The 72,089-nt window shown below is 43.1% G+C and overlaps 1 protein-coding gene across 1 annotated transcript; it reads left to right on the top strand.

The window, feature by feature from the left end:
• The first annotated feature begins 25,155 nt into the window (after nucleotides 1-25,155).
• PRXL2A (peroxiredoxin like 2A) lies at nucleotides 25,156-57,545 on the top strand. Its single transcript, XM_069979223.1, has 6 exons — nucleotides 25,156-25,276; nucleotides 39,315-39,494; nucleotides 42,707-42,798; nucleotides 44,248-44,388; nucleotides 46,555-46,722; nucleotides 57,059-57,545. The coding sequence occupies exons 2-6, from the start codon at nucleotides 39,317-39,319 to the stop codon at nucleotides 57,161-57,163; spliced, it is 684 nt and encodes a 227-aa protein (XP_069835324.1). The 5' UTR covers nucleotides 25,156-25,276; nucleotides 39,315-39,316; the 3' UTR covers nucleotides 57,164-57,545.
• Nucleotides 57,546-72,089: the final 14,544 nt, after the last annotated feature.

The raw sequence follows: 72,089 nt of genomic DNA, 5'->3' as shown, positions 1-72,089 counted from the left end.
GCAGCGGCGACCGCTGCGACCCTGGTAGCTACGCCACTGGGCGCGAGGGAGGCAGAGAGGCCACTTGCGAGTAAATTATATCACAAAACAAGCATTTATTAATAGATTTATGTGTAAGTGGGCCCTCTGCACCAGAAAATGCCCGTTTCCCCCATAATAAATGTCCTTCTTACTCAATCTGCTTCATTCGCTTTAACAAATTTTGGAGTGCTTTTTCTCTTGTGTTTTTGTGTAAAAATGTAGGCTTAATCTACATATTTGTGGAACATTTACATTTTTTTATTTTTACTTTTAATTCCAATAAGTTCTATGAAACATCTGTGGGGCTGGAAAGCTTGTTACCCCCTAGAAAAATTCCTTAAGAGGTGTAGGTGTGTCTTTAAGGTGATTTTTCTTATGCTTAGGCAGCCCAACTTCTATGCCAACCTAATATGGAACCTAAAAAACACCATAATAAGAATAAGGCCTGGAAATCCACATGGTGCTCCTTCATTCCAACTGTCCGGTATGTATTCCACCAAGTGTAGGCATCCCATCCCCCTAGTATGTTGTACACATGTATACACCCCAAGTGGTATCCCCCCCTAGTAGATTGTAGCCAGCGCAGCACACCCCTCCTCTCTTCATCCTCTCCGGTGTGCCTGACCTCCCTACACCCCTGTAGCCACTTTCCTCTGTAAAAAAATAAAATGGCACACTTACCCAGGGCTGTTTCTAGGTAATTTTAACTACAGGGCGAATTTTGCTAAGGACAGTTGTTGCTAGTAAGAAGCAGTGTGTGTATTATGGCATAGAGCAGTGTTATTCAACCCTTTTCAACTTGAGGCAAAAAAAAAGTCATTCAGTGACTCACAGTTGACGTCTTCTTTGTTCTGAGGTGTCACTTTTCCTCTCCTTCTGGCCCAGACCACCATGATGATTTCTTGAAGTAACAATTCATCTCTTCTGAACCTGTCAGACAAACATCTTAGGCTCCGCACTTTTACAACAACTTCCACTTTTTTGTGTCATATTCAGTAAAAGGAGTAGGTATGTGGGTTGCCCCCTGTATGTACGATCCCCTGCCGCACCCCCATATTGTAAGAATGTCTCCTGCTGTGCCCACATATAGTAATAATGTCTCCTGCTGTACCCCTATATAGTACAAAAAGGGAGAAATTCGTAGCGGCACTTCACCATAAATTCACCTTTATTTAATCCACCACATGCTTAGCAGGACATTGAGAGGACGCTCCCTCCCCACCGACGTTTCACGCCTATCTGGCGCTTTCTCACGGCATCATGGGCATCTGTAACAATTTCTTATTTATATCCATACCCCTTTCTATTTTAATTTTTCGGAGTCCTGCAAATTTTAGAAGATTTTTATCCGCATTATGGACTTCCCTCATATGAGTAATGAGTCTAGGGCAACCTTTTCCTGTGGAAAGAGAGCGCATATGTTCTTTTATCCTTACTTGCATTTTTCTAATCGTCTTGCCAATATAATATAACCCACATGGGCAAAAAATCACATATACAACATTCTTACTCTGACACGTAATAAAATCCCGTATCAAAAATTCTCTATTTCCCACCTTCAAATATGCTGTATCCAGCATTTGCTGGCAGATGGTGCAGTTACCGCACTTGTGGTTTCCCTGCGGTACCGCACCGTCTAGCCATGTTCCTAAATGTTCCTCCTTAAATATTCCCTTAACTATCTCATCCCGCAGGTTTTTACTTCTGCGGAATGAGATTAGTGGGGGTAATTGGGACTTCTCTCTCAGGTGTTCGTCTTCCTTCACTAGGGTCCAGTTCCGACGGATGACGGTTTTAATATGTTCCGCCATAGGGCTATATTCAAAACAGAAGGTAAACCTGTTTTCCTTTTTCTTATCTCTCTTTTTATGAATTAAATGGTTCCTATCTGTCCTTATAGCTTTTTCAAAAGCCTGTGTAATCACTTCTTCCGGATAATTTCTCTCCCTTAAACGTCCGATCAGTTCATCCGATTGCTGCAGAAAAGAACAGTATTCACTGTTAATCCTGCGCAAGCGGATGAACTGGCCGTACGGGACCGATGTCTTTACGTGTTTGGGGTGGAAACTATCATAATGGAGGAGGGAATTGGTAGCAATTTCTTTTCTATATCCCTTCGTTAAAATTTTGTTGTCCTTCATGAATGCTGTAATATCCAAAAAGTTAATAGATTCACCCCCGAATTCAGCAGTGAATTGCATATTCAGGGTATTATGATTTAGATAGTCTGCAAATGCTAGGAATTCATCCCTTGTCCCCTCCCACACTATTAGGGTATCATCTAGATACCTAGATACCTGGCCCAATATTTGATGTTCTGTATGTATGGGTTCTGGATGTTATGTATATAATCTTCTTCCCAAAGGGCTAGAAAAATATTAGCTAATGTAGGGGCTACTGGAGTCCCCATAGCCACTCCTGTGCATTGGGTATACCATTGATTATTAAATGTGAAACTATTATTCTTTAAAATGAATTCTAATGCTTGACAAATAAATTCTATACATTCTCTATCTTTTGGGGTACGGGACAGAATTCTCCTAATGGCTACTAATGCATCATCATGTCTGATTCGAGAATATAAATTCACAACATCTATAGATGCTAAAAAGACGTTTTCCCCTATATGTAGTGCGTCCAATTCCTGTAATAGCATTTTGGTATCCCTCAAATATGAAGGGATACTCGTAAGTAGGGGGCGTAGGAACCAATCCACATATTGGGAGAGGTATTCTGAGACCGAGCCCCGACCTGCCACTATAGGGCGGCCTGGAGGATCCACCAAGGTCTTATGGACCTTGGGGAGAAAGTACCAATATGGGGTACTCGGTTTTTCAGGTGAGGAGCTTCTCAGCATCCTTCTCACTCAGAATACCTCTTTCCACTGCCCTTCTCAATAATGTTCTTAATTTTTCCTTATGGTGTTCTGTAGGATTGGTTTGTAATTGTTTATATGTGCTCAAATCCCCTAACTGTCGTAATGATTCTTTCACATAGTATTGTTTGGACATAGCCACAATATTCCCTCCCTTGTCGGCAGGCTTGCATATAATTTGTTTATTATTTTTTAACCAGTTAATAGCTCTTTTCTCCCTCTCCGAGAAATTCTCGGTAGCAAGGGGATAATGGAGAGCTTTTACTTCTCTTTTCACATTCTCCGCAAAAGTATGGAGTACTGAGCCTGCCGACAAGGGAGGAAAAAACCTGGAGGATCGCCCACCCCTAAAACTTTCACATTCTATTTCGTGTATAGACTTATCAAGACCCATCAGTTCACAGAGATCTGCAAATGCTATGCGTTCTTGTGTAGAAAAATGTGAGGCTGCACTAAAGCCCAAAGGACCAATGGTAGCTGGTGTCTGAGTGGGGTGTGTAGTAATATTGTCATATATCTTATCATGAAACATCTTATGCAAATTCATCTTCCTTATAGCTTTCTGTAAATCAATATCAAATTGAACCTCATTAAACTTGTTAGTAGTACAATAATTCAACCCCTTGGATAAAGCAGAAACACAGTCCTCAGAAAGGATCACCCCCGAAAGGTTAATAATACTGTTTTTACCTGTGGGATTCACGGGAGATGTATCTAGAGAGGTCTCCAGGACACCTTCTTCCGTTTTTTCCCTCCCCTCATAGTTGGATAATTTCTTTTTCCTTCCCCGTCGCGTACGAGGTCTAAAGGGAGTGGAACCTGGGAGGACTGACCACCTCCTGATCCTTCTCCTCTAGATAATCCATCTCCTGGTTTTTCCTCCATTGTACTCGAATCCGAGCCAGAGTCTGTAGTCCAGTAGTCCATCTTTTTCTTTTGTTTTTTTCCAAAATTTCTCTTTCCTCTCTTTGTGTTATTCCAGGTAAATACTCTATCCAACTCGTAATCAGTCCGATCTCTCAGGAATTTGTCTCTTTTCTTTGCTTTAATTTCTTCCTGAATTGGAATCATTTTATTTTCCACTTTTTTAAGACGTTGTAAATATTGAGAGTCCAGTAATCTTGTTTTTAATTCATCTTTGATTTTTTGTAAGTTCTCAGTTACTTCTTGATGTTCCTTTAGTGATTTTTTCAAGACTAGACGCATCAAGTTTAGTGCGTGTACATTATGTGCTTCTTTCCATTCGGATATAAATTCATTATCTCCAAGATATTGTGAGGCCTCTTTATATTGGCGTAGACCTCTTGGTGCTCGGCCATGTTCTTCATAAGACTGTAGTGTTTTATTAGTCCAGAAGAGCTTAATTTCTCTCTCTGATAAGGACATAAGTTTATGTTCCAAAGTCTTAGTACTCATGGCTTTGCTCGTATCAGACAGGTTACATAGTGAAAAGAAGGTACTCACGTCCTCTCGTCCTGCATCGATAGCATTTCTGGTATTGTCAGGGGGAATATCATTGTTGATGTCCATATCTATACCTTCCGCCATATCTAGGGTCCCCTGTGTGCTCTGATATGTGAAAGAAAGTTCATGAATATCCGTAAAGCAAAAGAAGTACCGGCACTACAGGTCCTAGTTTGGAGGTGCAGGAAACCACTCGTTCCCCCAGGTATTGGTGTAGGTGGTGCTCAGCTTAACTGTAGTCCAACTTGAATCATACAAAAAGGGAGAAATTCGTAGCGGCACTTCACCATAAATTCACCTTTATTTAATCCACCACATGCTTAGCAGGACATTGAGAGGACGCTCCCTCCCCACCGACGTTTCACGCCTATCTGGCGCTTTCTCACGGCATCATGGGAGAGAGGTGTTCCTCCACTATATACACGTCATGATACAACAATTAGCATAAAAACAGTTAAAAGTTTGCAACACAATAATACTCAGAGAAAGCTACTATAATCATTCCGATCATTCAGACCTAGATGTCCAACCGCGTCTGTAGAAATAATATATCTTGCTTCTATCTGTAACAATTTCTTATTTATATCCATACCCCTTTCTATTTTAATTCTTCGGAGTCCTGCAAATTTTAGAAGATTTTTATCCGCATTATGGACTTCCCTCATATGAGTAATGAATCTAGGGCAACCTTTTCCTGTGGAAAGAGAGCGCATATGTTCTTTTATCCTTACTTGCATTTTTCTAATCGTCTTGCCAATATAATATAACCCACATGGGCAAAAAATCACATATACAACATTCTTACTCTGACACGTAATAAAATCCCGTATCAAAAATTCTCTATTTCCCACCTTCAAATATGCTGTATCCAGCATTTGCTGGCAGATGGTGCAGTTACCGCACTAGTGGTTTCCCTGCGGTACCGCACCGTCTAGCCATGTTCCTAAATGTTCCTCCTTAAATATTCCCTTAACTATCTCATCCCGCAGATAGAAGCAAGATATATTATTTCTACAGACGCGGTTGGACATCTAGGTCTGAATGATCGGAATGATTATAGTAGCTTTCTCTGAGTATTATTGTGTTGCAAACTTTTAACTGTTTTTATGCTAATTGTTGTATCATGACGTGTATATAGTGGAGGAACGCCTCTCTCCCATGATGCCGTGAGAAAGCGCCAGATAGGCGTGAAACGTCGGTGGGGAGGGAGCGTCCTCTCAATGTCCTGCTAAGCATGTGGTGGATTAAATAAAGGTGAATTTATGGTGAAGTGCCGCTACGAATTTCTCCCTTTTTGTATGATTCAAGTTGGACTACAGTTAAGCTGAGAACCACCTACACCAATACCTGGGGGAACGAGTGGTTTCCTGCACCTCCAAACTAGGACCTGTAGTGCCGGTACTTGTTTTGCTTTACGGATATTCATGAACTTTCTTTCACATATCAGAGCACACAGGGGACCCTAGATATGGCGGAAGGTATAGATATGGACATCAACAATGATATTCCCCCTGACAATACCAGAAATGCTATCGATGCAGGACGAGAGGACGTGAGTACCTTCTTTTCACTATGTAACCTGTCTGATACTAGCAAAGCCATGAGTACTAAGACTTTGGAACATAAACTTATGTCCTTATCAGAGAGAGAAATTAAGCTCTTCTGGACTAATAAAACACTACAGTCTTATGAAGAACATGGCCGAGCACCAAGAGGTCTACGCCAATATAAAGAGGCCTCACAATATCTTGGAGATAATGAATTTATATCCGAATGGAAAGAAGCACATAATGTACACGCACTAAACTTGATGCGTCTAGTCTTGAAAAAATCACTAAAGGAACATCAAGAAGTAACTGAGAACTTACAAAAAATCAAAGATGAATTAAAAACAAGATTACTGGACTCTCAATATTTACAACTTCTTAAAAAAGTGGAAAATAAAATGATTCCAATTCAGGAAGAAATTAAAGCAAAGAAAAGAGACAAATTCCTGAGAGATCGGACTGATTACGAGTTGGATAGAGTATTTACCTGGAATAACACAAAGAGAGGAAAGAGAAATTTTGGAAAAAAACAAAAGAAAAAGATGGACTACTGGACTACAGACTCTGGCTCGGATTCGAGTACAATGGAGGAAAAACCAGGAGATGGATTATCTAGAGGAGAAGGATCAGGAGGTGGTCAGTCCTCCCAGGTTCCACTCCCTTTAGACCTCGTACGCGACGGGGAAGGAAAAAGAAATTATCCAACTATGAGGGGAGGGAAAAAACGGAAGAAGGTGTCCTGGAGACCTCTCTAGATACATCTCCCGTGAATCCCACAGGTAAAAACAGTATTATTAACCTTTTGGGGGTGATCCTTTCTGAGGACTGTGTTTCTGCTTTATCCAAGGGGTTGAATTATTGTACTACTAACAAGTTTAATGAGGTTCAATTTGATATTGATTTACAGAAAGCTACAAGGAAGATGAATTTGCATAAGATGTTTCATGATAAGATATATGACAATACTACTACACACCCCACTCAGACACCAGCTACCATTGGTCCTTTGGGCTTTAGTGCAGCCTCACATTTTTCTACACAAGAACGCATAGCATTTGCAGATCTCTGTGAACTGATGGGTCTTGATAAGTCTATACACGAAATAGAATGTGAAAGTTTTAGGGGTGGGCGATCCTCCAGGTTTTTTCCTCCCTTGTCGGCAGGCTCAGTACTCCATACTTTTGCGGAGAATGTGAAAAGAGAAGTAAAAGCTCTCCATTATCCCCTTGCTACCGAGAATTTCTCGGAGAGGGAGAAAAGAGCTATTAACTGGTTAAAAAATAATAAACAAATTATATGCAAGCCTGCCGACAAGGGAGGGAATATTGTGGCTATGTCCAAACAATACTATGTGAAAGAATCATTACGACAGTTAGGGGATTTGAGCACATATAAACAATTACAAACCAATCCTACAAAACACCATAAGGAAAAATTAAGAACATTATTGAGAAGGGCAGTGGAAAGAGGTATTCTGAGTGAGAAGGATGCTGAGAAGCTCCTCCCTGAAAAACCGAGTACCCCATATTGGTACTTTCTCCCCAAGGTCCATAAGACCTTGGTGGATCCTCCAGGCCGCCCTATAGTGGCAGGTCGGGGCTCGGTCTCAGAATACCTCTCCCAACATGTGGATTGGTTCCTACGCCCCCTACTTACGAGTATCCCTTCATATTTGAGGGATACCAAAATGCTATTACAGGAATTGGACGCACTACATATAGGGGAAAACGTCTTTTTAGCATCTATAGATGTTGTGAATTTATATTCTCGAATCAGACATGATGATGCATTAGTAGCCATTAGGAGAATTCTGTCCCGTACCCCAAAAGATAGAGAATGTATAGAATTTATTTGTCAAGCATTAGAATTCATTTTAAAGAATAATAGTTTCACATTTAATAATCAATGGTATACCCAATGCACAGGAGTGGCTATGGGGACTCCAGTAGCCCCTACATTAGCTAATATTTTTCTAGCCCTTTGGGAAGAAGATTATATACATAACATCCAGAACCCATACATACAGAACATCAAATATTGGGCCAGGTATCTAGGTATCTAGATGATACCCTAATAGTGTGGGAGGGGACAAGGGATGAATTCCTAGCATTTGCAGACTATCTAAATCATAATACCCTGAATATGCAATTCACTGCTGAATTCGGGGGTGAATCTATTAACTTTTTGGATATTACAGCATTCATGAAGGACAACAAAATTTTAACGAAGGGATATAGAAAAGAAATTGCTACCAATTCCCTCCTCCATTATGATAGTTTCCACCCCAAACACGTAAAGACATCGGTCCTGTACGGCCAGTTCATCCGCTTGCGCAGGATTAACAGTGAATACTGTTCTTTTCTGCAGCAATCGGATGAACTGATCGGACGTTTAAGGGAGAGAAATTATCCGGAAGAAGTGATTACACAGGCTTTTGAAAAAGCTATAAGGACAGATAGGAACCATTTAATTCATAAAAAGAGAGATAAGAAAAAGGAAAACAGGTTTACCTTCTGTTTTGAATATAGCCCTATGGCGGAACATATTAAAACCGTCATCCGTCGGAACTGGACCCTAGTGAAGGAAGACGAACACCTGAGAGAGAAGTCCCAATTACCCCCACTAATCTCATTCCGCAGAAGTAAAAACCTGCGGGATGAGATAGTTAAGGGAATATTTAAGGAGGAACATTTAGGAACATGGCTAGACGGTGCGGTACCGCAGGGAAACCACAAGTGCGGTAACTGCACCATCTGCCAGCAAATGCTGGATACAGCATATTTGAAGGTGGGAAATAGAGAATTTTTGATACGGGATTTTATTACGTGTCAGAGTAAGAATGTTGTATATGTGATTTTTTGCCCATGTGGGTTATATTATATTGGCAAGACGATTAGAAAAATGCAAGTAAGGATAAAAGAACATATGCGCTCTCTTTCCACAGGAAAAGGTTGCCCTAGACTCATTACTCATATGAGGGAAGTCCATAATGCGGATAAAAATCTTCTAAAATTTGCAGGACTCCGAAGAATTAAAATAGAAAGGGGTATGGATATAAATAAGAAATTGTTACAGATAGAAGCAAGATATATTATTTCTACAGACGCGGTTGGACATCTAGGTCTGAATGATCGGAATGATTATAGTAGCTTTCTCTGAGTATTATTGTGTTGCAAACTTTTAACTGTTTTTATGCTAATTGTTGTATCATGACGTGTATATAGTGGAGGAACGCCTCTCTCCCATGATGCCGTGAGAAAGCGCCAGATAGGCGTGAAACGTCGGTGGGGAGGGAGTGTCCTCTCAATGTCCTGCTAAGCATGTGGTGGATTAAATAAAGGTGAATTTATGGTGAAGTGCCGCTACGAATTTCTCCCTTTTTGTATGATTCAAGTTGGACTACAGTTAAGCTGAGCACCACCTACACCAATACCTGGGGGAACGAGTGGTTTCCTGCACCTCCAAACTAGGACCTGTAGTGCCGGTACTTCTTTTGCTTTACGGATGTACCCCTATATAGTAATAATGCCTCCTGCTGTGCCCCTATATAGTAATAATGCCTCCTGCTGTACCCCCATATAGTAATAACTAGAAAATGTACCCGGCGCTGCCCGGGTATAAAGTGTCAGTGTCCTGTATACCTGCAGGGTCGTATTTACCATTAGGCACCCATGGTCTGGTGTGTAGGGTAGCACCTTGCAGAGGGGCAGTACCCTCCTGTTCAGATTTGCCAGAAAATCTGGTGTCTTTTCGAGGGGGGTATGGCGGTATTGGTCTGGTATAGCGGTGTTTTCCAGTCACAGTATGGCGGTATTGGTCAGGTCTGGTATGGCAGTGTTATTCAGTCACAGTGTGTCGGTATTGGTCATGACTGGTATGGCGGTGTTATCCAGTCACAGTATGGCGGTATTGGTCAGGTCTGGTGTGGCTGTGTTATCCAGCACAGTATGGCGGTATTGGTCAGGTCTGGTATGGCAGTGTTATTCAGTAAAGTGTGTCGGTATTGGTCATGTCTGGTATGGCGGTGTTATCCAGTCACAGTACGGCGGTATTGGTCAGGTCTGGTGTGGCAGTGTTCTCCAGTCACAGTATGGCGGTATTGGTCAGGTCTGGTATAGTGGTGTTATCCAGTCACAGTATGGCGGTATTGGTCAGGTGTGGTATGGCAGTGTTATCCAGTCACAGTTTGGCGGTATTGGTCAGGTGTGGTATGACAGTGTTATCCAGTGACAGTATGGCGGTATTGGTCAGGTCTGGTGTGGCAGTGTTACCCAGTCACAGTATGGCGGTATTGGTCAGGTCTAGTATGACAGTGTTATCCAGCACAGTATGGCGGTATTGGTCAGGTCTGGTGTGGCAGTGTTACCCAGTCACAGTATGGCGGTATTGGTCAGGTCTGGTATGGCAGTGTTATCCAGTCACAGTGTGGCGGTATTGGTCAGGTCTAGTATGGCAGTGTTCTCCTGTCACAGTGTGGCGGTATTGGTCAGGTCTGGTATGGCAGTGTTATCCAGTCACAGTATGGCGGTATTGGTCAGGTCTGGTATGGAGGTGTTACCCAGTCACAGTGTGGCAATATTGGTCAGGTGTGTTATGACAGTGTTATCCAGCACAGTATGGCGGTATTGGTCAGGTCTGGTATGGCAGTGTTATCCAGTCACAGTATGGTTGTATTGGTCAGGTCTGGTATGGCAGTGTTATCCAGTCACAGTGTGGCGGTATTGGTCAGGTCTGGTATGGCAGTGTTATCCAGTCACAGTGTGGCGGTATTGGTCAGGTCTGGTATGCAGGTGTTACCCAGTCACAGTGTGGCGGTATTGGTCAGGTCTGGTATGGCAGTGTTATCCAGTCACAGTATGGCGGTATTGGTCAGGTCTGGTGTGGCGGTGTTACCCAGTCACAGTTTGGTATACCTGTCCTGTAGTGCCCTGTATATACATGTACTGTATAGATGGAGTAGGGGGTCCTGTATACATGTACAGTATTGATGGAGTAGGAGGTCCTGTATATACATGTACTGTATAGATGGAGTAGGGGGTCCTGTATACATGTACAGTATAGATGGAGTAGGGGGTTCTGTATATATATGTACTGTATAGATGGAGTAGGGGTTTCTGTATATACATGTACTGTATACATGGAGTAGGGGGTCCTGTATATATATGTACTGTATAGATGGAGTAGGGGGCCCTGTATATACATGTACTGTATAGATGGAGTAGGGGGCCCTGTATATACATGTACTGTATAGATGGAGTAGGGGGCCCTGTATATATATGTACTGTATAGATCAGGCATGTCCAAACTTTTTTCGAAGAGTGCCAAATTTGATAAAGTGAACATGTGCGAGGGCCGACCATTTTACATGCTACATGCTATATGCTTTATAACACAGGCAAATAATAGCATGCTGGATACCTGGGGGGCCGTAAAAGTTCGGAACGCGGGCCGCAAATGGCCCTCCGGCCGGACTTTGGACATGCCTGGTATAGATGAAGTAGGGGGCCCTGTATATATATGTACTGTATAGATGGAGTAGGGGGCCCTGTATATACATGTACTGTATGGATGGAGTAGGGGGCCCTGTATATACAGATACTGTATAGATGGAGTAGGGGGCCCTGTATATACATGTACTGTATAGATGGAGTAGGGGGTCTACCAGTTATTACTGTGGATGTTGTGAGGCAGCTTCCCTAGCAACCATTGCTCCCTGTGAAAATGAAAGCAGTAATCCTATTGGTTGCTAAGGCTCCAACTGCCGTCTCTGCTGCAGCTAATTATATCACCTGTGTTTGCAGTGAGGAGATTTTCCAATTCATCTCTATGGGGTGCCTCTCTTTCCCCTCCCCCTCCCCTCCTGTACATCTGGCGGGGCGGGACCTTCGCAATAACCTTCCCGGGCACCCAATGTATCTGTGTGCCAAATTTGGGGTCAAACAGTTTAGGCGTTTGGAAGTCTATAGAGGACAGACAGACAGACAGACTTTGATTTTTATGATATAGATGTCCCTGCTGTGCCTCCATATAGTAATAATGTCTCCTGCTGTGCCTCCATATAGTAATAATGTCCCCTGCTGTACCCCTTATAATAATAATGTTCCCTGCTGTACTCCCCAGAATCTGTGGTCTGCCGGTCTTGGCAGGTGATGGGAAAGCCACTCTGGGCACATGATGGGGCGGGCGGGTCCACCAGCGCCCCCTGGCTGACGTCGCCCTGTGCGGTCGCCCGGCCCGCCTCTAGAGATGGCCCTGAACTTACCTATTGCGGAGCACTGTAGGCTTCTGATGTCGGCACTTTTGTACCGCTAGTAAAGTACAATGTGTCACAAAAATACAATCTCAGAACCATTTGGCTGTGTTAAACTGGTAAAGAAGAACACATGGGGGCCATGTACCCGCAATATAAAAATAAGGGCAAATAATGTCCGTTGTTGTAATACAACGGCCGTTATTAATGATCATGATTTTGCAACAACAGCTGTTATTTGCCCTTATTTTTACATTGTAGGAACATAGCTGGAAGGTGCCTTCTGGTGTAATATATCACAATAATGCTTTCAAGCTCCTTGGTGTTTATGTGTGTGAATTGGTGTGTATGTGCACTCACCTTTTAGGATTGCGCAATCGTATAGGCACAACTCCATAGAAGGCTTTTGAATACAGAAACACTGCTGCTGCTGTGTATAGATGAATGCAAAAGCCAGCACTGACCAGTCAACATAAAAAAAATCCTCCCAAGGGGTATATGTTAAATCAGCCTAGCCCATGGATAGGAATTAGGAAGATGTCTTTAACCACCGGTCTCCCTACCTGTAAGGAAATGGCAGAATATAGTTTAGTTTATAGGTCCAGAAAGGAAACACAAGTCTGAAAAGAAGTTAACTGAGTTCATTGACTTTAGGACAGAAGGAGGGTAAAAAAAATACACATCATACAAAACAGATGTGGAGGAAGAAGTGCACGTGCAATCCAGCAATGCAGAAAGAGAGCCTGGAGTATAGGAAACTGCTAAAGAGAAGTCCACACAGGCATGACTGGAACATTTTATTTGGCTACTTTGCTTACAGCAACGACTTCATAAAGCCTAACATAAGTAAACAAGCATTGTTATATGGACAGCCCACCTAGCGATAGATGTAAGCAGTAAACATACTAAGGCTACTCTAAATCCATGAAAGCTTGTAGGATACAAATCTCCAAGACTTAAAGGGGTTGTCTGAACCTTTAAGAAATTCACCTTATAGGAGGAAATGTAATTAAATAAAAATTGCCCACCTTTTAAATCTGCCACCAATCCAGCTCTGACACACCTGTAACCTCCACCAGTCTTATTATTTATTTTTCTGTAGTGATAATATCACTTACATCAACTTGTATGACCCATGAGGCAAGTGATTGGCCGCAATGGTCATGAGGATGTATGGAACAACAACCCACTGTAACACCTGGGGTTGGAGATGACACTCATGCCAGACATTTTAGATACTAAGGTCAATGCTGACTGCAGCACCTAGTCAGGGATGGGGAACCCTGGGCCCTCCAGCTAAAGCTTTGGCTGTCCAGGCATGATGGAAGTTGTAGTTTTTCAACAGCCTAAGAGCCAAGGTTCCCCATCCCTGATCTAAGTAATTGCCACATATGTAAGCAATACCATGTAAAAAGCCAATCAATAATACCACAAAACACAGTGCAAAGATTCATCATACAGAGTACATTACTGATGTAAGAAAATCTGAAGACACTGAAGATATATCTTAAAAATGTAACACTCACTGATTATTGGATCCATCACAAGCACCCATAGGGCTATATTGCTGGAAAAATTAAAAAGGGGGTTCAAAATTTAGAATTTAAAAACAAATAATGATGTGTGGTATGTTACTAGATTTAGCCACATTCTTAAAGGGTTACGAGTAAATAGACAAATGATTCATCTTATATTATCAGCTTAATAATGTGATTGTATCAATGTATTTCCTGCAGGAAATAAACCTGTAGGAACCTGTAGCCTCACTGATACCGGCTAGAGGAAGAATAATGAAATACTGTAATAAACAGCATGTGCATATGGATTTGTGATAATATCACCCATAGAAGAGCTAGGACTCAATAGCATTGCTACTCTGGGTTTCAGTAAGCTTGTTGTCTTATGCTGCGTTTACACGTAACGATTATCGTGCGAATTTGCGCGATAACGATCGAATTCTAACGATAATCGTACGTGTAAACGCAGCGAACGATCAAACAACGAACGAGAAATCGTTCATATTGATCTTTCAACATGTTATCAAATCGTCGTTCGCAAAAAATTGGCCGATCGTTGCGTGTAAACAGTCGTCGCGCGATAGTCCGGTCGCCCGCCGCTCGCAGCCTGGACCCCCGCTCTGATCACCGCCGCTCCGATCGCCACCCCCACTGCCGCCGCTCCGATCGACACCCCCACCCCCCACCCCCGCCGTCGCCGCGACCATACGTTACCTGCTCCGCGTACCAGGTCTTCGACATCCCGGCTCCCCTCTTTAGCCAATCAGTGCTGCCTTGCATTAATTGGCTGAGGAGGGGAGCAGGGAAATTCAAACGGCTCCTCTTCAGCCAATCAGTACTGCCTTGCATTGATTGGCTGAAGAGGGGAGCCGGGAAATTCAAACGGCTCCTCTTCAGCCAATCAGTGCTGCCTTGCATTGATTGGCTGAAGAAGGGATTCGGGAATTTCAAACGGCTCCTCTTCAGCCAATCAGTGCTGAAGAGGAGCACTGATTGGCTGAAGAGGAGCCGTTTGAAATTCCCGGCTCCCCTCTTCAGCCAATCAATCAGTGCACTGAAGAGCGCAGCTGGGGATGTCAAAGACCTGCTACGCGGAGCAGGTAACGTATGGTCGCGGCCAGGGCCGGCGGGGGCGATCGGAGCGGTGGCATCGGGGGTGGGGGGGGAGGCGATCGGAGCGGCGGCGGAGGTGGGGTGGTGATCGGAGCGGCGGTGGGGTGGCGATCGGAGCGGCGGGGGGGTGGCTATCGGGGCGGCGGGGTTGGCGATCAGAGCGGCGGCGAGGGTGGTGATCAGGGCAGCGCAGGGGGCTGCGGTTGACCGTGGGTCCGGGCTGCGGATGCTAGGCTGCGGAGGGCTAGGCTGCGAGCGGAGGGGCGGGCTGCGAGCGGTGGGGCCGGGCTGTGGGCGGGCCGGGCTGCGGGCGCACGATCACAAAACGATTTTTCCGTACGATATATCGTACCGTCTAAACGCTGATCGTTATGAAAAAAAAATTGTTACTCCGACATCGTTAATCGTACGATCGGGCCAATTATCGTTTCGTGTAAACGCAGCATTATATTGTTTATTTCATGCAATAAATAGTTTGCTAATCACTAATTAACACAAATATTCCCATCTGGAGCATGGAAGTATCTCTCCCGCACTCCTAGGTTGAAAGCTCTTGTGAGCGGGCCATCCTCACTCCTCTTTTTCAATGTGATATTTCTGTATGTCTGATTTTGTCTATTTATGTACTTTCTGAACTGTAACCCCTTCATGATCAAGTTCAAAATGGCTTAAATCACCAGGCCAGTTTTCATTTTTGCATTTTCGTTTTTTTTCCTTGTTATTTCTCCATCTACAGGGCCATGCAAGGGCTGGGGTTTTTTTAGGAATAAGTGTACAGTGGTATCTTGGTTTACCAGTAACTTGGATTGAGAGCGTTTTGCAAGAGCTCCCTGTACTGGGTGGGAGGGGGAGTGGGGGAGGGGAGGGGCGGGGTCTACAGCCCTGTACTCTGACCCAGAAATGGCATGGCAAATCCACTTCAGGCTGGGGCTTACATCAGGGGACAGGACTGTGGAGGTAATACCTCCATACTGTAACCCCTCTCTCTCCAGACAGAGAGTGTTGCTATACTGTGCCCACATCTGCCCTTCTCATTTCTTCATGCTCCCCGCAATCTCTGTCAGCCGTGGTGTTTCCCATCCTCTCCATTCCTGCTATAATGTGCCTGCACTCACACTCAGCTATAAATACTGCTGCTTTAATGTGCCTGCACTCAAACTCAGCTGTACACACTGCTGTATAGAGAAGTTTCTCTCACTTTCCTCCTGCACAGCTCTGTGATTCTCACTTCCTGATTGGTCCATGCTGAACACACCCCCTTCCCCATTGCTGTTATGTGACCACACCGACCTCTGACAGCAGCCCTGCTTCTCTATTCTAGCCTGTTGTACTACACTACTACATTATGGGGATGTGCAGCTCCATCCTGTATCTACAAACAGCTGCTGTTTTTTTAATTCTTATGCAGTTACTAGACATTATATTCCACATGCTGACTGCTATACTGTACAGTAACTTATAATATGACATATTCATCTGTTTCTAAATGTTTGTTTCATTTGTTTTACATGTTATTCAGAATTAAAAAAAATTATTTTTGGGGTGTGGAGCCAATTGTCTACATTTCACTGATTTGCTTTGGTTTAAGAGTAATTTGGATTACAAGTACGTTTCCAGAACGAATTATGCTTGTAATCCAAGCCACCACTGTACTTTGTAATGACACCTTTCAATCTACCATAAAATGTATGATGAACCCCAGAAATATTATTTATGGGGTAAAATTGGAAAAGAATGTATTTTTGTAACTTTTGGGGGTTCCCGTGTCTACGTAAAACTGATATGTTTATATGTCAGTCCAGAAAAAACAATATCCATGTTTTTTAAAGCTTTTCTAATGTTTTACTATTTTTTTTACAGTAATTTTTATTTTTGCAACTAATAATGATTAAAGTAGCCCATATTGTGACTTCTATAAGGGTTTTATTGTTTCACCTAGAGGGCTGTATTGGATGTAATTTTTTGCATCATTGGATTGCAATTACTAATTAATGCTTTTCCACTCCCATTATTTGGGTTTGACTAAAGGATCTTCCCACACGGCCTTAAAGTGACTCTGTACCCACAATCCGCCCCCCCCCCCCCCAAAACCGCTTGTACCTTTGGTAAACTCTTTTTAACCCATGATTTCCCTGGGGTCCATTCGGCAGGTGATGCAGTTATTTTCCAAAAAACAACTTTTAAACTTGCAGCCCTGTGTCAAATTGGCGTGGCCTAGAGTGTCTGTGCCCTGGGGTGGGGAGGAGGGACGGAGAGGCAATGCAAGCCTAGGGCACAGACACTCTAGGCCACATCAATTTGACAAAGGACTGCAAGTTAAAAGTTGTTTTCTTGGAAAATAACTGCACCACCTGCCGAACGGATCCCAAGACAGATCTTAGATTAAAAGCAGCTATCCAAAGGTACAAGCATTATTTTTTTTTTTTTTTTATTGCCCCCCAAAAGTTATACAAATTACCAATATACACTTATTACGGGAAATGCTTGTAAAGTTCTTTTTTCCCTGCACTTACTACTGCATCAAGGCTTCACTTCCTGTATAAAATGGTTATGTCACGACCCGACTCCCAGAGCTGTGCAGGCTGTGGCTGCTGGAGAGGGACAATGAGGGACACAGTAACCTGAAGGGACAACTGAAGGAATCCCTCTGCCATCATCCTCTCCAGCAGCCACAGCCCGCACAGCTCTGGGAGTCGGGTTGTGACATCACCATGTTATCCAGTAAGTGAAGCCTTGATGTAGTAGTAAGTGCAGGGAAAAAAGCACTTTAAAAGCATTTCCCGTAATAAGTGTATATTGGTGATTTGTATAACTTTTGGAGGGGAATAAAAAACTTTAATAAAAAATTTTTCCCAGACTTCTCCTTTAAGGCCTTGTGGGAAGATCCTTTGCTCCAACCCAAATAATGGGAGGGGCATAGCATTGATTAGTATATTATGTGGTCTGTAGGGACAAAGTCAAGGCAACCTGATTTCCCTTTTTTAGTTTCTGTGTGAACACAGCCTGATTCTCAGTTAAGTTGTGAAACCTGAGCAGTAAAAGAGGACTATGACTAAATGAAGCTATATAATGGGTAAAGGTCTATAAATATTCAGTGTCAGTGTGTTTACTCACTGGGAAAGCAAATACTGACATGAATTTCACTAGAAGAGAGTATAAGCTATTGTAAAGCTTCTTTTTATTGTAACTCTTCAGATCTGAAGTAAACTAGACCAGTGATCCATAGCTGGTATGTGAACTTTACTGAGGTAAAATTGAAGGTGGAGGTGAATGTGATGTCACCTGAAACTTGAAACATATCCTGGAATGCTGTCAGCCTCCCTTTACTCCAGTATGAATGGATGTAAAGTTATGCAGTGGCCTTCATCTTCTATTGAATTATGACCTAAACAAAAAGCCAGGTGGAGTCATGTGCATTTACTATTTACTAGAGCCAGGAAACCAGGCCATAAAATATTGGTACTATTGATATGGCAAAGATATCAGAATTCAGTTCTGTTCATGTCATATTTTTGTGTTGGGTTGAAAGATAAAATATCATTAAGCCTCCTGTTGCCACTGACATCTCTTGTTAGAGAAATTGAATTAATTTAGATCATTTTCATTAACCCAATAGAATAAGAAGCCTGCATTGTTTTGTATCTGGTTGCATCCTGTTTAAGGCTATGTTCACACACTGTGAATGACCGGGCGTTCTGTGACCATGGCCGGGTCACGGAAAGGCCAGTCTCTGCCCGAATCATCCCGGCCGGTACTTAAGTACTGGCCAGGTCACGGAACGGCCGTTCTCTGCCCGGATCATCCCGGCCGGTACTTAAGTGTGCGCCCGCATCAGAACTTCCCACAGCTGGAGCCGCTCGCTTCATTGTTTGAACTGACAAGGTTTCCTACGGCGCAATTTATTGAATTGCGCACGAAATCCCAGCCTGAGCGTATACGATGTGCATACGCTTCGGCCGGGATCCCATAGAACAACAGGCAGTGTTCACAGGCGTACAAGTCTAATTTCTAAACAATGAAAAGGTAAGCAGACAGTCATCAAATGTGCCAGATTTATTACAGTGGCTCAGTCCACTTGCCATGGCTGTCAGCTTTGCCATTGACAGGACAGGTTCGCTAGTGAGAGCCCAGGGATGCCGGTAGGTAGTCATGCTCAACTTCAAGTGTATCCTACATTCACAGCCCAGGCTATTTAAAGGGAATACTGCCTTAAATATAAATAAGAGACAGAAATGTCTCCTATTTATATTTGTTCAGCTGTTTACCTGATATGCAGGAGAATGGGCTTCATGCAGCATCATCCCTCCACTCTTTGACAGCTGACTGCCTATATACCGTATATATCCTCAGTGGGCAGTTGGCTGAGGAAGCTGGTGCTCATGAATGTCGAGTCATTGTTACTCAGGAGGATATTTCTAAATCAGCGGCACAGAACAATGTAAGTGATATATCATTCCATCAGGTAAAACCATAATTTTTTTTTTAAACATCCTCGGATTCCCGTGCTTGAGGCCGTTCTTTTGCCGTGTACCGGCCTGGCTATGTGCACTGGGGGCAGGCCCGATGCCCCCAGTGTGACAATAAACCCTCAGTGACGCAGCTCCATTACAATCAAAAGAGTGGCACAGAGTGAGGGAACCAGGTGGCGCAGTCCTTTTTTTTAAGCGCCACCTGCGTCCCTGCGCTGTCACTGATCTACTAATATAAAAAAAAAGTGATGTACCTAATAGTACATTCACTTTAAACAGATATGTTTGTGGTAAGGTTGCCCTTATTGGGTCAGGTGCTGCAAAAGGCAGGGACAGATTCACAGGGACATATTCCCTCCCCGTATCATTACATAATGTGTGATTAGACCAACTAGCACCAGCACTTTGTTTATTTAACTTAAATTGTACCTATTGTTATAACTTTCAAAATCTAAATCAACAGTAGATGTGATGTAAAGCAAGTTTGCAATTTACATTTGTTTTTTTAGTTATCATGGAAAAGACGTCACTTCCTGTGTTCTGACTCTTTTTTTTAGAGTCTAAACACAGGAAATCCTGTGTTTCCTAGATCATCTGAGCGCTCACAGAGAAGGCAGTCATGTGACTGATGGACACATAGAGCCGTGACTCTCTGTACAGAGAGTCAGAGAATCACATGACCACATGCAGTTTCAGGGCTAACATTGTATTTGTATGGGGGGGGGGTAATGCTAACTATCTTATTGTAATAGGATGTCTTATTGCAAGATTCTCCTTGGTGCCCATATGAACAAATCACAGCTCACATTATCAGAGCTTAAAGGGGGTATTCCGCTTAAACACAACTTTTCATATGTTGCTGGCGCTGCCCATTATGAGAATAACAATTCCCTCCATACTTGTTATTATGGAAAAAGTCTCCTTCCCCCAGTTTTTAGCAGCTGCTTTCTGCTGAAGACACAAAAAGCTTTTCTCTCCTTCTCCCCCCTCCTTTCTTAGATATCTGATGTAAACAAGTCCCTATCTGCAACTTTGTAGCAACTTTGTAATGCTGGGAGTATTAGGGTAAATTCACACGAGTCCGGCAGGTCCTGGCAGTTCCCACACAGTGTATACTCGCTGCGGTCTGAACTCCCGCAGCGAGTATGTAATTCTACTGCCCTTAACCCCTTCTGCTCCCGTCCGGCTCCTCCGCTGTAAGCATACATTACCTCTCCTCGCTGCACGGGTCCGGCGTCCTGCTCTCCCGTCCAGCCAATCAGTGTGTTGCCCAGCCGCAGCCACTGATTGGCCGGATGGGAGAGCAGGACGCCGGACCCGTGCAGCGAGGAGAGGTAATGTATGCTTACAGCGGGGGAGCCGGGCGGGAGCAGAAGGGGTTAAGGGCGGTAGAATTACATACTCGTTGCGGTCGTTCTATGGCAGGAACTGTCCAAATCAGGAAAGATTTTCTATAGAGGTTTGCTACTGTTCTGTACAGTTCCAGTCATAAACTAGGTGGCAGCAAAGATCAGAGTGTCAGACTGGAAAGAATACACTACTTCCTGCAGGACATACAGCAGCTGATACTGAAGGTTTGAGGTTTCATAATGGTAGAAATTTACGAATCTGTAAAACTTTCTGATACCACCTGGTTTTAAAAACATTTTTTTCTTCAGAATACCCCTTTAAGGGGTTTAAGGCAGCTATCAGACTGGATTGTCTATAGATTTATTGACTGAGGCAACAATTGTATCCATAACAAAGCACTGCATTGTGACGTGTGCGGTTCAATACATTTCATGTACAATTATCACCAATTATCTGCATTATCTAGTCATTGACATTACTCAATTGTAACTTCTAAAGAGGATGCATTTTTGAGACAAGAGAGTACTTGCTGTGGACAGTATAGACACCAGTTGTCATGCAATTTTTCAAACTGATAAAGATAAAGGTTTTTGAACAATGCGTCACCAGACATTAGTCATTCTGCACACAGATACCTAACAAGATTTGTTATGAAGCAAAATACAATATTTATGGTTTTCTCCACTTTTCTCAACGGAATCCATTAGTGGTGTACCTGAGGGCCAGATGTCACACACCTTCCTAAATTACTGAAGTGAATGTTTCAGAACTCACTATACTTGCAGGTAATGACTCAATTAGAGTGACTAGTTACGGCTAATGCACGCATCTGCAGAAACCCGTCTGTACATGGATGATCTCCTGCAGAGCGGACCTCAGAGCTCCCAGCATCATAATTAATCATGAATCTGTGAGCTCCGAAGTCCGGTCTGCAGGACACCGTCCGTGCATGGACAGGTTACTGCGGACATGTGCATTAGCCCTTGGAGTCAATGGGACTTGTGCCTTGTTAGAGTCAAGGCCATTAAAATAAATGGGGCCGGTGCCTGTGCCTGAACATGCATGTATATATCAGAATTAGGGTCCATTTACACAGAAAGATTATCTGACAGATTATCTTCCAAAAATTTGAAGCCAAAGCCAGAAACAGACTATAAACAGAGATCAGGTCATAAAGGAAAGACTGAGATTTCGTCCCTTTTCAAATCCATTCCTGGCTTTGGCTTCAAATCTTTGGCAGATAATCTGTCAGATAATCTTTCCGTGTAAATGGACCCTTAGAAATACCAATCTAATCTTCATTATATTCCTGCCCAGGTTGGAGACGCTGGGATAATGAAATTAATAAATCAATTCACAGATCAGAAATGCACTAATTGATGTCCATAGTTCCTCAGGCTATGGCTATGTTCACACATTTAATTAGCATTAATTAATGTTATTTTGCAACAAATTCAGAACTTTGCATTAAATGCTTGAGGCTTCAGGGTATGTTCACACACATTGGCGTTGCGTTGATACAATGGAGGATGGCTGGACGGCAGTTAAATAATTACTGTAGTGAAGGGATGCAGTAACGCAAAGAAACGAGGTAGGACTGCAAAGAATTGGTTAATTATTGCAATTAAATGAGGCATTCATGTTGTGTGTTAATGCATGTGTGAACACAACCTAAATGCACACGCAGAACAATAAAGGTCAAATGTTATCTCACCTCTATAAATACATAATGTGATGGTGCATTATTTATACAGTGGGGATCGGTCTCCCTGCCCATGACCCTGTTCAATTATCAAACCATGGATCAGGTTAATCCGACCATGAAGTACAATGTGCAGGAACAAAATTTGTACAATGGGCTTGAAAACAAATTATAGTATATACTGACTAAGTAGTGACTTTTGTACTGGGGGTGCTGGGACCCCACTGATGATACTAGAACTCAGTGAACAGATGGAGTGCCATGGGGAGCCTCTATGAAAGCAGCTCTCCATTCTGGTACATAGAGAACCTCTATGAAAGCAGCTCTCCATTCTGGTACATGGGGAGCCCTCCGTGACAGCAGCTCTCTATTCTGATACATGGGGAGTCTCTATGACAGCATCTCTCTATTCTGGTACATGGGGAGTCTATGACAGCAGCTCTCCATTCTGGTACATGGGGAGTCTCTATGACAGCAGCTCTCTATTCTGATACATGGGGAGTCTCTATGACAGCATCTCTCCATTCTGGTACATGGGAAGTCTCCATGACAGCAGCTCTCTATTCTGGTACATGGGGAGCCTCTATGACAGCAGCTCTCCATTTTGGTACATGGGGAGCCTCTATGACAGCAGCTCTCTATTCTGGTACATGAGGAGTCTCTATGACAGCAGCTCTCTATTCTGATACATGGGGAGTCTCTATGACAGCAGCTCTCTATTCTAGTACATGGGGAGCCCTCCGTGACAGCAGCTCTCTATTCTGGTACATGAGGAGTCTCTATGACAGCAGCTCTCTATTCTGGTACATGGGGAGCCTCTATGACAGCAGCTCTCTATTCTGGTACATGAGGAGTCTCTATGACAGCAGCTCTCTATTCTGGTACATGAGGAGCCTTTATGACAGCAGCTCTCCATTCTGGTACATGTGGAGCCCTCCATAACAGCAGCTCTCCTTCTGGTATATGGGGAGTCTCTATGACAGCAGCTCTCTATTCTGGTACATGGGGAGTCTCTATGACAGCAGCTCTCTGTTCTGGTGCATGAGGAGCCTCTATGACAGCAGCTCTCTATTCTGGTACATGGGGAGTCTCTATGACAGCAGCTCTCTATTCTGGTACATGGGGAGTCTCTATGACAGCAGCTCTCCATTCTGGTACATGGGGAGTCTCTATGACAGCAGCTCTCCATTCTGGTACATGGGGAGTCTCTATGACAGCAGCTCTCCATTCTGGTACATGGGGAGTCTCTATGACAGCAGCTCTCCATTCTGGTACATGTGGAGCCCTCCATAACAGCAGCTCTCCATTCTGGTATATGGGGAGTCTCTATGACAGCAGCTCTCCATTCTGGTACATGGGGAGTCTCTATGGCAGCAGCTCTCTATTCTAGTACATGGGGAGTCTCTATGACAGCAGCTCTCTATTCTGGTACATGGGGAGTCTCTATGACAGCAGCTCTCTATTCTGATACATGGGGAGTCTCTATGACAGCAGCTCTCTATTCTGGTACATGCGGAGCCCTCCATAACAGCAGCTCTCCATTCTGGTATATGGGGAGTCTCTATGACAGCAGCTCTCCATTCTGGTACATGGGGAGTCTCTATGACAGCAGCTCTCTATTCTAGTACATGGGGAGTCTCTATGATAGCAGCTCTCTATTCTGGTACATGGGGAGTCTCTATGACAGCAGCTCTCTATTCTAGTACATGGGGAGTCTCTATGACAGCAGCTCTCTATTCTGGTACATGGGGAGTCTCTATGACAGCAGCTCTTCATTCTGGTACATGGGGAGTCTCTATGACAGCAGCTCTCCATTCTGGTACATGGGGAGTCTCTATGACAGCAGCTCTTCATTCTGGTACATGGGGAGTCTCTATGACAGCAGCTCTCCATTCTGGTACATGGGGAGTCTCTATGACAGCAGCTCTCCATTCTGGTACATGGGGAGTCTCTATGACAGCAGCTCTTCATTCTGGTACATGGAGAGTCTCTATGACAGCAGCTCTCCATTCTGGTACATGGGGAGTCTCTATGACAGCAGCTCTTCATTCTGGTACATGGGGAGTCTCTATGACAGCAGCTCTCCATTCTGGTACATGGGGAGTCTCTATGACAGCAGCTCTCCATTCTGGTACATGGGGAGTCTCTATGACAGCAGCTCTTCATTCTGGTACATGGGGAGTCTCTATGACTTCCAATGCTCCACAGGTGGACAAGAGTAGCCATCCGGTGACAACCGCTGTAAATGGGCAATATAATGTGAATAACATGTATGTCAAAAAACTGAAGGAAATGTAGGCGCCTGTAGCCTTTTATCCACTGCTGGAATTGAATTAATTGAATTGTATAAATTCTCTACAAGTCTATCGGTTTTAGTTGATGATTACTGATTATGTTGCGTTTACACAGAGAGTTATCTGACAGATTTTTGAACAGACTGTAAACAGGGAATGGGTCATAAAGGAAAGACTGAGATTTCTCCTCTTTTCAATTCCTGGTTTTGGCTTCCAAAATCTGTCAGATAAATCTGTCTGTGTAAACGCACCCTCATTATTTATCTATCTATCTATCTATCTATCTATCTTTCAATCAATCAATCAATCAATCAATCAATCTCATATCTATATGCTGTATCATCTATCTCATATGTAGCTACATATCTCTCTTGTGTAATTTATTACAGTTTATATATGTTCCTGTCTACCTTAAACTACTCTAGTCCTACCTCTATACATGACGCAACACAACCTGACTACCTGTAACACAAGAAGGAGCACTGATCAGGGTTGTGAACTTCAGACAGTGTGAGCCTCGGTTTAAGTAGTGGCCACGCCCCCTGAATAGGCTCTATGAGATATACAGTGACAGTGCTGTGCACGGTGCTGGACTCCTGCAGTCTTGTAGGGATCACCTGGGATTATGCTGCTGCTGCTGCTGTAGCTCTTCACACCTCGGATCTATCACTTATGTAAGTAGTGACTCGGATCTTAGCATTGCTCTTTAGTCAGCTCAGTGATACTGTGCCTGTGCGTGCTATGGCTTATATAATACAGGCGCATATACTGCTGTCTAATGTGGCTGCTGATATGCAGTGTATCCTGGGAGTTGTAGTTCTACAGCTCCTCGTCAGTTATTCCCGTGGTTTCTGTATAGATAGTAGGAATGATGTGCAGTCCTAGGGGTAATTATATCAGTATTTTCCTCCTGTGTTCCTGGAGGGGCATTAGGCTCCTGTTGTAGGCATCCACTGCCCTCTGCCCTCCATTCCTATGAGCCCCTCCCCTGATCTGATGTGTAGCAGTCAGTGACTATATATACTCTATAGCTATATATACTGTATATAGTCTGAAACATTTGTGTTTGTGTCTCACTTCCATCTGATCAAGGTGATGTAACAAAATGTCACTGCAAGAATATAATTAAAATAGATAGGTTTACAGATATTTATTCTATTCTATGTTACCAGATACAACCAAGATTCATTCTGTATTTGTTTATTACAAAAATAACTAAACAGTCAAAGTTTCTCACAATAGAATTTGTGATAGAACATGAATTGTGGGTAGAGTATTCACGCTCAATTTGCTATCTACTTTTCGTCCGATTATCCCTGTAAATAAATGATCCATATATATACTCTGTATCTTGGCTACCCGGCGTGTTTCTCATGTGGCATATAGGCAAAAGACGAATCAGTGAGTGACGTCATTTAGTTTATTTCAAGAGTGCAGATCTGTGACAGGGTTCACAGTGTGGGAGGAGGTTACAATGGTGATCATGTAATGACGCCTTGTAGAAGAACTCGTGTTTGAGATGTAAGAAAATGGAAATAATATGTGAACTATGGCAAATGTTTCCTTTGAAGACATCTGACATGGAAAAAATAAAACAATGAAAAAAAAAACTTATATTCATTCTAAAAGAAACCTCTCTCTGTTGTCCGTACCAACCAATCTCAGCAGACGAAGATATTAAAGCTAAGCTGTGACTTCTTGCTATGAGCAACAATGACAGTTTTAAGCCGTTTTATTATTGAAACACCCCACAACTTCCAGGGAATGGACACTGTCACAGAGATATGTCAATGGAATCGCAGTTCCGCAGTGAAATCTGTTGCGATTCCTGGTACTGTCAGTTTGAAGGGGTTTACATACTAGCAACAGAATCTTCTTTTCGCTGTGAGTATGTAAACACCATCCCCCTTTTTAATAAAAAATCTGCTGCAAGTATGAAAACCCATTCAAACTGACTGACTGCGGAACTTGCAGTGTCAACCCGGCTGCAATTCCTGTACGTATGAAACTGGCCTTACACCTACAGTAATGCAAGTGAGATTTTTGGAATTTTTAAGAAGAGTAGTAGATGCTTGGAGCAAACTCCCAGCAGATCTGGTTGTTAATCCACAGTAACTGAATGCAAACCTGGATGGAATAAGCCTATACAGTATCTATCCTAATATAATAATAATAGAGGAAATATAGAATGGTCAACTACATGGAGCAGGTGGGCTTTTTCTGCTGACAATGTTTCACTATTACACCGGTTACCGACCGTTGAAGCCTATAATCATTTAGTGTAATAGCACATATTCAACAGCACGGTGTTACATGTTAAAATATCACAATGTGTGCAGTGACGGCCTGTAGACCCCCACCGACTTCAATCGTCCTCTGCTCCCTGCTTGTGATCTCTGTGTGTAATAGATTAATGTTGTACCTTGTTAGCCATAGAAAGCAGTAGAGTAGTAAAGAAATCAGGCGATACCTTTTAGAGACTAAGGGCCACATGTATCATCCTGCGAACGGATGATTTTCGGCGTAAAGTGCCGATTTGCGTATTTTTTTATACGCAAATGGCCGATTTGCGAATAAAATATTTGCAAATCGGCACTTTCCGCCGAGTACGCCAGGGGGGCGGAAAGGGGCCGTGTAGTGGGCGGAACGGAGGGCGCGGACTCAGAGTCCACGCGATTTACCATCCGTTCCGCCCAAATATATGCCAAAAACCTACTCCAGTCCTCAGCTGGCGTAGGTTTTCGGCGGTGCGCACGGGATTTATGTAGAGGCAGTCCGCCTCTACATAAATCTCCGTAGCGCCGGAGCTGCGGGGGCATTTTTAAGTCCGGCGTAAAAAACGCCGGACTTAATAAATGCCTCCCTAAGTGAGTATATTTGATTGTAAGCCTTTAGGAGTCTAGTTCCCTTCATCAGATAACACCAGCTAGACTCCTGAAATATACAGTACTCAGTTAGCCTCTAAAAGGTATTGTCTGATTTCTTCTCTACTCTACTGTATGAAGTAGTACAGGCAACTAATGGGGGAACAAGGTGGAAGCAAGCTCTGAGCTGACAGGAACAGAACATCGGGCCGTGTAATACAGCCTTAACTCTCATCCAAATAATGTGGGGAAAAAAAATCTGCTCAGGAGTCCATATGGAAAATGACCCGCCGTGCAGATTCGGAGATACACTGTAGAGTTATTGCTGATTTTCACCATTTACTTTAATGCGGAAGTCAAAATCTGCATCAAATCCAAAGTGAAGTGCTATTGTCATGGATCTTGGTGTGAAAACACCCAAATCTAAAGCAAAATTTTCAAATACAGATTTCAAACTTTTTCCCTCTAAAATGCACAGCACGAAATTTGGAAGATTTCATGTGAATTTGCTGGTGCAGACTTTCGTCTGCTGACACATACCCTTAGGCTTCATTCACATCTGCATCATTCATCATCATCGTTCCATTAGGAGCCCCCATCACAAAATCTATCAAATACAATGGCAGAAACTCACCTGACAGAAACTCATCAGACCACATCACAGAAAATCACATGACCCCTTTGAAGATCATTGTGTCTGTTATTGGCCCCCATGTATCTGGCACTGGCATTATATCCATTGTTCTGCTACTGTGAGTTATTTGTGCAGATGTAAATGAAGCCTTTGCTATCTTGTCCCATTGGCAGCGCAACACATTGGGGTATTATCGCCCCTATGAGCCCATGGGACAATGGAATATTTTAATGAGTAACAGTAAATTTACATATACTCTCCGCAAGACCTATATCAAGGAGACCCCCCCACACACACACACACACAGTGAGTTTTTTTATTTCATCCTACTGAGCCGGTGGAGGGCTCCGTACACAGCTAAATCATCTAGCAGGCAGTGCCACACAACCAATGACTGGATCATTCATACCGCTCTGCGCCATCATGTCATGTGTAAAAGTTTTGAGTATTCAGACCTCAATTAGCCAAAAGCAAGAGCAGCGAGAGGTTAACACGCTGGTTCACACACCAATCACAATGTTTGACGTGTCTTTTGTCATTTTTATGACAGTGTCCATTTGAAGAGGCAAGTCCAAGTCTTGTCTGCAGTTCCCATTAACACAAGCGCTACAGGCTGCTCCATTACACAGGGGTCATAGAGCATCCTGTTATCATTAGAACACACATTTGGTTATGACCACCACCTATGATCTCCCCATATTTCTGCGAAGATGCCAAACACAATGAATTGAATTTTGGGAATCCCAGCACATCACTTGGAATACAGTAACATTAAGTTGACATCATGGTCCCAGAAAATCCAATTCATTATGGCTCCATATTTCTTTTTCGAGACCTACTCATGTAATACCTTACTCCTACCATTGTACATCAAAGGCGAAAATATTTTTTCTCGCCATATCTATAAAATTGTACACATAGTACTTGGCATTATGGCCCAGGTTGTTGAAGTGCCGGTCCCTGACTAAACACACAGCCAAGTGGAATTTCATTGTTTTCTACAGCATAAATAGTCAGTTGTTCGTGAGGCTGGAAGTGGACTTATTCACACATACAGACAGAACTATAGCTAGAGAGAAACACTTGAAATGTTTGATTTGGCGGCACTGTGCGCATTTTCACTTGGAATCGTTACAGATGATATAACAATATTTTTTTGATTCACTGTTAGCTGGTAAGAATTAAAAGGGTTGTCCCATGAATAGAAGTGATCTCTTATGCTCAAAATTGGGGTTAACTAACTGTTTGCAGAGGGTTTGACTGCTGGGGCCACCTGAGTTCTCCAGGATAGAAACCCGACTCTGGCCGAATAGAGCTCCATTTATTTACTGGTACAGAAACTGTAAAGCTACCAAACTCTATGGCCACTACTTCTCAATTTGAATTATCAAAATATGGTGCATAAGCATGACTCCTGTCTGAAGAAAAGGGGATTGAAAATGTTTAATAGCCATGTAGTATTGCTGACAATTCTGGCAACATTGCCCGGCTACTGAGGGAGAAATGGGAGCATGGTTTCCATTGGGTTAGTAATGCATATCAAATGGCCAATTGCCTTATTTACACGTCTGTAGTGTGGCCTGTAATTGCTGACCCGCTGAACACTGAAGAATTGGAGATAGTATGGACGTGTGAACAGGGCCATTGTCATACATTATGTTCTGTCTGCAATTGCTGACAGAACTATGAATGTGTTATGAGGCCTAACAAAGCTCCAGCAATAATTCAGAAGAAGGTGGGCAGTTTTGGGATTATGATGGATTTCACTGTAAATGGGCTTCTTTTACTTGCTAATTACATTGATACATAGACATTGCAGAACCCAAATACAAAATACAAAAATATTAAAAAGAACCTTGGTATAAGTATACCCCCAATGGTGTTCACAGCCTTGAATACACCGTAACTGTTAACCAATCTGACAAAACCACGTAGTGTCTGGTGCAAAATATCGGGAAAGGTGACTGTTCAGAGAAAGTGCTATTCTCCATAGTCTGGCATTTTCCAGTAAATAGCTTCTTTTTTGCCTAAAAATTGGAAACATATGATGGGTCTGATAAAAATAATGTAGGACGAAACAATAGATAGTGTTGTTAACAAGAAGCCTGTACCGTAATGCAAAGCAGTTCCTCCTTCCATTATCAGGCCTTTTAATATTTTGAGGAAGTCATAATGGTTCGCCAGATCCATTGAAGCTCCCAAGTACATTACAGTGCTCCCAAGTACACTACAGTGCCCCCCAAGTACACTACAGTGCTCCCAAGTACACTACAGTGCTCCCAAGTACATTACAGTGCTCCCAAGTACACTACAGTGCTCCCAAGTACACTACAGTGCTCCCAAGTACATTATAGTGCTCCCAAGTACACTAAAGTGCTCCCAAGTACACTACAGTGCTCCCAAGTACACTACAGTGCTCCCAAGTACATTACAGTGCTCCCAAGAACATTACAGTGCTCCCAAGTACATTACAGTGCTCCCAAGTACATTATAGTGCTCCCAAGTACACTACAGTGCTCCCAAGTACACTACAGTGCGCCCAAGTACATTATAGTGCTCCCAAGTACACTACAGTGCTCCCAAGTACATTATAGTGCTCCCAAGTACACTACAGTGCTCCCAAGAACACTACAGTGCTCCCAAGTACACTACAGTGCTCCCAAGTACACTACAGTGCTCCCAAGTACATTATAGTGCTCCCAAGTACACTACAGTGCTCCCAAGTACACTACAGTGCTCCCAAGTACATTACAGTGCCCCCAAGTACATTATAGTGCTCCCAAGTACATTACAGTGCTCCCAAGTACATTACAGTGCTCCCAAGTACATTATAGTGCTCCCAAGTACACTACAGTGCTCCCAAGTACACTACAGTGCTCCCAAGTACATTATAGTGCTCCCAAGTACACTACAGTGCTCCCAAGTACACTACAGTGCTCCCAAGTACATTATAGTGCTCCCAAGTACACTACAGTGCTCCCAAGTACATTACAGGTCTCCCAAGTACACTACAGTGCTCCCAAGTACATTACAGTGCTCCCAAGTACACTACAGTAATGCGGTGAGTATAATACACCACATTGGGTTGGGGGAACACAGGGAAGGGGGCCATTCACTTACATAACACACATTAAGAAGTTGTATAACTTTGTAATGTGTGTTATTTTGTGAATTAAAGTTTAGCGCCGCACTACCCCTTTAAAAACAATTGACAAGCTTCTCAGAGATATCCCTGGCAGTTTAATTTATCTTTTTATGCAGAGAGAAGGCAAATTATTCTTTTAAATTACTGTACAGTGCCTGGTATAATGGCTATGCTTCTGATATTAACTTTATAAGGAATGCTGTTAGATCACAGCTCTGAAGCCTGCAAATGTGTATGATGCTCAGGAAAATAATACAGGCTGGTCAGTACTAGATTGGTAATATAACATATTCTCAAATTAGTTGTATATATACATTTTACAAGATATTTGAATATAAATGTAAGTTTTACAAAACTCTGCTATTGAGGTTACTTCTACTTCTTAAACTATACCTGTCATTATAACTTTTAAAATCTAAATCAACAGTAGATGTGATATAAAGTCTGGTTGAAAAAAAAGAGACTTAACACATGAAGACCCTCGGACCTGTACAGAGTGTTACGGCTCAATGCATCCATCAATCACATGAGTGCCTTTCCTGTGAGCGCTCAGATGACCTGGGATACACTTAGGACCCTATTCCACCGGACGATTATCGTTTGTATAATCGTTAACGATTAACAATCTCAAACGACTGCTATTGCGAAAGACCTGAAAACGTTCACTCATTTCCATGGAACGGTAATCGGTACTTATGATCGTAATTGTGATAGTTTTTTCTTCACTATTTATTCGCTATTGCGTTCGTATGTATTGCGAACGATCGAACAACGTCTTATTCAATGCGAACGATTTGTGAACGTTTTGCGAACGAGCAACGATAAAAATAAGTCCAGGTCTTATAAAGCGATCAACGATTTCTTGTTCAGTCGTTAATCGTTAACTGCATTTCAACCGAACGATTATCGTTTAGATATCTGCATGCAGTACTGTAATATGAAGGATTCATAACAATTTTTAGCATTGATATTCGTGTCAAAGGGAGCACTGTAATGTACTTGGGAGCACTGTAGTGTACTTGGGAGCACTTTAGTGTACTTGGGAGCACTGTAGTGTACTTGGGAGCACTATAATGTACTTGGGAGCACTGTAGTGTACTTGGGAGCACTGTAGTGTACTTGGGAGCACTATAATGTACTTGGGAGCACTGTAGTGTACTTGGGAGCACTATAATGTATTTGGGAGCACTGTAGTGTACTTGGGAGCACTATAATGTACTTGGGAGCACTGTAGTGTACTTGGGAGCACTATAATGTACTTGGGAGCACTGTAGTGTACTTGGGAGCACTGTAGTGTACTTGGGAGCACTGTAGTGTACTTGGGAGCACTATAATGTACTTGGGAGCACTGTAGTGTACTTGGGAGCATTGTAGTGTACTTGGGAGCACTATAATGTACTTGGGAGCACTGTAGTGTACTTGGGAGCACTGTAGTGTACTTGGGGGCACTGTAGTGTACTTGGGGGCACTGTAATGTACTTGGGAGCACTGTAATGTACTTGGGAGCACTGTAGTGTACTTGGGAGCACTATAATGTACTTGGGAGCACTGTAGTGTACTTGGGAGCACTGTAGTGTACTTGGGAGCACTATAATGTACTTGGGAGCGCTGTAATGTACTTGAGAGCACTGTAGTGTACTTGGGAGCACTGTAGTGTACTTGGGAGCACTGTAATGTACTTGGGGGCACTGTAGTGTACTTGGGGGCACTGTAGTGTACTTGGGAGCACTGTAGTGTACTTGGGGGCACTGTAATGTACTTGGGAGCACTGTAGTGTACTTGGGAGCACTATAATGTACTTGGGAGCACTGTAGTGTACTTGGGAGCACTGTAGTGTACTTGGGGGGCACTGTAATGTACTTGGGAGCACTGTAATGTACTTGGGAGCACTGTAATGTACTTGGGAGCACTGTAGTGTACTTGGGAGCACTGTAGTGTACTTGGGAGCACTGTAGTGTACTTGGGGGCACTATAGTGTACTTGGGGGCACTGTAATGTACTGGGAGCACTATAATGTACTTGGGAGCATTGTAGAGTACTTGGGGGGCACTGTAATGTACTTGGGGGCACTGTAATGTACTTGGGAGCATTGCAACGTACTTGGAAGCATTGTAGTGTACTTGGGGGGCACTGTAGTGTACTTGGAAGCACTGTAGTGTACTTGGGGGCACTATAATGTACTTGGGAGCACTGTAATGTACTTGGGAGCCTATAATGTACTTGGGAGCACTGTAGTGTACTTGGGAGCACTGTAGTGTACTTTGGGGGCTCTGTAACATACTTGGGAGCACTGTAACGTACTTGGGGGCACTGTAGTGTACTTGGGAGCACTGTAATGTACTTGGGAGCACTGTAATGTACTTGGAAGCACTGTAACGTACTTGGGGGGGCACTGTAATGTACCTGGGGGTCACTGTAGTGTACTTGGGAGCACTATAATGTACTTGGGAGCACTGTAATGTACTTGGGAGCACTATAATGTACTTGGGAGCACTGTAGTGTACTTGGGAGCACTGTAGTGTACTTGGGAGCACTGTAATGTACTTGGGAGCACTATAATGTACTTGGGAGCACTGTAGTGTACTTGGGAGCACTATAATGTACTTGGGAGCACTGTAGTGTACTTGGGAGCACTATAATGTACTTGGGAGCACTAGTGTACTTGGGAGCACTGTAGTGTACTTGGGAGCACTATAATGTACTTGGGAGCACTGTAGTGTACTTGGGAGCACTGTAATGTACTTGGGAGCACTATAATGTACTTGGGAGCACTGTAGTGTACTTGGGAGCACTATAATGTACTTGGGAGCACTGTAGTGTACTTGGGAGCACTATAATGTACTTGGGAGCACTAGTGTACTTGGGAGCACTGTAGTGTACTTGGGAGCACTATAATGTACTTGGGAGCACTGTAGTGTACTTGGGAGCACTATAATATACTTGGGAGCACTGTAGTGTACTTTGGAGCACTATAATGTACTTGGGAGCACTGTAATGTACTTGAGAGCACTGTAGTGTACTTGGGAGCACTGTAGTGTACTTGGGAGCACTGTAGTGTACTTGGGAGCACTGCAGTGTACTTGGGGGGCACTGTAATGTACTTGGGAGCACTGCAATGTACTTGGGAGCACTGTAATGTACTTGGGAGCACTGTGGTGTACTTGGGAGCACTGTAGTGTACTTGGGGGCACTGTAGTGTACTTGGGGGCACTGTAATGTACTGGGAGCACTATAATGTACTTGGGAGTATTGTAGTGTACTTGGGGGGCACTGTAATGTACTTGGGGGCACTGTAATGTACTTGGGAGCATTGTAACGTACTTGGAAGCACTGTAGTGTACTTGGGGGGCACTGTAGTGTACTTGGAAGCACTGTAGTGTACTTGGGGGCACTATAATGTACTTGGGAGCACTGTAATGTACTTGCGAGCCTATAATGTACTTGGGAGCACTGTAGTGTACTTGGGAGCACTGTAGTGTACTTTGGGGGCTCTGTAACATACTTGGGAGCACTGTAACGTACTTGGGGGCACTGTAGTGTACTTGGGAGCACTGTAATTTACTTGGGAGCACTGTAATGTACTTGGGAGCACTGTAATGTACTTGGGAGCCTATAATGTACTTGGGAGCACTGTAGTGTACTTGGGAGCACTGTAGTGTACTTTGGGGGCTCTGTAACATACTTGGGAGCACTGTAACGTACTTGGGGGCACTGTAGTGTACTTGGGAGCACTGTAATGTACTTGGGAGCACTGTAATGTACTTGGGAGCACTGTAATGTACTTGGAAGCACTGTAACGTACTTGAGGGGGCACTGTAATGTACCTGGGGGGCACTGTAGTGTACTTGGGAGCACTGTAATGTACTTGGGAGCACTGTAATGTACTTGGGAGCACTATAATGTACTTGGGAGCACTGTAGTGTACTTGAGAGCACTGTAGTGTACTTGGGAGCACTATAATGTACTTGGGAGCACTGTAATGTACTTGGGAGCACTATAATGTACTTGGGAGCACTGTAGTGTACTTGGGAGCACTATAATGTACTTGGGAGCACTGTAGTGTACTTGGGAGCACTATAATGTACTTGGGAGCACTAGTGTACTTGGGAGCACTGTAGTGTACTTGGGAGAACTGTAATGTACTTGGGAGCACTGTAGTGTACTTGGGAGCACTATAATGTACTTGGGAGCACTGTAGTGTACTTGGGAGCACTATAATGTACTTGGGAGCACTGTAGTGCACTTGGGAGCACTGTAGTGTATTTGGGAGCACTGTAGTGTACTTGGGGGCACTGTAATGTACTTGGGAGCACTGTAATGTACTTGGGAGCACTGTAGTGTACTTGGGAGCACTATAATGTACTTGGGAGCACTGTAGTGTACTTGGGAGCACTGTAGTGTACTTGGGAGCACTATAATGTACTTGGGAGCACTGTAGTGTACTTTGGAGCACTATAATGTACTTGGGAGCACTGTAATGTACTTGAGAGCACTGTAGTGTACTTGGGAGCACTGTATTGTACTTGGGAGCACTGTAGTGTACTTGGGGGCACTGTAGTGTACTTGGGAGCACTGTAGTGTACTTGGGAGCACTATAATGTAATTGGGAGCACTGTAGTGTACGTGGGAGCACTGCAGTGTACTTGGGGGCACTGTAATGTACTCGGGAGCACTGTAATGTACTTGGGAGCACTGTAATGTACTTGGGAGCACTGTAGTGTACTTGGGAGCACTGTAGTGTACTTGGGAGCACTATAATGTACTTGGGAGCACTGTAGTGTACTTTGGAGCACTATAATGTACTTGGGAGCACTGTAATGTACTTGAGAGCACTGTAGTGTACTTGGGAGCACTGTATTGTACTTGGGAGCACTGTAGTGTACTTGGGGGCACTGTAGTGTACTTGGGAGCACTATAATGTACTTGGGAGCACTGTAGTGTACGTGGGAGCACTGCAGTGTACTTGGGGGGCACTGTAATGTACTTGGGAGCACTGTAATGTACTTGGGAGCACTGTAATGTACTTGGGAGCACTGTAGTGTACTTGGGAGCACTGTAGTGTACTTGGGGGCACTGTAGTGTACTTGGGGGCACTGTAATGTACTGGGAGCACTATAATGTACTTGGGAGCATTGTAGTGTACTTGGGGGGCACTGTAATGTACTTGGGGGCACTGTAATGTACTTGGGAGCATTGTAACGTACTTGGAAGCACTGTAGTGTACTTGGGGGGCACTGTAGTGTACTTGGAAGCACTGTAGTGTACTTGGGGGCACTATAATGTACTTGGGAGCACTGTAATGTACTTGGGAGCCTATAATGTACTTGGGAGCACTGTAGTGTACTTGGGAGCACTGTAGTGTACTTTGGGGGCTCTGTAACATACTTGGGAGCACTGTAACGTACTTGGGGGCACTGTAGTGTACTTGGGAGCACTGTAATTTACTTGGGAGCACTCTAATGTACTTGGGAGCACTGTAATGTACTTGCAAGCACTGTAACGTACTTGGGGGGGGGGCACTGTAATGTACCTGGGGGGCACTGTAGTGTACTTGGGAGCACTATAATGTACTTGGGAGCACTGTAGTGTACTTGGGAGCACTGTAGTGTACTTGGGAGCACTGTAGTGTAATTGCGAGCACTGTAGTGTACTTGGGAGCACTGTAGTGTACTTGGGAGCACTGTAGTGTACTTGGGAGCACTGTAGTGTACTTGGGGGGCACTGTAACGTACTTGGGGGGGCACTGTAACGTACTTGGGGGTCACTGTAACGTACTTGGGAGCACTGTAGTGTACTTGGGAGCACTGTAACGTACTTGGAAGCTGTCATTATAACTTTTAAAATCTAAATCAACAGTAGATGTGATATAAAGTCTGGTTGAAAAAAAAGAGACTGTACAGAGTGTTACGGCTCAATGCATCCATCAATCACGAGTGCCTTTCTTGTGATCGCTCAGATGACCTGGGATACACTTAGGACCCTATTCCACCAGACGATTATCGTTTGTATAATCGTTAACGATTAACAATCTCAAACGACTGCTATTGCGAAAGACCTGAAAACGTTCACTCATTTCCATGGAACGGTAATCGGTACTTATTATCGTAATTGCGATAGTTTTTTCTTCACTATTTATTCGCTATTGCGTTCTTATCTATTGCGAACGATCGAACAACGTCTTATTCAATGCGAACAATTTGTGAATGTTTTGCGAACGAGCAATGATAAAAATAAGTCCAGGTCTTATAAAGCGATCAACGATTTCTCGTTCGGTCGTTAATCGTTAACTGCATTTCAACGATTATCGTTTAGATTTAACGATCGATCGAACAATTTAACGATAATCTGAACGATAATCGTCCGGTGGAATAGGGCCCTTACTTCCTGTGTTTAGAAAGAAAAGTGTAAACTCAGGAAGTGCCGTGTTTTCCATGATAACTAAAAAAAAACAAAAAACAATAATAATAAATGTAAATTGCAAACTTGCTTTATATCACATCTACTTTTGATTTAGGTTTTGAAAGTTATAACGACAGGTGCACTTTAAGTAAAACTTGAATAGCCAAAATAGGTAAAACTCTTAAAAGAACCTAATATACTAACAAAGATTACTTGTGTTTCCTGGCCTGGATTCCTGGAGACCCTAGTAGATCAACTGTATTTGAATGGAAATCCGACAGGGAGTGGTCAGCTTTGCCTGCGGAATGAAGCATTAGGAGGTGGCCATTGAAATCAGTGGTAATATATGACATGTTGGTCTAGATTTTTAGCTGCTCTCCACTGTAGAGGTCCTAAATAATGGATCCTCTCTTTTACCCCAGAATTTACTGAAAGGACCAAAATGGATGGGTAAACACTCAGATAAATGGTATATATCAAAAAAGAAAGTGACAGGCGCTCATCAGGCTCTAGGGTGTAAACTGAAGTATTATTGGCTACCAATGGAATATATACATTTACCTATCGAAGTTGTGTTTTCAGATAAAGGCGCAGTGCAGCGTCTGGAAGGCTAGCCTTGGAGTAGGGTGGAAACCTCCAAGAGTGGTCACTGTCTATATCTTGAGATAGAGATTAAAGGGGTTATCCACCTAAGAGCGAAAAAATTAAATGCTAGCTGGTCTTATTCACCAACTGCACATCTCCTATTCCATGAGGAGAACTGCAGCCAGTGGCTGATGATTTTTCAGCAGGTAGGAAAGGCCCGATCAGCCGAGCAGCTGATCATTTGTCAGCTGATCGCCATGCCTACTGCCCTGGGCAATGTTGGATTGTTCAGCTGACACTTGTCCTATGTTAGTTGCTGACTGCTTGCAAATTCATAAAACCATGTTTTACTCCTAATCTCAAGAGTCACAGGGCCTGTGCTGGATTACTTCTTTGTAAACTGTATGAATCATTTTACTGTGCTTCTCATCTGTACATTTGAAATATTTAAAGGGGAACTATCAGCAGTTTAGACAGATCTAACCTGCTAATAGCTCCCTAGCGGGCACAGGGCGCTGGGTTTTCAAATCTAGAAGCAAGGTAGGTGATAATTGTCCCAAACTTGCCAATACATTGAGATATCTGGGCACTGCTGAACGTGCATGAATAAGCTGCCAGACCCCTATGACAGTTGCTTATATCTCATAGTAACCAAAGACTTTGTATGTCAGAATGTTTGATTCTTCTCTGCTATCAGGAGACACCTGGCAGGACCTTATCTACCTTATCTTGATGCATCAATATTGGTTACATATATATGTGTATATGCTTCATTCTCTGTCTATGATCCTAGTACTTTGGGACTGGATGACGTATTGAAAAATGTTTTTTTTTTTTTTGCATAGAGGAATATTTACAAGCTTGCCTTTATGGTTATTTGAATTATACAAACAACTGTAGTCTTTAATGTATCATTGCAATGACGATGCTAAATATTTCTAAGTAGACGTGTTCATATGACCCACAGCCTCAATGCAGCTGAGCTGAAGTTTGTGCAGACGTGCCCGCAAACAGGATTAGTATATGTTCAATAAGCAGATTGTAAACTTACATAATGGCATTCTTACAAATGTTTTGTGTTTCAGAGATGTGGATTGTGCCGGAGTCTGAGCTTTTCACTATGGGATTGTGGTCGGTCAGTGTTGGAGCTCTTGGTGCAGCAGTGGTCGGGATTTTTTTAGCCAACACAGATTACTTCCTCCCCACCACGGAAAAAGCCACTTTAGGATATTTAGAAGACACAGAACTGAAGTCTATATCAGATGGTAAAAAATGGCTTATGGTACTAATACCAATAGAGTCTGAAAAAAGTTACTTTACGGCCTAGTCTTAAAGATATTCTGACTCGTCTTCTAACATGGCTGTTTTATTAAAGGAGGAGCTTTTACATTGTTGGCCTATTGTCAGCATACCAACACCTGGCACCTCTGCCATTCAGCTGTTTGGCACCCACAATTCTTGGTGAATGGAGTTAAAGGCACATGGCTCTGTACATTATATTTCAGCTCAGCTTCTATTCTCTTCTGCTTCTGGATCATTCATTGTGTATATGCTGGAGCTGAGGATCTGCCCAACAGCTGATTGGAGGGGTGCTAGGCATTGACAATCTACTAATCAGGTATTGACAGCCTATCCTGACAGTATGCCATCATTATAAAAAAACACCATTTTGAATACTTGCATGTCCCACAAATAATAATTTTGGCGCATGTATGGAGCGCATTTGTTTATTAACTGGTGTCAGAAAGTTATATAGATTTGTAATATACTTCTATTTTAAAAAATATCCAGTATTCTATTACTTATCAGCTGCTGAATGTCCTGCACGAAGTGGTGTATTCTTTCCAGTCTGACACAGTGCTACTACCTCTGTCCAGAGCATCCGCATAGAAAACCTCTACTGAGCTGGACAGTTCCTGTCATGGACAGAGGTGGCAGCAGAGGACACTGTGTCAGCCTGGAAATAATACTCCACTTCCTGCAGGACATACAGCAGCTAATAAGTACTGGAAGGTTTGAGATTTTTAAATAGGAGGAAATTACAAATTTTTATAACTTTCTGACACCAGTTGATTTGAAAGGAAAACTTTTCTGCTGGTGTTACCCTTTAAGCAGTGCCTTTCCTTTGTCAGTGAGGTATGTCTCTATACACTGTCCAGTCAGCGCTTACAGTGATTGTAGTTGTGGAACTTTGCATGTGCTTCAGTGTCACAACATGAAGGTCCTGAGCCCTATAGAAAATCTGTAACAGGAACCACCAAATATCAAACATCTTCAAAAGTGTTGCTCAGAATTACAAAAACATGGTGGCTTGCTTCCACAAACAGTGCCATGCCTATCTTACAGGTTACTTGGTGTTTCAGTTGTCCCATTCACTTTAGGGTGCGTTCACACATTCCGAGTTTGCAGCAGATTTCACGCTGCCAGTTTCACAGTGAAATCCACTATGATACTTGGAACAGTGGCAGTCTATGGCCTTGCATTCTCACAGTGGATTTTCCTTCTACTGCGAGAATGTAGCTGACGGGTGGTTAAAAATCATAAACGGCACATGCTTACATGTCTGCTCTCCCCCTACACACTCCTACTTCAGTCTCCTGGTCTCGGCTCACTGATGACCTGCTCAGCCAATCAATGCACTGTCCTGCCACAGCCAGTGATTGACTGAGCGGGCCGTCAATGAACTGGGATCAGGAGGTGGGGGGGCATGGGCGGCCTAGCATTTGCCGTTTATTATTTTTACCAGCTAGTTACCTAATTAGTTAAATATGGCTTTTACTGCATTCTTGCAGCGAAATGAAAATTCCAGAAGGCCATAGACTAATTGTACCGAGTATTGCAGTGTGAAATCCGCCTCGAACTCAGTACGCGTGACCGTACCCTCTCAACTCAACTAACATAGTTATACTGATAGGGCTCATCAAGTTAATTATTTTTGCAAATAAATTCATTTAGCAAACTTGCCCTTGTTAGAGACACCAACTCTGCTCTAAAAGCAGTGGTCTGGCTGGTGTATGTATAGGTATAATGTAGATGTATAGAGATCAAAGGGGATATTAATTAAAATGCGCCCCTGGCGTAAACCACGGAAAAGGGGTAGATTTGCCTCTTTTGTTTGTGTCGTACGCCTGCTGTAACTCCTTTTTGACTGATGAGCGGCAAAGGCGATCTCCTTCCATGCTTTATTTATCAAGGTTCACACTAGGCGTAAACCAGGCAAAAACTTACACCTGCAAATTATTGCACAATTCCTGTGCGTGCTTCTCCTAATGTTTCCAGTGGGGTAATTAGGGGCGGAGCCTAATTTAAGACTGGCATATGAGTACACTGGTCTTTATAAATGTCCCTAACAGTGCATATATGCTGTACTATACAAATATGTATACTATAGCTATATAAACACCAGCCAGACCACTGCTTTTAGAGCAGAATGGTGGTCTGTAACCTACACAATGAGCTGTCAACAGTGGGAGGGAAAGAGCAGACATATCATGAGACGAAGGCAAGATTGTTAAATGAATGTATTTCCCAATATATATAACTTAAAGTGACACTGTCCCCCCCTTTCTGCATTCTGACTTCTCTTCACAGATGTAAAGGCTAAATTTAGCAGTTTTCATACCTTATTTACATCATACGTCATGGTGCTTGTTCAAGTAAAAAGTGATCTTTTATCATCTGCAGATTGTGCTCAGTGGGGGGCTTCACGTAACTGTGCCACTTAGCCCCGCCCACAGCGCCACTGCAGGCCCCAACCCCTCAGTGACGTCACTGCCACATATGCCCCGCCCTCTCGCCGACCATTGGAACAAGAGATGAGCGGAACTTTCGGACTTTCGGTCCAAAAGCCGCTCACTCCTGTGCAATGCAGGGAATGTATCTTGAATTCCCTGAAAGATCCTGCCCGCAGATTCCCGGGAGCGCAACTATACACCCGGGGTCCCAGGCATTGCAGGCATACTAATTGAGCGAAGATGCCGTCCGACCAAAAGTTTGACGGTTGGCTCATCCCTAATTGGAACAGGCTGGCCTAAAGGTTGAGGCCTCACCCCTTCTAGGTCTGGCTTATGTGGCAATCAGGGAGGGGCGAGGCCTATGGTGGTGCTGTGGGCGGGGCTAAGTGGCACCGTTGCTGTGAAGCCACGCCCACTTAGCACAATCTGCAGATGATAAAAAAATCACTTTTTACTTGAACAAGCATCATGACGTATGATGTAAAATAAGGTATTAAAACTGGTAAATGTACCCTTTACATCAGTGTAGAGGAGTCAGAATGCAAAAAGTCCTACGAGCTGAACTATGTTAGTTGAGACGGGAATACCCAATAAGTGTAAGTTACTGCAAAACCAAACGCAACCCTGGACAGGTGTGGTGCTGTTTTTGGAAGAAAGCTATATGTTTCTTATCCTGAACAAAATTAATAAAATAGCAAAGGTGGCTAAGATAAATGGACTCTGGTATTGCTTTTTTCCAACAGAATCAAGGACGTTCAAAGCAAAAGACCTGTGGGAACAGAATGGAGCAGTGATAATGGCTGTGCGTAGGCCTGGATGTTTTCTATGCAGAGAGGTAATTCAGCATAATGAAGCCAAAATACATTGTTAGTCAAGTAATGTCTTTAATGTTTACTGAAGGTTGAAGGTTGTTCCTTGAAGGTTGTAAAAGTTGCATCCATAGCAGTGTAATCACTGTTTTCTTTATACATGTTAGTCGCCTCCTTCTTAGATAGTAAAATTAGCAAACTGGTTATAATCTATGGAGATTAAAGTAAAAAAACAATAATGCTATTTTTTAGTTTCAGAAACAGCCCCACTTTTGTCCATGGGCTGTGTCAGATGTTCAGTTAGGCCTTATTTAAAGGAGTTATCCGGTCATTGGAGGTAATCACAGCATACTCTATATAAACCTTTACAGAAAGATTAGCAACAAAGCAGCTAAATATTAGACCAAGATTAGGATTTCTGTAACAATGTTGAGGTATGAAATAGAATTTTACAGCAGAAAATATATATTTTAGTTTGAGAATACTCTCTCTCTCTGCCCCTAGTTTCCTGCAGCTCCTGTTTGGTCCATTTCAATCTCAGATCTTCTGTCCTCTTCCGACTTCTGAGACCCAATGTCAGAGCAGGGCCTGCCCACTCAGCCAAGCACTGGCCAAGACAGGACACCACTGCGGCCAGTGATTGGCTGAGCAGGCTGATCCAGCTCTAGCAATATCAGATTTTTTTAAATACCGGAATATCGCTTTAAGGAACTCAAAACAAAAACTTGCTATATCTAATTCTTTTGGTTAATTTACTTGCCAAGAGGAATCCAGAAACTTAGAGAGCCTAAGGTAATAGTAATATAAAACACATAACACATATGAAATATACCTATATTCAGGTTCTCAGAATCCACTTGTGACTCTCCTGAACAACCACCAACAGATGACGTCAGTGGTGATAAGGGTTGGGCGTGATAGAAAAATCATGGCTGACCCCTATGTTTCGGAATAGATAAGCCAAAGTGAGAGAGCTTACCCCTCCCTGTTCCTGTGTATGTAACCCTGTGACCCCGCCATATGTCCTGGTGTATAATAGAGCTGTATGGCTGGCTTTTACTCATGTCCCAGGTGGACACAGGACAACACGGAAGACCCATGTGTCATTTTTTAGATGAAGATGATCAGGCTCCATAACCTGCACACATGCAGACGTACCAGCATAATGGCGTTTTTTTTACTTACATTATAAAATTAGACACGCGGAGGATATTATTGAACAACTTTAGCATTAGTTCTTTTAATTCCTGAGATTATGTAAACAATAGAACATGTCATAAGAAGCATGTCAGAGATTTCTTCACATTGAGGCAATGGAATTTAGTTAATTCTTAACTTGAAAGCCTGGCGTGAGCTCGTGAACAAGCTTTGTGAGTTCACTGCCGTATAGTAAGAAAGTATGTTACTAAGGCTACTAGTGGTATGACTATGTATATTGTCCTGCTTGAGGTAATCAATGTCTTATTTTATTGCAGGAGGCCTCAGAGATATCTCAGCTTAAGCCAGAACTTGACCAGCTAGGGGTCCCCCTCTATGGTGTGGTGAAGGAGAAGATTGGAGATGAAATCCAGCAGTTCCAACCTTACTTTAAAGGAGAACTTTTTCTCGATGAAGAGGTACTGATGTTCTTCTATCATTATTGTGCTTTGTACAAGTGTGCCCCCAAATAAAATGAAAAAGTAAATGAAAAAGATACTGTGTCCTTGCCTGTATACCCTATGAGCCCGAGCACAACACATAGTTGAGCCAGCTGGACTTGAGCCAGCCATGTATTACATAGATGTTTATGTGAACAGCCACCATACAATACAACATGGCAGCTTCTATCAGAAGAGGTTGCGTTTGTATGAAAACCCCTTTAAGAAGGGCCTACTAACTAGACAAAGTCTACAATACTACAGAACATTCCATACATGCTTCGTTCGGAATCGTACAAACTAAGCTGCGCTTTAGAAGCTGTATGGAGGTCTGTGACAGACACCTGCCAAATCCATTAAACCGTTCCCTAATATAATATTATTATAACTAATACGTTACCAGATTAAATTATTCCAATAATAACTACTTCTCCGTTTATTGAGGCTGTTGCCTGTGTTTATAGGCATCATAAAAGCACACGTGAGAGCTCTTAATACAGAATACAGGCTATCATCACCAGTGCTAGCATTTGGCTGGCAGCTTCTTTAGATACCTAACATAGCTGTCTCCCAGGTTCCAGTTAAAATTTGTCAAAAGAACAATTCCTGTGCTTCCTGTTTTTTATCTACATGTAAAAATTACTATGATTGTCCTATTCATCTAAAGCATCTGCACAGACAAAAAAACTATTCATATGTATAGATAACAGAAATTTCTGCAATAGTTATTTTCCATGTGAACATACCCTAAGGGCCCAAATTATATAACAAATAGGAAAGAGATTGCGGCACTCACCTAGGTACTTGTATTCTTATTTTATTGTCTTCATACAAACGCCATCAGGGAGCTTTAGCACATACATACTGTACTCTAAGGTCCCTTTTACACAGGCCGATAGGAGGCAAGACATAAGTGCTGTTCTCAATGATTAATGCTCACTTACTGAGTATCGCTTTTGTGGTTGACTAAATTCATAACTGCAGGCTGCAGATCCCCTGTGGCTCCAATACGTGACCAGCAATTTAAATAGTTACACAAAACATTTAATCATCCAACAAACAAGCCTTTACTCGTTCATTGGATGATTACTGTTTTTTTTACATGAGCGTTCCTTGGAATTATTCATTTGCTTGATAATTAGCCCATATAAAAGGGTCTTAAGACCGTATCACGTACAGGAGAATTTTCCAGCAGGCAGGAGCAAGGGGGAACATAATAAACAAGCGGTACTTACCTCTCCCTATTCCCCCAAAGCACTGCGTTATAGGCTCCCAGACCCCCGCCAGAGCTCTTTTTTGATCTCCTTACAACAGGAAAACCTGGCTGAACGATTCCCCAATCAGCCAGTCAGTGACTGCAGCAGTATCTCGTCCCGTAATTGACTGGCTGAGCGGGCAGTCCAACAGTTAGGTTGTAACATTACTGGAGTCCAGGAGTAGCAAGGCAGTGATGAGGAGGCACGGGGATGGATAAGTAGCACTTGTTTATTATGTTCCTCCCTGCCCCTGTATGGTTGAAAACTTCTCCTTTAAGGGACATTAGCAGAGTAAGGCTGAAGGCTGCACTGCTGCCCATCTTATCAAAATGCTCCTTCTCCCCACCAATCACCCAGCTCAGGTCCCAGCCTGCCGCACTGTCATCAGCCGTGTCGCCCATAGGTTCATGTATGAAACGGAGGTCCTTTTCCATATGTAAGTCTATGAGATGTTAATTTCTTCTCTATGAGACTTACATAAAGAAAGTGATTTCTGCTTCACACACAAATCTGTGTGAAGAAAAGGCTGATCACATTGCAGCTTGTTTCCTTCCCCCTGCTCCCTGGTGCTGCATTTCTGCAAGGTGCTGCCCTAGGCACCTGACCATGGGTGCCTAGTGGTAAATACGGCCCTGTATGTATATATAAGTTCTCAGATGGTCTTGCAGGAGGGTTCACTACTCACTTAACACAGATTGATAGCAGTCTAGCGATGTACAATGTGGACTATAATCAATCTGCAATGGGGGTGCTCCTCACAAATAAACAATTGTGTAAACAGTTCAGTAAACAGAAAGAAGAAAACGTATAGGTGAGTGCCCTCATCTTCTTTCTGTTTACTGGTAAGTTCTCAGATGGTTACTTACTTTTTATCCACTGTCTTTTTCAGAAACGCTTTTATGGACCCCAGAAGAGGAAAATGCCAATTCTATTGGGGTTCACACGATTAGGTGTTTGGCAGAATTTCCGCCGAGCTTGGAAAGCAGGCTATGAGGGTAACCTAGAAGGAGAAGGCTTTATTCTTGGTGGAGTTTTTGTCATTGGCTCTGGAAAGCAGGTAACTAGAGTTGTTGTTTTTTTCACAATTTTTAATCATTCAATGTCCCAGTGTCATAGTCAAGGTAACATTCAGTTTTTTTCATTAATACCAACAGCAGATTTAAGTAATGGAGAATTGACAGAAAGTCAGAGATCCTTATTATCACCATTCTTACACAAGCAGTGTAACAACCAGTTTATCTAGTGTGGCCATAAAAATGTTACTTTCACATCTACATATACTTTTAACAGAACACTAAACCTAAAAATGGATGATAAAAAAAGTCTGAAGGATTTTGCTTATGCTCCTACTGTTGAGACACACTCTCATTTGGTGATACAGCCAGGGGTTAGATCTTTGGCCAGTTTGGCACTGCTGCACTCCCTTCCCCGGCTGTATCTCATGATTGCAGCAGGTCTCAGTAGTAAGACCTGCTGCGATCAGTATCTTTTGTTGGTCTGATGACATTGAAGTGTTACTGTCATTTGACATAAATTTTACAAATCCATCCTCTCAATCAGTTTTTCCTGATAGCTTATTTAAAGATTCCAGTGCAGACGTACCCAGATCTCTGGGCAGCCAAGGACAGCTGCTGGCACCGTGTCTATATATATATGTGTCATATATATATATATCTCTATATCTCTGCACACCACTCACAAGCATGCCAGAATAGTAGATCAGCGGAGCACAACGTCCATTTACCACCAATGCCTAAAGTGGGCAAAATTTCCAAGGTTATTGGTACCGATGCATGTAAGTAACCGCTGAGTGACACACACAGGCCTCTATACTGCTGTAAATTGAGCTATATCCCCAGGGAAGTCCACAATTTGTTGCTGTAAATTGGTTTAAATACATGCCTCTGGTGTTTGGCACCCCAATGTGGGGCTGAATTTTCATTACAACCTTCTTGGCTTTTCACCCCGATACCACACGTGATAGAAACAAGTAGGGTAAAGTTTTAATATGTTTTATGACAAATAGTGGGGAGGTGTTTCTCCTATATACCACATAAGTTGGACACACTTTTGTTTTTCAGCATCCATGTTGCCCAGGGACAGCATATATAGTTGCCAGTTGCTAGGTGTACTAGTTTACCAATATGTGTATGAGCGTTGAGTTTTGGCTCAACTTCTACACTGGAGACTATTGTTGTTGTCTTCCGTATGTTCATCACAGTGACAGAATTCACACATATCTGGGTGGTTTGTAATACTTAACAATAAAGGGTATGTTTTATGCTCTTTGATCTTTGCATGCTGGGGATTAACATATTCGGTAGAGTGTGCCATACCAACACTGCTTATTATTCTAGCTGATCATAAAATTTCCCTTCATATTCTTGCAGTTTTGGTTAACAAGAGTGGGATGCTACTCAGAGAGTTTTTATCACCAATTCCCAGACAACCTATGTCAATTGTTTTTTTTTTATAAATTGTTTATTTATCAAAACATTGATTTTTTACAAAAATACAGTAGACAATATTCACCTCGCGCCCAGGAACAGTCTGGGGTCGAGGGGCCACATGGCTTACAATCTTGTTGCAATTGAACAACCAATCAACCAGTAGACAAGCAGTCTATAACACTAGATAAACCAGAACAATTTAAAGGGGTTATCCAGCGCTACAAAAACATGGCCACTTTCCCCCTACTGTTGTCTCCAGTTTAGGTGGGGTTTTGAAACTCAGTTCCATTGAAGTAAATGGAGCTTAATTGCAAACTACACCTGAACTGGAGACAACAGTAGGGGGAAAAGTGGCCATGTTTTTGTAGCGCTGGATAACCCCTTTAACAAAAAGGGGAGACAAAACACAGACAGGACAAAGACAGGACAGGAGTTGGGGGGAGGGCAGTGGGGTAACATATTCTACCGGTACTCAAGGATAAACCTTCAGGCCGCTGAGCTATTATGTGACGTATTGTAATAAGTGTCCCAGAGTGTCCATATGGCCTGGCACTTCTCCGTACAGAGTTCTTGCACAGCTGACATGAATTCCTGTCTCCGAACTTCCTGGATGCGGTTTACTAACTCAATTGCCGACGGAATCAAGGTTTGTTTCCAATATTTGGCTAGTAAACATTTAGCGGCTGTTAAAATGTGTAGGAGCAGTCTGGCTGTAGGTTTTTGCATAATTTTGGGTGGAACATTAAGAATAAAGATCATCGGGTCCAGGGGCAGGGCTCTACCTAACACCGTGGCCAGAAGTCCCTGCACTCCCCTCCAGTATGGAGAAAGCTTAGGGCAGTCCCAAAAGATATGCTGCAAAGTCCTGTTGTCCCCCAAACATCTCCAACACACCGAGGGTGCAGTAGGGTAGAGACGGTGGAGGAAATCAGGAGTGTGATACCAAAAAAACAATATTTTGTATTGGTCCTCTTTGAAGGAAATGCAGGAGGATGATTTGGCAGCCTGGGGCCAATATTGTCTGCCAGGTTTGCTGTGTGATCCATCTACCCAGGTAGGCCTCCCATTTTGACATATAGGCATGGGAAACGTTCGGCCCCAACCTATGTCAATTGTTAACTTCCCAACTGATGCCTGTGTGCTATGTACAAAGGAATCTCCTTTGTTTGGAGGAACCTCCAAATAATGTCTACTCTCCAGGGAACACTTACTTTGATTTTTTTCCCAAAGGACCTAGGTTTATGGGTGGATGTAGAAGTTAGCCTTCCATAGACAGCTATTGCTACTGTTGTGGTCTGGTTGGGAATAAAAATAGGGGGGACCCTATGCGTTTTTTTAAATTATTTATTTATTTAAAAAAAAAACCCGCATAGGGTCCCCCCTATTTTTATAACCAGCCGGGTTAAAAACCAAACGACAGCAGCCTTGTAACACCAGGGTGGGAAGAGCCATTGGTTTAGGCCCTCCCCAGCCTAAATCTTACCAGCCTGCTGCCGCCCGGTCCAGGAGCGCCAATTTTGACGCTCCGGGACCACTGGCACCCGGCTCTTCCCAGTACCCCTGGTGGCATTGGGTACTGGGGTAATAATAGGGGGTTAGTGTTAGCCATTTTATACCGGCTAACACTAGGCCCCAACTTAGTAATGGATTCCGTCTGTTAGACGGCTTCCACTACTAAGTCTATAAAGTAAAGAAATAAAGACAAGACACAAGTTAAAAAATGTTTTTATTCAAATAAAAACACCCCCACACCCCTCATTGACCATTTTATTAAAAAAAAAACAACAAACAACTGCTGGTCATCGACGTAGTTCACCGAATCCGACGTAATCCCCAGGATACCGATATCTGAAAAACAAAAAGGGAGAAACACACAAAAAACACACAAACAGGAGCACAACACCCATCATTGTGAGCGGTGTTGTGCTCCTTACAGTATGCAGCATCTTTACAGATCGCTGCTTACAGTCTGGCCCCCAAGGGGTTAAGGGAGGATGTATTGCATCCCCCTTAACCTCTTGGGGGCCAGACTGATGTCAGACTGCACCCATCCCAGCAAGAAAGGGGTTAAGTGACCCCCCCTTCCTTGCTGGGAGGGGTGCAGTGCTGGGGAGGGGGTGGGGAGAGCTCTATACTCACCCCGATGTGTCCTCTTCGCTGGTCCGCAGCACAATGAAGTCACTGTGCTGCGGACCTGCTAATTATATGTGCGCTCAGCCAATCAGCCAATCAGCTGAGCGCACATATAATTCTAAATGTTTCCTCTAATAATGCTATTGTGATAACATAATTAGAAGAAACATTTGATGTTTTAATTAAAGTAAAGTGATGATTAGTACAGAATGCTCTATTGCCGGCAATATGAATTAACGGCTTACTGGAGCTTCCTGTACTAATTAATATTTAATTAATAAAACACATTTTCGTTGAAATAAAATCAGTTTCGTTGTTCAATAATTTAATTTAAACGAATCCATCATTGTGCAATTAAATATACTGTCAAAAATAAATATATATATAAATATACATTTATTTATATATATATTTATTTTAACAGTATATTTAATTGCAAAATGATGGAATCGTTTAAATTTAATTATTGAACAATGAAAGGGACTTTATTACAACGAAAATGTGTTTTATTAATTCAATATATTAACCATGAGAGGCATCGGCATCGGCATACTGCAGAGGATCGCAAACCCCGGTAATAGCAATTCATGTAAACTGTTTCCCTGCTTTCCCAGATGCATCCAGAGGTGTTTGCATCACTTTCTTAAGATTTTATTTGTTATTTTTAGTTGAACCAGATTTCCAAGTAAATGACCGTATGTTTTCAGCCGCATGTCTATTGTTTCCCACGGCCGTAATTTCATCCGCACATTTACAGCCGCATAAAAAATACAGCCGCACACATACATAGTGTGAACATAGCCTTAGGCTGGGTTCACACTACGTATATTTCAGTCAGTATATGTATATTTCAGTCAGTATTGCAACCAAAACCAGGAATGGATTAACCTCTTAAGGACATAGGATGTACCGGTACGTCCTATGTCCTCACTTGCACTTCAAAGCGGGGCCGCGCGGCGGCCCCGCTTTGAAGTGCCGCGATCCCGGGTGCCGCGTGTAGCCCGGGACCACCGCTATTAGCGGGCACGGTCTGATCGCCGTGCCCGCTAATTAGCTAATCGGAGGCAGCTGTCAAAGTTGACAGCTGCCTCCGATTACCGGAGGCAATGTTACCCTGGTGTCTAGTGGGGGAGATCGCTCCTCCGGGACCTTGTCCCGGAGGAGCGATCTCCGTTAATGATGCCGGCCGGGGACGCGTCCAAGATGGCGCCGTCCTCGGCTCGGCACTCGTTTGTTTCCGGCTGCAGCAGCCGAAAGCAAACGAGTGCCGATCTCATGGATCTCTGCAGCATATCTATGCTGCAGAGATCTCAATGAGAGATCACAGTGTATATACTAGAAGTCCCCTAGGGGGGCTTCTAGTATATGTGTAAAAAAAAAAAAAAAAGTGTTGTTTATAGTAAAAAGCCCCCTCCCCTAATAAAAGTCTGAATCACCCCCCTTTTCCCAGGTTTTAAATAAAAGTAAACAAATAAATAAATAAATAAACATGTTTGCTATCGCCGCGTGCGTAATCGCCCGAACTATTAATTAATCACATTCCTGATCTCGTACGGTAAACGGCGTCAGCGCAAAAAAATCCCAAAGTGCAAAATTGCGCATTTTTGGTCGCATCAAATCCAGAAAAAATTTAATAAAAAGCGATCAAAAAGACGTATATGGGCAATCAAGGTACCGATAGAAAGAACACATCATGGCGCAAAAAATGACACCTCGCACAGCCCCATAGACCAAAGGATAAAAGCGCTATAAGCCTGGGAATGGAGCGATTTTAAGGAACGTATATTGGTTAACAACGGTTTGAATTTTTTACAGGCCTTCAGATACAATATAAGTTATACATGTTATATATCGTTTTAATCGTAACGACTTGAGGAACATGCATAACAAGTCAGTTTTACCCCAGGGTGAATGGCGTAAAAACACATTTCCCCCAAATAAAAGAAATGCGTTTTTTTTTTCAATTTCACCACACTTTGAATTTTTTTCTGGTTTCGCAGTGTACTTTATGCAAAAATTCAGCCTGTAATTGCAAAGTACAATTAGTGACGCAAAAAATAAGGGCTCGTGTGGGTTTCTAGGTGGAAAAATGCAAGTGCTATGACCTTTTAAACACAAGGAGGAAAAACCGAAAACGTAAAAACGAAAATGGGCCATGTCCTTAAAGGGTTAAAAACACAGAAAGGATCTGTTCACACAATGTTGAAATTGAATGGATGGCATTTAATGCCAAATATTTGCTGTCATTTTAAAACAACGGCTGTTATATTGAAATACTGGCCGTCCACTCAATTTCAACATTGTGTGAACAGATCCTTTCTGTGTTTTTAATCCACTCATGGTTTTGGTTGCAATATGAGGACCACAATACTAAATGAAATATACGTAGTGTGAACCCAGCCTTAGGGTATAAACACACACCGTATATGCAGCGTACTTACTGCTGCGATACGCAGCAAATACGCAACAAATACACAACAAATACGCAGCAGATTAGATCTAAATAACTGAACACAGCATCAAATCTGCACCATCAAATCTGCTGCAGATCTGCTGCGTATTTGCTGCGTATCTGCTGCGTATACGGTGTGTGTGTTTGTACCCTAAGAACAGAATTTGCTTAGGGGTCCACAAAAGGTTTTGCATGTTATAAGCATATGCTCTTGTACTCTAGTACTTTCTGTTAAGTACAATATGTCACATCCGCGGCTGTGGCACATACCTCTCGCAGCGGTTGCGCTGTCACTCCCGGTCACGGCCCCAGTCTCGCCCCCGGCCGCACAGGTTCTGCCGCTGCTGCCCCATCTCCTGCTCTGTGCCAGGGCTCCTCCTCCTCCCGCTCCCTGTCTGCTCGATGGGCATGTCCCTGTCTCCTAGGGAGCGAGCGCGCCGACTCTGCTTTAATTCAAAGGGTCAGTGTGCCTTTAATTGGCTGCTGCTCTGCAGCTCTCCTATAAATTGCAGCCCTGCCCTACCATATGTGTTGGAGCCTCTACATGCTTCCCATGAGTGTGTGGCCCAGCTCTCGTGTATCCTGTCCGTGTATCCTATTCGTATATTCCTGCCTGTGTATACTGCCCGTGTTTCCTGCCCAGCGGTTCCAGCCATTCCTGGTTCCTGCCCACTGACTGCTGTCTCAGTTCCAGCCAGTCTATCTGACTACTTGTCTCCAGCTGAACCTCGCCACTAGCAAGCCAAGCCAGGGGGTAGCAACCTGGGGGTCGTCTGCCACAGCAAACCCATCCTGCCTTGCAGCGGGTTCTGGTGAAGACCAGCGGCCCCTTAGACTCCGCTCCCTGGTGCGGCTTAAGTCATCGCTACTGGTGGCACAACACATCCACAACACCTATCGTTACACAATAAGGCTAATGTACACAAGTAGGAGCTACTTGAGGGTGCTCAAAGGGGATTGTGGCACACCAATATTTGCACTCTGTGTTATGCTAATGAATGTTCATGTTCTGGAAGAATACCAGTAATAGTAGAACCATTTCAGTTATGTGAGCATACCATAAATCAGGGGTTCAGAACTTGTGATTCGGGTCCACACAGCACTGATAAGTATTCGAGGTTCACAAAGTTTAGGATATTAAACAGTAATGCATGCTTTCTGTGACTGTAGTATGATTCACACATTTTTTTTTTGTATTCGATAGCTTATACCATAGTCATCAAGCCATCGGATGTAATGTTTCCACCATGCTTCTTGCTGTTTTTCATGGTGTTTTTTGCTATGTATAATAATTTAATCATCTGCGCAGTGAAGAGCGAAGTTAGTCTTAGCAACTATACTTGCCAAGCAAGATAAAATTTTGCCAAAGAATTAGAGGCTGATGAATATTTGTATTCGTACTAACATGTCATGTTCATTCCTCTGATTACATAAGAGAAACTTGGAATTTTTATCAGTATTCTAATTCTTTGCTATATGTAATGTCACTTCAGTATCAAAATAGGATAAAAGTAAATCCTATAGCTTCTGGATATCCTTTTTTTTTTTTAGAAATTTGAAAACTGGTTAACCACTTGAATTTTTCAGAATCCTTTTGTGCAAGAAACTACATGTCCTATTTATAGATATTCATAGATATCTGAATTATTTAAAGCGAATCTGTACCCATAATCTGACTCCCCAAACTGCTTGTACCTTTGCTGCTTTTACTCCAAGATCTGTCCTGGGGTCCATTTGGCAGGTGATGCAGTTATTCGGGCGATTATTGCTCCGCGGAATAGAGACAACGATCAGCTGATGATCGTGTCATCGGCTGATCGTTTATTCAGGTTCAAACCTAAAATCATCGGACACCTACCGTGCATCGCTGCATGGAATAGCAATGCACGATGGGCGACCGACAATTTCACAAGACCATGCTTTACCTAAGCATGTTGCAGGTCTTCTCCTGCCCTCCTCCTTCCTCCCAGTTCCGCGCGCAGCAGAAGCTTCGGTGCAGCCTGTCTTAGCTGACAGACTGCTCAGCCGATCACTGGCTAGGACTACCGCGGCCAGTGATTGGCTGAGCCGTCTGTCAGCTCTGATAGGCTGCACCGAAGCTGCTGCTGCGTGCGGGATGGGGGGGAAGAAGGAGCTCAGGAGAAGACCTGCAACATGTTTAGGTAAAGACTTTAAACAAGGGCTGCAAAGACATTGGTAACGATGTCCCTGCAGCCCTCGCTAAATGATTATCGGGCCACCTAATAGGCTCAGTAAACGAGCGCCGAACTAGCAGATCGAGCCCCCATCGGCCCGTGGAATAGGACCCTTAAACTTGCAGCCCTGTGCCAAATTGGTGTGCCCTAGAGTGTCTATGCTCCAGGCTTGCACCACCTCTCTGTCCTTCCTCTCCACCCTCCTCATCACTAGGAATGCCACCCGGGCAGGATTTTTCCTATTCATCACCTGAACACTGCACAGGTGCCTTGACGATCCAGCTCATGTGCAGTGTTCACACAGGTGTTGCATAGGAAAAATTATTCATGGGGCATTCCTAATGATGAAGAGGGCAGGGATGAGGGACGGAGAGGCGGTGCAAGCCTAGGGCACACCAATTTTAAAAGTTGTTTTTTATGACAATACCTGCATCACCTGCCGAACGGACCCCAGGACAGATCTTGGATTAAAAGCAGCTATCCAAAGGTACAAGCTGTTTGGGGGGTCAGATTGGGGGTACAGAGTCGCTTTAAGGGTACGTTCACATGTACCGGATCCGCAGCAGATTTCATCGAAATAACTGAACACTGCTGCGGATCTGCTGCACATCTGCTGCGGATCCTGTACTTGTGAACACACCCTAAAGGAGAAATAAGGCCAATACAAAAAATGAAGTGCAAGCAGGGGGGTTTGGGTAAATAATTAAGAATCTATACTTACCCGTCTCTGTGCTTTTGCAGTGGTGCATCACCGCTCCCTGATCCTTGCGGGCCCCCTGCAGCTTCAGCTCCTCTAACATCACGATCCGACTTAGGAATGCCTGCTCAGCCAGTCAGTGACTGGGGTGGGACACTACGGCAGTCACTGAGTGGCTAAGCGGGCCCTTATGGTCAGTCAGCTTGTGAAGCAGGGCGGGTAGGTATGGATTTTTTATTATGTTCCTTCACCTCCCTGCTGGCCTTGCTGCTGGATTTTTAGTTTTGGCCGGACCTTTCCTGTAATTATTATGAATAAGTGGATCAAAAGGCATTATGATTTTATCAGTCCAAAATTTAGGTATTTAGGTAGGCCCATTTACTTTCTACTGAGAAATGTTTAGATCTGGTATATGGGATTGTAATCAATTTGGTAATTCCATAGTGCCATAACCGAATAGAAAGTAAGATGTGAGGAAGATACTTTCTAGATCTAAAAATTGAAGAAGCTGACAGACTGTTCTTGATAATAAATTTACCTAGGAAATGGGATTCCTTCTGTACCCAGTGTCTGGATATGTCATTATGTCAGAGGTTTATTGGGAGTTTATATCGCTTTAAAGGCAATGTGTCATCAGAAAATTACCTTTTGTTTAAATTAAGTTTTTATGTTAAACATTTTTAACCATTTTACTATTTATATTATAAAATAGTACTGAAATTCTGTAGTTTTCATTCCCACACTAAGCTGAGACTTCCTGTTTTGTCTGTGGTGATAAAAGGAAGCTGCTGTAAAGTGATCTGTACAGACAGCGAGAGGTGCCACCAGTAGTTAGATACTACTAGTATAATACCATAGCAGCTTCTTGTGGAGTGAACTCTTCAAAGGTCATAGAGTATGTTCAGTTATGTCCGACATTCATCTCATTGACACAGGTCCCGTTTATTTTGGTCTTTGTCCATGAGGCTTGCTGTAAATCATGTCACTAAATGCTGCTAAGGCAGGACAGCAGACCCCATAACAATGTAGAAAAATAAAATAAAAATAATTACAATCAGAGATAGAGTATCTGGCTCTAATCGGCAAAAAAAAAAAAAAAAAAATCCAGGCAATTAGGGAATTTTAGATGCATTGTTCCAAATTGGTGAAATTAAACCAATCACCTGTAGGCAATTGGGAACTATAAAATATTTAAATGATTTACTCTTATAAAAAAAAGAAAATTGCCTCAATCCAACAGTTAATGCATTCATTCAAGCTTTTCCCCTGCATCCTTCATTTGCTCACGGCTTGTTTGGTTTAACATACAGTTAGAAGCTAATGACTGGTACAGTGAAAGGTACAGTTTGGCTTTATCAATCCTCCCCCCAGTACTAGTGTGTGCCTGGGTGTGGAATATGGCTACAAGGAGCTAATGCAAATACCACAAGCTTGCTTTTCTGACTTCTTCATTTTACAACTTCTAGGGAATTCTCCTTGAGCATCGTGAGAAAGAATATGGAGATAAAGCAAACTTGACAGCTGTCCTTGAGGCTGCAAAGAAGATAAACAGGAAGACAGAAGTCCATTAAACTTGTCAATGGTTCTCCACATAAAGTAGTCTGGCAGTAAACTGGAATTAACACAAGATGAAATGGGCGACATCAATGTTTAGCAACTTATTTATTATACTGGTAATAGAAGCTTTGTTGTGGTTCTAGAAACATTGAGGGAGAATAATCTAAATGAGTGCAAAAGAAAAGTAGAAGTCTTGCTCATAACAACCAGTCTGATTGTCTTTTATTTGCAAAAAGACCCTCAAAGTGAGAATCTGATGGTTGCTATTGACAACAGCTCTATTGTTTATGTGCATTAATCCTACTTAATATTAACAACCATGGTTGAGATTACTATGCAATTCTGTTTCCAACATTGGTCCTGCTACAATAAAGTGATTGTACATCCTTTACAATATTTGGTGTCAAAAAAGCTATATTTTTTCATTTTTTAAGCTATTAAAGTGTTTTTCTATACATTGAGGGCTGTTTTTACAGTTGTTATTTACTTCTTAAAAGATATGTCTGAACACAGACTTTTTTTTTCAAAACAGCCGGGGAGGAGGTGGGTGTACAAAAAAAAAATGCACTTACCTCCCCAGCTCCAGTGTAGGGGTCCGCTGTCCTCCGCTTCAGTTCCTGGAACCCCACTGTATAAAGATATACACTTTGAATGTTTGTTTGCTGGCTTTTTTCTTATTGTTTTGTTTCCTACAGAAAGTCATAAAATATAAGCTATATGGGCACATGTGCACACACAGTTGTATGTAAATATATTTTAGAAGTATAAAACATGTTGTACCTTGTTTTACACAGGTTCTCATCTCTTCTTCTGCCCCAGGTTGGGCTATACATCACAACTAGAGATGAGCGAACCTCGAGCATGCTCGAGTCAATCCGAACCCGAACTTTCGGCATTTGGTTAGCGGTGGCTGTTGAACTTGGATAAAGCCCTAAGGCTATGTGGAAAACATGGATATAGTCATTGGCTGTATCCATGTTTTCCAGACAAGCTTAGAGCTTTATCCAAGTTCAGCAGCCACTGCTAATCAAATGCCGGACGTTCGGGTTCGGATCGACTCAAACCCGAACCCGATTCGTTCATCTCTAATCACAACCTGTCAAAAAGGGATGCTGATGTGTTGCCAATGGGCCCTTTGACTTGAATGGGCAGAACATAGTCTACTTGCTACATAGTTACATAGTTATTTAGGTTGAAAAAAGACAAGAGTCCTTCAAATTCAACTTATAACAACCTATTGTGACCTACACTCACCGGCCACTTTATTAGGTACACCATGCTAGTAACGGGTTGGACCCCCTTTTGCCTTCAGAACTGCCTCAATTCTTCGTGGCATAGATTCAACAAGGTGCTGGAAGCATTCCTCAGAGATTTTGGTCCATATTGACATGATGGCATCACACAGTTGCCGCAGATTTGTCGGCTGCACATCCATGATGCGAATCTCCCGTTCCACCACATCCCAAAGATGCTCTATTGGATTGAGATCTGGTGACTGTGGAGGCCATTTGAGTACAGTGAACTCATTGTCATGTTCAAGCAAAAATCGAGACTCATCAGACCAGGCAACGTTTTTCCAATCTTCTACTGTCCAATTTCGATGAGCTTGTGCAAATTTTAGCCTCAGTTTCCTGTTCTTAGCTGAAAGGAGTGGCACCCGGTGTGGTCTTCTGCTGCTGTAGCCCATCTGCCTCAAAGTTCGACGTACTGTGCGTTCAGAGATGCTCTTCTGCCTACCTTGGTTGTAACGGTTGGCTATTTGAGTCACTGTTGCCTTTCTATCAGCTCGAACCAGTCTGCCCATTCTCCTCTGACCTCTGGCATCAACAAGGCATTTCCGCCCACAGAACTGCCGCTCACTGGATGTTTTTTCTTTTTCGGACCATTCTCTGTAAACCCTAGAGATGGTTGTGCGTGAAAATCCCAGTAGATCAGCAGTTTCTGAAATACTCAGACCAGCCCTTCTGGCACCAACAACCATGCCACGTTCAAAGGCACTCAAATCACCTTTCTTCCCCATACTGATGCTCGGTTTGAACTGCAGGAGATTGTCTTGACCATGTCTACATGCCTAAATGCACTGAGTTGCCGCCATGTGATTGGCTGATTAGAAATTAAGTGGTAACGTGCAGTTGGACAGGTGTACCTAATAAAGTGGCCAGTGAGTGTATATTCATTCCCTTTGTATAAAATATTAATTTTTTTTGCACACAACCTTTGGGAACAAAAGCTTGGGAACAGAATGTAGTTACTGGTTGACCTCATTTTACCCATTCATTTCAATGAGACTTGTCAGCAATATGTCAGACTATACGCCAAAATGTTCAGCGTGAGAAGCCTGCTTTATTGATTGGTGGACCCCTCTTTAATGGGAGGATACACCTGTGTGTTCATGAAATGTATTCAAATACAGACCCTTTCACTTTTTTCACATTTTGTTACATTGTAGCTGCGCTAAATAATAATAAAAAAATACCTGCATTATTCTGCACCTAATAACCCATAATGAAAATGTGAAAACAGAATATTAGAAATCTTTGCTAATTTATTGAAAAGGAAAAATATAATAATAATTTTTGCACCATGTCTGTACTTTTTATCCGTACCACACTTGCATATATGTGACTTTTCGATCACTTTTTATTACATTTGTTCCTGGGATGTGATGTGAGCAAAAATCAGCAATTTTGCACTTAGTCAGGCTCCAAATGATGAATATGATCATTTAAAGGGGTAGTGGGGAGGTTTTCATTTTCTGCTTAATTAACACACATTACAAAGTTATATAACTTTGTAATGTGTGTTAATAAGCTGTCTAACCATGTTTTAATAGTTAAAATAGCCCTCAATGGAGATGGCTTCCCTGTGTTGTCATGGCTTTGTGCTTAGGGGCATCGTGGTATTTGGAGGTGAATCTTTTGATGTTTGGAGGTGAAGCATTTTTTTTTTTTTTAAAGGAACCAATCACCTCCCTTAGGGACAGTAATTTGGCAGTGGCACTTTACAGCTGCTGGGCATAACTCTCTGACAATATGCCCGGCAGTCTCCAGTGGACCAGCGATTATAAAATTTCCATCTTTGAACCTTCATCCCGGCGGCTGGTTAGTAGGCATGAGGATGGAGCGGCAGACGTATTTAGTCACGCTGCCTCCGTTCTCTACCCAGCCACTCATGCTTGATTGGCAGCCTGAGCGCTGGGAAGTTAATGCAAAGCGCAGTGCTCAGGCTGCCATAGAAGCCTGAGTCACTGGGAAGAGGGTGGAGGCAGCATGGCTACATATAGCGCTGCCACTCCACCCCCACGCCTACCTACCTGCTGCTGGGATGGAGGATTAAAGATGCAAACTTTGATATTGCTGCCTGCTTTGACCTCCAGGCATAGTGTCAGCCAGGGCCGTATTTACCACTAGGCACCCGTGGTCCGGTGCCTAGGGCAGCACCTTGCAGGGGGGCAGCACCAGAGAGCAGGGGGACAGAACAAACTATTTTTTTGTTTTTATTTTTTTAGTTTCCCTCCTCCTGTTCAGACTTGCCAGTAAATCTGGTGTCTTTTCCAGGGGGGTGGGGGGTTTGGTGATATTGGTCAGGTCTGGTATCGTCAATAGGTGCGTGAAGATGGGGCGTCTTCAGGTTTGGTGCCTAGGGTAGCAGCAGCTGTTAATACAGCCCTGGTGTCAGCGACCTGTTCCCGACATCTGTAAGATACTGGGACCAACTCACTGTCCCTCAAGGAGGTATTTGTTCCCTTTAAATTCTGTTTTAACCTTTTTATTATAGGTTACTGAATGCAAATTGATATGGAAAACTCTCTCTCTATATATATTTTAGCATAAGGCCACAACATAACAACATAACAAAGTGTGAAAAAATTGAAGACTTTTGGAAAGCACTGTATATCACCATGTTGAATTTTTTTAATAAAACATCTGTGTAGTAAATAGCTGCCAATATGTATAAGGTTACTAAACCTTCAGCAGTAATTCAATTACACATGGAACAAAAGCAGAATTATCCCATTTGTTAAATGGAAGCTATATAGACAGCTCATATGACAGAGAAACTCCACTGATACTGGTTAGAGACTTTGAGAATTTGTGTTTAGCACTTTGCTTTGGGCTGTTTACTATGCTGAGTGTGTCAGACATGCCCAGGCAATAAAATGTTTCTTTCAACCTTTACTTGAATATTTATCTTGGCGTATTGTATTGTTCATCTTTTTCCTTTTGAGTTGTAAACCTTTAGAGATAATGTGGTCTTGGATAGAAATATAGTAACCCGAGGCTAATGCAAAATACAGCATGCTTCCATTAATGACTCTCCTCAAGGTCTCAGATTTGCCCTTTTGCTGGCATAGAAAACTATTTTCCAGTTTACAGATAATCTATATGTGCATTGAAATTTGAGAGAACAATACAAAGATTAATCCTTCTGATGTTAAAAAAAAAAAAAACTTGGCTGTGGTGATATAGATAAAATGTACTAGAAATAATTATGTGCTATAAAAAGAATGGCTTATTATCTACACAAATAATGGGAGGCTTTGCATCTGTTATCACTTTGTCATTTACAGTGTACCTACAGAGAGATATTAAAGAATACACTAGGTAGCATTGTAAATTGGTAAATGAGTAGGGTGTTACCACGTAGCAGTATACTCAATAATTTATAATTAGTGTTTGGAAGTCAAATCCATGAGTGGGTCCAAAACACAGAAGTACAAGTCCTTCCATTATGTTTTTTCTCTGTATAGGTTCCACTGCTGGTTTTGGCTACCAAATACTGGCTGAACTACTGCCTTGTGAAACCATCCTTAGGAAGTTCAGATTTGTTTATAAAATTTTTGTATTTGAAAATCGCTTTCATTCATTTAAATGGAGATTTTATTAATGATTAAGACAGGTATGGATATTTCTTAATATATATATATCCATCTCATAATAAATATTTATATCACCCCCTTTTTCCATTTCCTATAGACCACAGCCTTTTTAGAAAGCCTCCTAGCTTTCCTCCAACTAAGAAAAATATTGATTACAGGATTGTATCGCCCCACTCTTAATGACGCACTCGGTTGTAGGCCACCAGCATCAAAACCTGTATGTGACTGGTGCCTGTATGTACAAGTGCCTAAAATGTCAGAAAGCTGTCAGTAAAGAGTTATTGTTGTACCACCTCCCGCCTCCTCTCTCTGTCTGGTTTAATCTGCACCGCACCTCACAAACATCAAGGGCGTCCCCATCATCTTGTCATCATACCAGACAGCAGTATCAGGGGTTGGCCCTTTAAGGTGTCTTTAACATCCTCTATGAATCTTCAAAGTGATACCACTAGGGGATGAAAAAAATTAATTCCCAGATTGCAGCTCTAGAGATTTGACTTGTACTTGGGCTCTGCTAGGCTTCTTTTTCATAAACTCTCTAACTTTGCATCTATTTGTTCTACATCCTTTTCGATACCCATTTGGAGTCTTTACTCTATGCTCTTCTCCTAGATGGTGATGGGTCAATCACCCCTCTGCCCTTTATTTCTGTGTGAACATGCAAAAGAAGAGCCAGTGGAACCTCATTTAAGAGTCTCGAAACACAGGACTAGCCAGATATCCCTCCGGAAAGGACCCAGCCACAAGGTAGCTCCTGTAGGGAAACCACCAAAACCACCATAATAAGTGACCCTATAAGTCGATGTAATGAAAAGGGAAAATCCAAGGTTAGGTATCCATCTACATACAGCTGTTTCTGGGTGTTGCCCCTCATCAGTGTGGTCTACCTGAGATCAGCGATCTGTTTCTCTTTCTTTCTGTCTGACAGTGAGGTCCTGAACAATAAGAGTATGTTCACACTGAGGAATAGAAGAGGAAAGTTTTTGTCATGTATTTACCTGGTTGCTCTGCAGTGCTGCAGAGGCAAAGGCAGGCTGACATTCCCATACACGCCCAGCCGGCTGATGCTGCAGATAAGCAGCCTATCATAGGTAGGGGGCAGGAGCGAAGCTGTGCAGGAGCACAGAGCCAATCGCGAGCTGCCAGGCGCTTCATGCAAATCAGGGGCGGTGGATTTAAACAAGCAGCTGAGGTTCCATAGCTGCCAGTGATAGTTTTGCCTTGCCTTACTACACCAGCATTACTCTGTGTTCTGACTCCTTGTATTCCTGACCTCTGCATTTGTTACTTGACTTTGGCTTGTTATCTGATTTTGTACCTCGCTCCTGACAGTGTTTCTGCCCTTGGCCTGTTTAAACGGTATTCCCTTTGTATTGTGATTTTGTACTGTTTTGCTATCTTGGATTTGACCTCTGGCTTGTTTTCTGACTGTGATTTTGGTTCTGATTTGTGGTTTATACGTACCTGGCTGGTTTGACTTGGACTGCTGACTTTTCTCCTTGTCTGGCCCTGCACTTAGCAGCGTAGGGACTGCCGTCCAGTTGGGGTCTGCCACCTAGGGCAGTACGTCCAAGTAGGTAGAGACAGTGGGCTGGGTTCAGTTAGGGCAAGAGGTGCAGCAGCAAGAGGCTTCCCAGACACATTATATTGCTGTAACTTACGCTATCCCCGAAGAACCCCCAGTTCAGTTTCCTGGTAGGTTTAGTGGGGATAGAAAAAGTTTTTTGACCTTTCAGGAGGGCTGTAGATTGTATTTCCATCTCCGTCCCCAGTCATCTGGTGATGAGGTCCAGAGAGTCGGTATTGTTGTTTCACTCCTGCGAGGGCCACCTCAAGAGTGGGCCTTTTTGTTGTCTCCAGGTGCTCCTGAGTTGGTCTCGGTTGATGCGTTTTTTGCAGCTTTGGGCAGCTCAGCTACTCTGAGACAGGGTAAAAGGCCGGTTGAGGAGTATTGTTCTGAGTTTCGCTGGTGGTGTGTTCCTTCTGGATGGAATGACCTGGCACTTAGATGCCAGTTTAGGTTGGGTTTAGCTGATCACCTGAAAGACTTGCTGGTTGCTTACCCTACCCCTGACACCCTTGATGAAGCTATGACTTTGGCTGTTAGATTGGACCGACGTTTTAGGGAGAGACATTGTGAGAGGTCTGAGACTCCACTCCCATGCACCACTGCTACTCCAGTTCCTGTTACTCCTGGTTTAACAGCTGAGCAGTTCGTGCAACTGGGGGCTTCTGCTACAGATCCTTCAAGTGAAGGCCGAACCTCCCGTCGTATCCAAGGTTGCTGTTACTACTGCGGAGGGGCTGACCATCTCATTGGTGAATGCACAAAGAAAAAGGTCAAGCCAGAGGGACTCCAGGGTCTAGGTGACTTGCAGGAAGGTCACCTAGGCCGTCAGGTATTTTCTGTGGTGTCAAAAAAGTTTTTGCTCCCTGTAAAGATTTCTTATTTATCTAAGTCTGTATCAGGGACAGCATTTGTTGATTCAGGGTCAGCATGCAATTTTGTGGATGCATCCTTTGCCAGGCGTGTGGGTCTTCCTTGTTTGCTTCTCCCTGATCCATTACGTGTAGTTGCTGTAGACTTCACGCCATTGGTTAAAGGAGCAATCCAGTACTGCACCCCTGAGATCGAGATGTTGGTGGGCTGTGTGCATTCAGAAAGATGTACCCTGTTTGTTATGGAGGGCTTATCTTCTGATGTGTTGTTGGGGTTACCATGGCTACAATGTCATAATCCTGTGCTTGATTGGGACTCAGGGGAATTAACAAAATTGAGTCAGAAATGTTTTGGTAAATGTATTCCAGTAACTCTAGGTTGTCAGGAGGTGGAACAAATCCCTGCCTTCATTCGTAACTTCTCTGATGTTTTTTCTAAATCTCAGTCAGAGGTCTTGCCCCCCCATAGGTCATATGACTGTGCCATTGACCTGTTGCCTGGAGTCAGATACCCTAAGGGGAGAAATTATAATTTGTTTGGTCCTGAGAGGACAGCTATGAAAGAGTATATAGCAGAAAGTCTTCAGAAAGGACATATCCAACCCTCTGTTTCTCCTATGGGAGCAGGCTTTTTCTTTGTAGGGAGAAAAGATGGTGGTCTCCGACCCTGTATTGATTACAGAGAGTTAAACAAAATTACTATAAAAAACCAATATTCATTGCCTTTGATTCCTGATCTGTTAAATCAAATTCAGGGAGCAAAATGGTTTTCTAAACTGGATCTTAGGGGGGCATATAATCTCATTCGGATTCGTAAAGGTGATGAGTGGAAAACTGCATTTAACACCCCGGAAGGACATTTCGAATATCTGGTTATGCGTAACCGTAACTATCCGTAACTATATAGGTAGATTCATGGTAGTTTATCTTGACGATATATTGATTTATTCTGAAAATTGGTCCGCTCATGTCCAGCATGTCCGTCAAATTTTACAAGTGTTACGGGAAAATCATCTGTTTGTAAAATTGGAGAAGTGTGTTTTTGGGGTGCAAGAGGTGTCATTCTTGGGGTACATCTTGACGCCACAGTCATTTCATATGGATCCAGCTAAAGTCCAGGCCACTGTTGATTGGGTCCGCCCCACCTCCTTGAAAGCCTTGCAACGCTTTCTAGGATTTGCGAACTACTATCACAAATTTATCAGGAACTTCTCAGTCATTGTTCGGCCATTAACTGATATGACTAAGAAAGGAGCGGACCTCAACAATTGGCAGCCGGAAGCACTTGAGGCCTTTGAAAAACTAAAGAAGTGTTTTGTTAGTGCACCGGTGCTGGTGCAACCCGACCATTCTAAGCCTTTTGTAGTGGAGGTTGATGCTTCCGAGTACGGGGCATTAGCTGTACTATCACAAGGTTCTGCCACTTTGACCAATCTTCGCCCTTGTGCTTATTTTTCTAGAAAATTCTCCTCTGCTGAAAGGAACTATGACGTGGGGAACCGTGAACTATTGGCAATCAAGTGGGCTTTCGAGGAATGGCGCCACTTTCTCGAGGGTGCACGGGATTGTGTCACAGTCCTTACGGATCATAAAAACCTCACCTTCCTTGAAAATGCTAAAAGGTTAAACCCACGGCTGGCACGTTGGGCATTGTTCTTTACACAGTTTAACTTCATTGTTACATATAGACCAGGATCAAAAAATGTTAAAGCCGATGCCTTGTCCAGGAGTTTTTGTGCCAGTCACCCCTAACAGGATAATCCAGAGCCCATCTTACCCAAGGAGACGGTTGTCTCAGTAATTACTCCTGATCTTGCTACCCAAATTAAAGTACATCAAGATCTGGCCCCAGTAAAGACCCCTGTATCCAAGCTGTTTGTGCCTCCCCAGTTACGGTTATGTTTATTGAAAGAACCTCATGATTCAGTATTGTCTGGGCATCCTGGAGTCACTGGCACAAAGAGATTGGTGGCTCGAAACTATTGGTGGCCAGCCCTGTCCAGAGATGTGGGTTCCTATGTTGCAGCTTGTGAGACTTGTGCACGTGCCAAAGCTCCAAAAACTCGCCCTGTAGGAGAACTTTGTCAGTTGCCGATACCTAAACGTCCTTGGACCCACATTTCAATGGACTTCATGACTGATCTTCGTCTGAAGGTTCCCTCTGGGAAGTTGGCACCACGGTTCATTGGTCCTTATGCTGTGTCTGAAATAATAAATCCTGTGGCTTACCGGTTAAAACTTCCCAGATGTCTCCGGGTCCACAATGTATTTCATAGGTCCTTGCTGAAAAAGTACATACCAGCCCTCACATCTTCTGTAAAACCCCCTCCTCCTGTACTTGTCAAGGGTGAAGTGGAATACGAAGTGGCCCGGATTGTTGATAGTCGCAGAGTCCAAAGATCTGTTCAGTATTTGGTCCATTGGAAAGGTTATGGTCCGGAGGAGAGATCATGGGTTCCTGCTCGTTTCATCCATGCTGACTTGTTGTCAAGGAATTCCATGATTCCCATTCGGACAAGCCGAGACCAGGTAAGGCCATGTTCACACAACGTATATCTTCGTAAACCTACGGCCGTTGTTGCCGAGTGCTGAATGTCCGGTCTCAGAACCGCAGTACCGGCCGGATGATCTTTAGCGCTACTTAGTTCTGATGAGGGTGCATCCGTACGCGCCCACATCAGAACTCTCCACTGCACACTATTGAGCGTGTGGCCAGAGCTGCTCGCTCCATAGTGTGAACTGACTAGGTTTTCTGCGGCCACAGAAAACTACATGTCAGTTTCTCGCTGCGCCGCTAGGGATCCCGGTCGGAGTGTATACTATATGTATACACTCCAGCTGGGATTCCAAAGGCGGCAATGTTCCGTATATTTTCGCAATAATCATGGCCGTTGTTGCACTCGGCAACAACGGCCATAGTTTTACAAAAATATACGTAGTGTGAACATAGCCTAATGCTGACAGGGGACCCAACCAATGCTGACAGAGACCCAGATGAGTAGTCCCAGATACATGGCATACCTGGCGGCCTACAGTTGGCATTCTGCTGCTATGGAAGCCCCTTCACATCCCAGTGATTGTGTTACCCCAGTGCCGATAATGTGACAGATGCTCACATACCACTTAATCCTTACAATCACAGTTTGACCACAGCGTCTAAGGATTTAAAGGGGTACTCCAGGCCAGCTATATAATCTGTATCTGGCCGGGGAGGGGGTGTAAATAGAAGACCTGGACTGAGCTGCGGCTTAACCCGTGATGTCTCAAGGCAGCTCAGCCATTCAGCCGCCGTAGCAGAGTCCCGCCTCGGCCGCTGAATGGCTGAGCTGCCTTGAGACGTCACGTCTCAAGCAGCAGCTCAGTCCAGAAAGTGGCCGCGGGACGGGAGTACAGGGCGGCGCAATCTGGGAGCCGGTGCTGGAACCGGGGAGGTAAGTCACCGGAGCCTTCTATTTCCACCCCCTCCCCAGCCAGATACGGATTATACAGCTGGCACGGAGTACCCCTTTAAACTACAAGGATCAGAGGTTTTTGTTGCCCCTGGTAGAGCTGGGACTCTGCTGTCAATCAAAATGATATTCTGCACTGGAAACCAGTGCTGGACTACTTGTGTGGTTATTTAGGGGTTAAAGAATATCAGGGTTTTGTATAGATATTTTGTACAGGTTTGTCTCCTAGGTCATACCTATATGGGTTATTAATCCTTTTGTATCAATTACTGATATATTGCTATACCTGTACCTCTTTTAGGCTTATTTTAGGCTTGTGTTTTTTATTACAATTTGATTGTACCATATCATTATGGCTGTAGTATTGGTTTACCAGCTGTAACTATGTTAAGTAATGAAATGGACAGTATGTTATTCCAGGAATAAACTTTGCTCTCATTTCACTGAGAGCTCTTGCTTTGTACAGCTAACATTTTATACATTGCCTGCTGATATTGAATGTATATCTTTTTCTATCCAAGCTGATAATATGACGTGAACGTTCCTGGAAAGTGCTGGATGTTCCTTATAAAGAGCTAAAGGGCTGGGAACATGCAGGCCTATAAAGGGCATCTTGACCTTAGAACAATCACTACTTCCCCTATTCCATTAATCTTTTACACAATATTAACTTTGTGTGTTTTTATACAGTTTCTTTATTATTTTTGTTTTCTATGTGTAAAAGCTATTTTGTTTTTTGTTCATTGGTTCAGTGTTAATGGGGTACTCCAGAAATAAAAATGTTTCTGGCGCCAAAAAGTTATATAGGTTTGTAAATTACTCCAATACTTACCAGCTGCTTTATATCCTGTAGGAAGTGGTGCATTTTTTATTTACATAACAACAACAATAACAAACAATAACAACAACAATAACGCCTAAATAAGGCTCTGTGTACACGGCACAAAAGTGGCGTAATCCTCCGCCGCGGAATGCCGCCAGCCTCCCTGTCATAATGACAGTCTACGGGAGGCTTGCGCGCCTCCTCTCCCTGTGCTAAAGAATGAACATGTTCATGTTCCGCCACTTTTGTTCAGTGTGCACGAAGCCTAAGACCTATATTTACCCACTTACCAAAACACTTAAAATGTACCGTAAATTTTATTGTTAAAAAAGTAACTTATGTCCACCCTGGTGATTTAAAACCTCCTACTACAGTAAATATTTACGTATATAAGAATATATCAGGATCTGGGTCTCCTGAGTCACGTATCCTGGCACTTAGGCCTAGAGATCCTATAACCAAATGTTCAGAATGTGCAAACCAAACTTAAAGGGGCACTATCAGAAGGTTTGGGCCATTAACCTGCTGATATCCCCCAGCAGCTGTTTTCCTTCTGACCACAGTGCTGTTATTCTTATTTCTCTTTTAGTATAGTGGGACTGTTTGATCATTTTAGATATGCTAATACCCGGTTTAGGAGCATTCTGGGCATTGCCTGTCCACCTGGAGCACCACTAAGCACATTTTTAATGTATGCATAGTAATGCCGCTTGTTACGGGCTGCTTCCTGCACATGCGCGGTATCAAGCAGCATTACTATGCATATATGAATATGCGGGGCGAGGGGCTCCAGGTGGACGGGCAACGCCCTGAATGCTCCTTTACTAAAGAACATTTGGCACGGCTGAGCATTCCTGTGATCTCTAGGAGGATGGAAGGGTTAGGCTATGTTTCCCCACAAAATTTTTGCTTAGCATTTTGCAACCAAAACCAGGAGTGGAAGACACATAACGGCTATATTTACACACTGTTGAAATGTAGTGGATGGCCATCATTAATGGCAAATAGTTTTGAAATAACAACTGTTATTTGTCATTAAATGGCGGCCATCCACTAAATTTCAACAGTGTGTGAATATAGCATTTCTGTATCTTCCACCCCTGGTTTTGGTTGCAAAATACTGAGCAAAAATACTGTGTGGGAACATAGCCTTAAAGCGAATGTAATACCGATGCATCGCTTTACTGCTTTACTAATATTTACATGGTTAGAGCGGCGGAGGCGCAGGGATAGCGGTGCCACCGTCCTTTGATTTTGATGAAGCCACGCTATAGAGGGGAAGGGGTTTCCTGCTGCTGGGGGCAGGCCGGACCACCTCCAGTGCTTTACCCTGAACCAAGCCAGAGTTCAAAAAAAGAACTGCTGCACCAGCTTGGTGAACAGCCCGGGGCCTATGGTAAAGTTAATCCGCCCCTGCATACTATAATGACAGAACCCGGTTCTGTAATTTCAATAGAAGCATCATATAAGCTTCTTATTGCAATGATAGAACCGATCGGGTTCAGTCATTACACTAAAGGATTTGAATATGACTAGCCTCCACTGATCAGGCACTTCACCTATACTTCAGGTTATTATTAAACCCTGAAAAGAAAGACATCTTTAAACTTAATATCGCAGTACTTACACATGACCTACTCTGTTCTGTATAGATACCACTGTATAAAACATACTGTGCCATGTTGACCTATTTCTACACTGCCTGTAATAATACTTTTGTGTGGTGTTAGGTGGCTTCCTGTGTACACAACAACCTGCTCTTCTGGGCAAATATGTCAGGGAACACGGAGGTTGGGCCCCCTACAATCTCATACTTGCCCCTATCCTGTAAATAGGGGATAAGTAAGGTTAAATCAGAAAACCCTTCTAAATGACTGACATCAGAGTGATCGCTGATGTCTGTCATTAGCAGCAAGTGTCTGCTGCACAGCCAACATCTGAAGTAACGGATCCAGCCCTATACAACTTGTAAAGGGATCAGTCTGCCAGGATTGGAGTGAGCTCGGATCCTGGCAGTTGTTTGAGAAACGTGGCTGTATATGTCAGCCGAGGTCCTGCTGCCATGGTGATGCAGGGGGTCCTCCGCAGCTGCTACTACAAACTATATACAGCAACAGCTGCAATGTCCTCTTCTCGGCCTATGTTAATAAATAAACAGAAGAATGAATGACTTAAATGGTGATTAATCAAGTTTATTTCATTAATTGCCCAGCTCTAGGTTCAACTCTGATTACTTACTTGATGGGGAAAACACTGGGTAATGTTGGCATAGAAAATGACAGTAAAGATTTATTAGGTATAGAATACCGTTTCCATAGCAACCAGAGTATGGCAGCTGATCATGGGGTGCACAAGCAACCGGACAACAGTGGCAATCCGCACCTAAATACTGACAGAATCTTCAGCATGGGAACTGCTGGATGTTTAGTAATGAAAATAAATACATGTGTAAGCAGTGCCCCCTAGTGATATAAACAGGAATGGCAGAATAATTCCTTAGCGTGGAGCTGCATAGAAATATATATAGAAAATGCTGGCTAGCTTGCTATGAGTCATTTCTTTTACTGCCCCAGGAACAAGGCTGTATAGATTGCAGTAAGGATGATGGTATCATTTCGTGCGTCACCCAGCATAAGACATATACGCTTCCTGTATGGGGGAGATTATACTTCTAATATAGTCATTTTTGACAAATATGTTGCAGTTTGTGATAAACTCACACAAGTACATGAATGTAGCTACATTTTGTAGAAGAGGAGGTACCTTTAGGGCTGGGTTTACAATGGTGTGCTCTAGGTTGCACATTCCCTACTATCTCTGGATCGCAGTGAGTCTCGGAAGTGCGACCCCGTATGATTAGTATCTGTGGAACTATTATGTCATTCATCAGAAATCACTGTAAATGGCAGTAACACTTTACCTCTTTCACAAAAATGTAGCGAAGCGTAATCATCAAATAGGCCGCTGCTAAGTTTTATTGTTTTTGTAGTTCTGCCATATAACTGAAGTGTATAAGACCGCTTCCATAGGGCAATATTTCAGTCAGAATTGAAAAAAATGTGATTGCTAAAATTATATTAAACATTTTTTTTCTTACTTTTTACCTAGCCCCATAAGGGGACTTTAAAAGGGTTATCCAGTGCTACAAAAACATGGCCACTTTTCCCCCTGCAGTTTGCAATTAAGCTCCATTTACTTTAATGGAACTGGATTTCAAAACCCCACCCAAACTGGAGACAACAGTAGGGGGGAAAGTGGCCATGTTTTTGTAGCGCTGGATAACCCCTTTAATTTGTGATTCTCTGATCTATATAGAGGCATACACATGGCAGGCCTGGGATCCATGGGAA

This window comes from Dendropsophus ebraccatus, chromosome 8 (genome assembly GCF_027789765.1).
Source record: "Dendropsophus ebraccatus isolate aDenEbr1 chromosome 8, aDenEbr1.pat, whole genome shotgun sequence".
NCBI classification, from domain to species: Eukaryota; Metazoa; Chordata; class Amphibia; order Anura; family Hylidae; genus Dendropsophus; species Dendropsophus ebraccatus.
Note: the sequence above shows the minus strand (reverse complement) of the source record. Positions and strands in the feature narration are given on the sequence as shown.

Bases quoted from the DNA above. Each gene is read 5' to 3' on its own strand.
- PRXL2A (XM_069979223.1), top strand. From the start codon at position 39,317: ATGTGGATTGTGCCGGAGTCTGAGCTTTTCACTATGGGATTGTGGTCG. The intron at 39,495-42,706 runs GTAAAAAATGGC...TTTTTCCAACAG, and splicing joins ACTGAAGTCTATATCAGATG to AATCAAGGACGTTCAAAGCA. The intron at 44,389-46,554 runs GTACTGATGTTC...TGTCTTTTTCAG, and splicing joins AACTTTTTCTCGATGAAGAG to AAACGCTTTTATGGACCCCA.